The sequence below is a fragment of the Musca autumnalis genome, unplaced genomic scaffold (assembly GCF_047663935.1).
Source record: "Musca autumnalis isolate F117 unplaced genomic scaffold, ASM4766393v1 scaffold_1, whole genome shotgun sequence".
Lineage (NCBI taxonomy): Eukaryota > Metazoa > Arthropoda > Insecta > Diptera > Muscidae > Musca > Musca autumnalis.
In genome coordinates this window covers 260,436,198-260,508,286 of record NW_027411644.1, presented here as the reverse complement: position 1 = coordinate 260,508,286, position 72,089 = coordinate 260,436,198, and the positions used below count along the sequence as shown (strand labels likewise).

The 72,089-nt window shown below is 37.2% G+C and overlaps 3 long non-coding RNA genes across 3 annotated transcripts; 1 reads left to right on the top strand and 2 right to left on the bottom strand.

Moving 5' to 3' along the window:
- Positions 1 to 43,511: 43,511 nt before the first annotated feature.
- On the bottom strand, positions 43,512 to 46,140 carry LOC141389459 (uncharacterized). Its single transcript, XR_012409053.1, has 2 exons — positions 46,037 to 46,140; positions 43,512 to 43,755 (listed from the first exon to the last, which is right to left on the bottom strand). It is a non-coding gene; the product is annotated as an uncharacterized lncRNA (long non-coding RNA).
- A 9,322-nt stretch (positions 46,141 to 55,462) lies between these two features.
- On the bottom strand, positions 55,463 to 55,922 carry LOC141389458 (uncharacterized). Its single transcript, XR_012409052.1, has 3 exons — positions 55,824 to 55,922; positions 55,708 to 55,761; positions 55,463 to 55,629 (listed from the first exon to the last, which is right to left on the bottom strand). It is a non-coding gene; the product is annotated as an uncharacterized lncRNA (long non-coding RNA).
- A 12,639-nt stretch (positions 55,923 to 68,561) lies between these two features.
- On the top strand, positions 68,562 to 68,957 carry LOC141391228 (uncharacterized). Its single transcript, XR_012409595.1, has 2 exons — positions 68,562 to 68,785; positions 68,845 to 68,957. It is a non-coding gene; the product is annotated as an uncharacterized lncRNA (long non-coding RNA).
- Positions 68,958 to 72,089: the final 3,132 nt, after the last annotated feature.

Here is a 72,089-nt window from a genome sequence, read left to right as displayed (position 1 = left end):
TCATTTCAAAAGTTTTCTTGTAATTTTTTGTTGTTCTTCTCTATTCATTTGTATTTTCTTGTGATTCTTTACAAAAACATTATATAAAAATTCTTTAGACATTTATATAAATTTATATACAGAAATGTGAGCTCTTATTTATTTATATATGTACATTAACACATCTATCCAGGCTTGGTGTGTGTGTGTGCGTGCGTGTTAAAAATGTGTGCATGGCAGCTTCTTTGTCCCACACATATTTGAGGATTCTTTCGCCTTCGGGTTTGTTGCTGACTTTTGTTGCAAGTAGCGTTCTTAAATAAGCGGCACACAGTAGGAGCACAATCAAAAGATGAAGAAGAATAAGCTGTAGTAGTAGCAGTAACATCAGCAACAACATCGTTCATTCATTGCTTTTATATAGTCTGGGGGTATGTGTCTCCGTTTGTTGTTTGTTTGTAAATGTGTTGAAAATCGATAATTTTTTATGGCAATTTAATTTGACCTTCGTGGCTTATTTTTTCGGTTTATGTTTTATGTTGTTTTTCTCTTCGTCTTCGTCTTTTTATATATGGTTTTCTAGTTTATTATTTTGATTTTTTTTTCGTTTGTTTTTCCCTCGATTATTCGTCTTCCTTAAATTTATGCATTCATATCGATTCTATTGTGTTTAAATATTTCACTGACATTGCCACTTTTCATTTCAGTTTGTTTTGATTCTAGTTGTTTTTGTATTTGTGAAGTTGGTTTTGGGCATACATTTTAAAGTGATTTCTTAGGCAATTTTCGAGTTGCATTTCTAGCGTCTGTTGGCTTTAAGGCCTGAATATGTAAGTTTTATCATGAATATGTCAGTTTTTTTTTTGAACTTGTTAGAAGAATGGTATTGTGTAATACTTATAAGAATTAAAATAAATCCAGTATAATTTCATCTTTTATCGTTTTAAAACTGTTAACTCAGAAAGTACTTTGGGCCTCAGTCAGACTTTTAACATTTTTGGTATGTTTATACCTTCCGAAATGTGCGTTTTTGTTACAAATAACAAGATTTCATAAAATATTCAGGTATAGTATACGTCATCTGCTATACATTGAACTTACTTATATAGGTGACCCTCTATAGAACATTTATCCTATAAGACGAACTTAGAAAATATTTCAACCACTCTATTTTTGTTGCTTTGCTTTCCGAATTTTTTATCTCGTCTTCCACTTGTTTACTCTATCCGAGCCTTGATCTTCCCATTCTGTGGGTACCACCACACTGCCCGTATTTTACTCCATCATCGCTTTTTCTCATAACATTGCCTATCCCACGTAATTGTTAATACAAAATACGTTTAACTATGTTGATGCCGTTGTATATTCGCTAAAGCTCGTAGTTTATGCGAGTTCTTTCATACCATCAAAGCACAATCCCACGGCAGCGGGTTCTTCGAAACCGGATTGACCCGAAATCTTAAAATGTCCTTTTTTATACCCTCCACCATATGGAGGGTATAATTAAATTTGTCATTCCGTTTGTAACACATCGAAATATTCGTCGGAGACCCTATAAAGTATATATTATTGATCAGCATGTCCGTCTGTCCGTCCGTCTGTTGAAATCAAGATACAGCTCGCAATTTTAAAGATAGAGAGTCAATATTTGGTACAGAAGTTTTTATTACTTGCAGGATGGTTGGTATTGAAAATGGGGTATATCGGTCCACGTTTTGATATAGCCCCCATAGAACGGTACCTCCCGATTTTCGGTATTTTTAAGGTTTTAGCTTTATTATCCTACCAAAATGGCTGAAATTTGGTATTTAGTTATCGTTGGGTGTATAAAACATTCCACCTGAAATTTGTTGGTATAAGTCCACGCATTCATATAGCCCCCATAGAACGATACCTCCCGATATTCGGTATTTTGGAGGTTTAAGCTTCATTATCCCACCAAAATTGCTGAAATTTGGTATTTAGTTATAGTTGCGTGTATAGAACTTTCCACCTGAAGTTTGTTGGTATAGGTTCACGCCTTTATATAGCCCCCATAGAACGGTACCTCCCGATTATCGGTATTATTAAGGTTTTAGCTTTATTATCCCACCAAAATGGCTGAAATTTGGTATTTAGTTAAACGAAAGGAAACGAATTGTTCCATTTTACTTCAATACAACTCGTGGTGGAGTTGCTATACCCTCCACCACGAGTTGTTTTCGGCCCGGTCGAACTTAACGCAGTTCTTACTTGTTATCGTTTACAATTTCCTTTTTATTGTGCTGGGAGCAGCATTTACTGGAAGGCCTGCTCCGGATTCTTTTGGTCTGTGACAGGACGGAGGAAAAATTTGATGTGTTCGGTTTGGCACATCCGTATACACCAGAGGTCCGCAAAATGCATATAAAAGGCACACTCTATTGCCTTTTCCCAAAAGCGAATAGTGCAGTGCCTTGCACATAAAAAATATGAATGTGCAAAAAGCAGATTCACCCCAAGAAATGATTCACTGCTTTAGTGCATGCTTGCTTGCTTTTACATTTGTATTCACACGATTCGCAAATGCAGTATGCACAATACTGCATACCACCACACAGTATCGTACCATCTTCTGTTTGAATAAATGAATACATTTGCCAAATTTCGCTTTTTCTTAGAGTTTCTTTAATAATAGGACAAACACCATTACTAGTAATTGTTTTTATTGTCCCAACATTCATTTTTATGTTTATTAACATGTAAATTTGACCAGAAATATCTACTGCTTTTTGTAATGCAACGTGCTTTTTCGAAGGCAGCGTGCAACAAAAAGGCAACGAGCTCTTTTAGCGTGTTGTGTGTGTGCAATTGGCACACACTCATGAAAGTAAAGGCAAAGCAAGCAATAGAACTAAACAGAGATGGCAATAGCAAGCAATGAAAAAGGCACGAAATCGCGAATATGCATTAAAAGCGAGTGGCATTTTGCGGACCTCTGGTATACACCACACTCACACTTCGATGGGATGAAATAGATGTCGGGAGTGGGTGCATCGCAGAGGACTCATCCATGAAAGGGACTACTATATTTTATGGATCAGAGTACAGTTCTACATCGATTTAGACATGTCCGCCCGTCTGTCTCTCTATCTGTTCGTCTGAGGAAATCACTGTAGGATTTGAAGTAGGTGGATAAAATTTTGGTAAAATCTATTGTAGGTATTTAGAAATCAATTTGGTGTTGAAAATTGGTTATATATGTCCAAATTTTAGTATAGCCCCCATACAAACTGAAGCGTGGCGCGTCGACGTTTTATGGTATTTTGAAGGTATTATTTCCATTTGACCACCGAGTTGGTTGTAATTTGGTATTTTGTGTTCCAAGTGGCTAAAAAACATTTTTACCAAATGTTATTTATATAGGTCCACGTTTTGGTATGGCCCTCATATGACGCCCCGTATAAAGTACGTGTCATGAATGTTAATGAATTTTGAAGGTATTACGCCCATTTCAGTGGTCAAATTGGTTACAATTTAGTATTTTGTGGTTTCAGAGGCTAAAAGAAATTTCCACCAAAAATTGTTTATATAGGTCCACGTTTTGATATAGCCCACATGAAACTGTACCGGCCGATTTTCGGTATTTTCATGGCTAACATTTAGTATGCAGTCTTCATTGGAAGTATGAAACACTTTTGCAGGGAATTGTTGTTATATGTCCACGTTTTGATATACACCCCATAGAACTGTACCTTCCGATTTTCGGCATTTTTAAGGTTTCAGCCGTATTTTCTTACCGAAATGGCTGAAATTTGGCGTTTGGTCTTATTGGCTAAAAGTTGTATCTGTTAAAAATCATGGAATATAGGCCATGTTTTGGTATAGCCGTCATTTAACGAAACCGCTCGATTTGAGGTATTCGGGCTTTTTTAGCCACATTTTCTGACCGTATTAGCTATGCTTTGGCATTTAGTGTCCTTATCTACAAAAATTGTGGACACAGGTCCACGTTTTGATATAACCGCCATATAACGGTACCTCCTGATTTTAGGATATTTCACGTTTTTAACTACATTTTCATACCAAATTAGGTATAATTGGCATTTAGCGTTCTTAGAGCCCAAGAAACCTACCTTCCAAAAATTGTGGACATAAGTATGTCCATGATTTGGTATAGCCGCCCGAGTTGGGGTATTTTGGCGTGTTTTTTTTTTCAGACCGAAATAGCCACATTTTCAACGAATTAGCTGTAATTGGGCATACAGGGTTATTTGTTGTATAAAATAATTGTGGACATAGGTCCATGTTTTGGTATAGCTCCATATAACGGTTCCGCCACATTTAAGGTAATTTAACTGTACGTTCCGATTTCAAGTATTTGCAATTTTTTGTAGCTGACCGAATTAAATAAAGCAAGTAAGAAAAGTCTATAGTCGGACGGAGCCGACCATGGGATACCCTATACCACTATCCCTGTGAAAATTTAATTATCAAATATCAGAGATGTAATGTATAATACTTATGATCAAAACCAAAAAGTTATCTAGCATGACAAAGACATTTTTTTAGCAGGAAAGGAAATTTTAGTTCACACAAACTAAAATGTAATGAAACCCACTTATGTAGTACTACTACTTCCGTTGTTTAACCACTACGTTGTTGAAATTTTTACCAATTTCACACAAAAGTTTCAGTCCATTTAACCCGCTAAGTATTATCTGATCTTCACGTTGGTTTGTACGCTTCTTCTTCATCATAAACTCAAACTTTGTTTAAAATTTTGCGGGTTATTTTTTTCACCTACAGAGCCGCTACAAAATTGGTTAAAATTTTGTTTTTGGTCCATTTCATCCCCTGAACATTACACGATCATCACCAAAAACTAATCATTTCTATTCTGGCCCGCACCCAACCTCCTTAAAAATTCGCTACAATCGGTCCATAATTGTGGCCTTAAGCTTGTTTACAATTTTTAATGGACGGACACATATCGCTAAATCGCTTTATCTCGTCGAGATATGAATTTTGGCATACCAAATAAAGGGTCTAGGACGAATATTTCGTGGTGTTACATAAACTTTTGGAGAGACAATATGTGGTTCTCTGCACAGAACCCATTATATATTAGACAGTAGGCCCGTTATCTAGCAAACACTTTATTGCAATTTACTTCAGAGGAAAGGTCAGTAGTTTTTTTCAAATGTAGGCTAATTTGCGAAATATATATGTCCTCAAAGAATTAAAATATCGACCAAAAATAAAATTTTTATATTTTCATACAAAAGTAATGGTCCATTTCACCCGCTAAAGAATATCAGATCATCATTCAAAATTGTAGGCATCTTTTTCGACTCTTACCCGGTGCAAAATTTCGTGACTATTGATGTATAATTGCGACTTCTAGCGAGTTTATTATTACACTACAAACAAATAACGGAATATATTAGGCTGTAACTCTGTTATCTGATCATGCACACCAACATAATTGGCATCAATTGAAAGGTCAAGCGTTCCACTTTCAAGTATATCTCACTTGTCCGGAATGTAAGTTTTGGTCCATTTAACCCTCTAAATATTATCCGATCGCCATCTCAAATTGCAAGCTTCTCCTTTGTGATATACTCTTACCTTATTTAAAATTACGCGTTGATCGGACTATTATTGAGGCCTACAGAGCCGCTAGAAAATTGGATAAATATTATGTTTTTGGTCCATTTCACCCGCTAAATAAGAATAAGAATAGGGATCTATTCTGATCTGAAACCGACCTCCATACAAAATTTCGTGGACAGACGGACGGACGGACACATATCTCAAAATCGCTTTATCTCGTCGAGATATGAAGATTGGTATACCACATTGAGGGTCTACGACGAATATTTCGCGGCGTTACATGAATTTTTACCAAAACAAACTTATAATACCCTTTTCCACATTGTGGTATAGGGTATAATTAGGCATTTGGGGTTCCCAGTAGTCAAAAAACTTCTTCCAGTAAACTTGTGGGCATTTGTACTTTCGTTAATTAAGAAATCTAATTATTCCATTTAGTTCAGAATATTTCATGGTGGAGGGTATAAAAAGTTTGGCCCGGTCGAACTTAAAGCCTTTTCCTTTCGAGGTAAGTTAGAGGAAATAGTGTTCTTTAGGAGTAAAAAAATATCATGGTCGCGACGTTGCAGGAAACCAAGCTCAACAGCAACTGCAGCGTTAATCGTTGTCAGCGTAGGTAGGGGATTATTTTTCCTGTTGTATCATTCTTTCAATGCAGACCTATTTCGCTTGAGATTGACTCTAATGACCCGTAATAACCTGTGGGTATCAGTTAGGTATGGAACTGCTCAGGTAAATTTGCTTAACGTATACATTCCGGCCCAACATTTGGTCCAACAGTCACGTTTGGCGACCTTAGGCTGTGATTATCAGAACAGGTGCGCAAGTTATTTTAATAAACAATATGTCGAGCACTTCTTAAATGGTAGGGTACATGGCATATATCACTTTTCGCCTATGAAGAACCACCACAATTTATGATGTTGCGACTACTTGTCATCATAAACGCAAAATTGCCCAAAGCGTTGGGGCATGATGGTGCAATGTTAAGCATATCTCATCCATATTAAGTTTGTCACTCCGTTTGTAACTACTCGAAATAATCATTGTAGACCCCGTGCAATTCTACATCGATTTAGCCATGTCCGTCCGTCTGTGGAAATCACTCTAGCGTCCGAACGGATTGACGTAGGTGAATGAAAATTTGGGAAAATCCATTATATGTACGTAGGACTTTTGGTATTGAAATCGGGCTATGTAGGTCCACGCTTTCGTATAGCCCCCATACAAAATGACGCGTGACGCGTCGTCGTTTTAAGGAATTTTTAAGATATTTGTCCCATTTTACCACCGAATTAATTGTAATTTGGTATTTTTTGTCTCCAGAGGCCAAAAAACATTCCTACCAAAGTTGGTTTATATAGGTCCACGTTTTGGTATACCCCCATATAATGTACGCGTCATTTTAATATGTTTTGAATGTATTAGTCCCATTTGACAACAGAATCGGTTGTAACTTTGTATTTTGTGTTTCCAGAGACTAAGAAACATTTCTACCATAAAATGTTTATATAGGTCCACGTTTTGATATAGCCCCCATAGGACGATATCTCCCGATTTTCGGTATTTTGAAGGTTTTGGCCTCATTATCACACCGAGATGGTTGAAATTTGGTATTTAGTCTTCGTTGGGGGTATAAAACTTTCCCCCAAAAATTTTTAGGTATAGGTCTACGCCATCATAGAGCCCCCATAGACCGGTACCTTCCGATTTTCGGTATTTTGAAGGTTGTTGCCACATTAATCCACCGAAATGGCTGAAATTTGTGGTGGAGGGTATTAAAAGTTCGGCCCGACCGAACTTAACGCTTTTCCTACTTGTTGGTGGTTGCAAATCACCTCAGCGTGATAATAATTTCTCTACAAGTGGCGTCTTATGACACGCCGTTCGGACTCAACGAAAGTAAGGTTCATATCATTCTGCCAATTTGAATCGGCTTGCTCTCATTGATATGTGATATCTCTTATCCCTTCTGCGATGTTGTGGGAACATGTGTATGGGCACTGATGGAATCTCCTTGGCAATGCTGAAACAACTGGATGAGCCGGGAATCGAGTATTTTAGCAAAGTTCTCAACCTATTTGCTAGTCACGCACATCGTTCCCGAAACCAGGCAAGCATGTCAGCAAAAGTGAATCATACAGACCGATTTTACTTTTGAAGCTCATAGCAAAGACTCTGAGGTTTTAATCCCCCAGCATCATCCTATCCTATTGCCGACCATCAGCATGGGTTCCGTAAGAAGCACAGTATTATAACAGCATTGTATGCCATCGTCACACACATTAGTCGAGCATTCATCCAGAATAAGTCGTGTCATAGCACAATCTTCGTGACGCTGACATATCAAACGCCGTTGATACTGTCAAGCACCGCACGCTGTTTGAGGACATCGAGCAGATCATCCTCTGGCCAAGTTTGGAAGGTTTGATAATCAATTGTATGTGTGGACGCCAGCCGTACGTGGAATTCGTCAACAAGAAGTCATAGCCACGAAAAGTGAACAGGGAGTGGGTGATTTTTCCGAAACAGTTTAACCTTTAATTCCATCCCCCAGACGGCATTGAGTTCGATACCTATGCGGATGGTTGTACGATCTTGGCATTATGTACCTTTTCTAATATCACTTGTGAAAGGATGATCTACTATTTGACTGATCTTACCACTTTTTTGCACGCTAGTAATATGCAAATATTCGCCTCTTAATCAAGGACCACTCTGTTCACCACATGGACTGCAGAGGTGAGCACTAAGTTGAATGTTATGGTCAATGGTAGTAGAATTTCGATCATTAACTACCCCAAGATTCGAGAGGTCACATCCGATAAGTCGGCGCGCATGCCAAATCTGTTTGCGGCATGCTGAAATGTGGGAACAAGGTCCTCAATTACCTATCCGGCTGCGCTCTTATCTTACACATAACACATATAACGCATATCTGGAGGGCTCTTCATGCTTTAGAGAGAGAGAGAGAGTCCTAGGATGTAACCCAGCAAAAATTCCTTACTAAATAATGGGTTTTTATAGCACTTTTTGGTAGTCGTAACTACTTACAAAGCCCCATACTAACCCATTATTTTAATGAGAGCATGTCGCTCTGAATAACTACCCAGCAAAATTTGAAGGAAGGGGTTCCATGCGATGACGTGATTTCATGGCATCTTTTGCTTTGGTTCTAACGAAATCGTGAAATCTTTTCATTAGCACTTGAACCAATGCAAAGGAAGTCGTGAAAGATACAATCTTTTCATCAGCATTTGAACCCATGCAAAGGAAGTCGTGAAAGATCCGATCTTTTCATCAGCATTTGAACCCATTCCATCGATCCAATAGAGATGAATTTTGTGTTTTTATTTATACACATTTTTCTAAATATATAAGATTAATTATTTAAAATAGGCTTGATGTTGTCGGGACTCGAAACCACAACCAACGTTGTTAAAACTCTCGTCGTAATGATAATGTCATTGCAAAGGGTTGGTGAAAATACATGCCAAAGCATTGGTAAAAATGACATTTCAAAGCATTGGTGTAAATGACATGCTTTGGATCCAAAAATGAATAGCATATTTTGGGGTCCATGCTCATAAACAAATCATCGATGAAGATGCTAAAAAGATGGCTTGCCAGAGCACTTGCACCCATGATTGAATGACATCTTTGGCATCGAACATTTTGCTGGGTAGTTATTCTATAACCACTGGAATAACTGGTTATTCTATGGGCACTAGAAGTTGAAAAATAAGCTAAAAAACATATTTTCTATTTTAGAACATTTTTTTTCAATTTCAATACACTTCATGTTTTTATTTTATCCCGCTCTCTGCTGGATTTGATAATGTAAACTTCTGATTTGTAGAACACACTACACACTGTGCCACGCGTACGAATATTAGGGGTGGTTTAAACGCTTACATGTGCACCACCATCTGTTCTTTATTTTTTAACGTAAAACTGGCTTGTCGACGGTGAGCGTTGAACACTCAACCCTCGGATTTGTAGTCGGACATACACGCTCTGTGCCACCTAACTCATTACTTAGTAAGTAATGAAGTAAGTACTTTTAACTTGTGACATAACTTTGTAATGGGTTACATAATGATTATTTATCCGAATTTTTCTGGAAAAGAGAGTCCCTAGATCAGCAGGACAAAGATGCAGGATGCGGTCCTCGGAGCACATGCGCCCAGAACGTCTTCCGTTGAAATCACATTGATAAATGTTAAAACAGAGCAAACTGTTGCTCAAAATTTCGGCAATGTATTTTGTTAAATTTGAATTTTACTGAGAATATAAACATTCCGTTCTCTCGAACCATTGAGTACAAATATTCACCTACAAATATTTTGTAAACAGATCGATATCGGGATCCATATTCAGCAATCATTTACTGCAATATTTGCCTTTTTCGGAGTCAGCCATTTTTACCTCGACTCCACAGCCAGGGTCCAAAGAACCACCTACACCCAGCAAAAATCCTCATTACAAATTTCCTTTCCCACCCGTTATTTTAACAAGGGCATGTCGCGCGAATCATCTGGTTATTTTGTAACCACTGAAATAAGTAGTCAGAATCTACTCAGTATCTACTTATTTCAGTGGTTACAATCTACTTTGTCCAGTGGTTACAAAATAAGCAGATATTTCGTGCGACATGCCCTTGTTAAAATAATTGGTGGGAAAGGAGGTTTGTAACAGAGATCATCAATGAGTTACTTGCCCCCGTAAGCCAATTGTGCACGCACAAGTTTTTTGGGCCTTTTGCTTTTTTAACGCATGTGTTTTCTTGCACTCGGTATTTTTTCCACCACCACAAAAAATACTTACGACACATCAAGACCGTTGCTTGTGCGTAATAAGTAAAACAAGTGTCCATCGTATTTTGCACTGTATACATAACTCGCAATCGTTGATAGTTTGCCAATTGGCTTATCAAGTAGAAGCACACACACAACACTACAAAAAATAAACAATTGTAATTTTATTTGTTGTTGTTTCGTTTGTGTATGCTTTTTTTCTGTGCTTGGAATGTTATGTGTGCTTTTGCATGTTCTTTTAACGTTTGAAAATCAGTGTTAGAAAATGATCTTAACTCTCACTCTCTCGGAGAACACGAGACAATCGGTTGAATTACAAGGGTTGAAAACAATACTTGATGTGCAATGAGCAAAAAAGTAAGACAGAAAGTGTCATTGCGTATTTAAAACTACTTGGCAAAGCATACGCAAGTGTCAAAAAATATCCATTTTTAACTAACTTATTTTTTGAGTGGCTAGACACACTCGTACATATTTTGAGAATGGCAAGCAACACTTGCATTTATTTTTTAGAGTAGCAAGCCGCACATACGCTTGTTTTTTAGCATGTGGCTTATGAGTGTCAAAATCAGCTACTTGCGCACTTCTCTGGTTTGTAATGAGGATTTTTTCTGGGCAATTTCCGAAACCATTCTTTTGTGAACACATTGCTCGTCGATACAATCAAATTGGTGTTATCGTTGTATGGACGTGGGTTAAATATCTGGTGTCTAACTCATGTTTTTGTCGTTCTTATAGGCGAACGCGTGTTGACACCCGTTAGGTAGATCCTAAGGTGACTCCATGGGGACGTAATTGTCCACTTGAGATGTAATTAGGATCAAGATAAGTTTTGGACTTTGCTATGTTAAAATCGGCCAGAACCGTTGCTTTGTATCTAACATTTTGGTTTCATCTCCCAAATATGTATGACTTTAAAGACACAATTATTCACCACAATAAAATATTCTTTAAATACTCTTGGTAATCTGATGCTCCTTATTATTACTACAAGGTTTTTTTTTGTACAAATCAGAATCCAAACATATCAAAACTGGTTGCATTTCTTCAACCACATGATTATGATTCATTTCCATTAAACAATCATGGTCATATGACACACACACCCATTACAATAAATACTGAAAAAAAAACCAACAAGCCATAATGAACTCTCCGTTGTTCCTTGCCGCAGTAGCAATATCAGTCATAACATCTCATCATCCCGTAATGGTGGAGTAAATAAAAGAAAGATTTCTTTGTTTTTACGATGAATGGGTTGGCATACACACGTTTTCTTTTGTTATTGTTGGGTGTATGTTATTATATTTTACGACAACGAAAAGTTGTAAGTCAAGGTATTTGACCTTTTTCCACGCCTGACATCAACCAACCAACCATGGTCCGACTTACTGACTGACAATGCAATTTACAAATGTCACAACATCAAAAGTAGCGGAGGGGCAGAACTAGACAATGACGACAACAGCAGCAGAGTGCAAAAGTCAAATACAGAAAACAAAGCAAAGCAAAGAAAACAGTAACACAAGTGAACAACATCAAAAGGATACAAATCATGTCTCTCAATTTAACATGCGCTATGAAACACTAAAACACAAAAAGAAAAAAACTGTTATACGATATTAAAACAAATACAATTGAATGATAAACTATCGCCAAGATTTATTTGGTGGTTTTCCCATGCAAAAGAGAGATTGTATTAAATATGTGTGTATATTAAACAGCTACAAAACGAAGCAAATATGAAATTTTTACCAATATCCATCTAAAACACGAAATCATATTGCATCTCCGGAATTTATTAGTTATTGATTCCCTTCGACTATTAATTATATTTCAACATGTCTGGGATTTATAATAGTTTACGCACTGAAAGATGTACTTTCAAAATACAAGGCTGATATTACTAACAGTAAGACAATACGATGAATTGGAAAAAGCGTCGCAATATAACCAAACAGTGACACACATTATTGTTGCTCCTGTGGCGGATTTGTAGTCAGCCCGAGCTTAAAACATCTCGTCTCCAGTTTAACTCTGGTGGACTTGCAACAAATCTGCTTAAATCTATATTTTTATACATCAGTGTTATTTGTGTCTATGTTGCAACCGAAGACAATGACGACTAAAGATATGACCCATTTCCTGTCCATGACATTTAAATTTTTCTAGTCGATTTTAATGCCAACATTGAAAAGGAGACCCTCTTTGGTCCTACAGTCGTGAAATTTAGTTTCCACTATGAAACATATCAGCATTCCATGCAAACAACCGCGAAATCCAATTTTGGATAATAGAGGCCTCCACCAAGGAACCCATGGTATGTCGTGGTACCGATAAGAAGAATGCAGCATATAGAGTTACTCTACCCGAAGTCTAGAAATTGGGCAGGGTGGTCCCGCTATTGAGGCAATATTAAGATGCGGGAAAAGGTGAATAGCACAGATGGATTTCGCTTTTGTCGCCCGTAGCAAAGGCCTTGAGGCTTTGGTCCTTCCTAGCGTCAGAAATAGCTATCCAGTTGTCGATCATTAGCATGGGTTCCGTAAGCAAGCACGACAACAGCGCTACACTTTAACCTTGCTGATCATCAGCACTACAACAGCTCTCAGTGAAGTCACGTCAAGGATAACATAAGGACTGAATAGCAAGAGATCACATATCAAAAGCCATTGACGCGGTTAACCATGCCACTCTCCTGAGAGACGTGATGGACACATCACTCCCAAACTACCTCAAGAGATGGCTGGTTAACTATATGGCTGGTAGACAGTCCTACGTTTTTATTTTTTATGTCTCTAAGGCCCCCAGGTCCACTGGCAGGTACGTTAAAGACGTAGAGGCACACATAAATAACTACATCCTAACCCTTAAAGACTTCTTCACAGACCGCAACGTGCAACTTTCTGCCCCAAGTCCTCAGCCACCATCTTGACATCGTGGACTAAAAAGGTCAACAAAAAACTAGATATCCATATTCGCGGACAAGTAATCCCAACAATCAAGAACCCCAAAATACTAGGCGTAACCTTTGACAATATGTACCTATGTAAACATATGGAGATTGTCGCTGGGAACGTGGCAAAAAGGAACAAAATCCTTAAAGAACTTTTAGGCAGCAAATGGGGGAAGACAAGGAGACCATCCTGACCACATACAAAGCCATATGTCGCCCCCTTCTAGACTATGCAGCTCATATATGGACACCAGTGATACACAATGGAAGAACCTCCAAACGGTCCAAAACACGGACCTGCGCATTGCCACAGGGTGCCACTCCATGGTATCCGAAGAACACCTACACCATGAAGCTGAGCTTCTCCCGGTGAAAATACAAGGCAACGCACAATAAAATGCAATAAACTGGACCACCCCAACCATGTGAGCTTCAACAGATCCCCCTCCGAAAGAAGCGAACCAATCAGACCCGAATTTCCTAAGGAACTTCCTAACATTCCCCCAATTCCCCATAACCCATCGAATGAGGATATCCAAAGCGCCCTCAAACGGGCACACACAATGATTGTGGAGAACCATATCTCCTCATACTCCAGCAGTGTTGTGCTCGATGGGAGACCCCACCCATAAGCGAAGATGAGAGGATACTACCTAGAGAGACCAGATCGATACTATCCCAACTTCGATCTGGCATCTATAGGTACCTAAATAGTTACCTCTTCCTCCTGAATCCTGCGTTAGCAGACGCATGCCCAAAATGCACATCCGACCGACTTGACGCCGGAGTCACTTTGGATACATCCAGTTGAAGCTGCGCGCTTTCTGGGCCTGGATGTGGATGCTTAGATTTCTACTTACTAATTTCAATTTTCTTCTCTTTCTTTTCTAGCAATACACTCTTTACCTGTAGTGGTTACAAAAAAAATATGTACAGCTAAATCTACGGTCACTCTGTTCACTACATGGGCGGCAGAGGTGAGAACAGAGTTGAATGCCATAGTCGATGGTAGCAGAATTCCGACCACAAACAACCCCAAAATTCAGGATGTTCATGTCGTCAGCGAATACAAAAGCTATCTGCAACAAGCTTAGATATGAGAACAATGTTCTCAAGTCCCTAGTCAGCAGCAATTAGTGTGCAGATAAAAAATATTGTTGACCAAATATAACGCGTTAGGTCGGTCTGTGGTAAGCTATGCGGCGCCAACTAAATCCGCGAACATAAGTGCAACGCGTTGGAAAAAATTCAAACCTGTCAGAATGCCGCTCTGAGAATTGACTTCAGTGGACCATGACTTCTGTGGACCATCTACATGAGGAGACAAAGATTCTCCCAGTACAGCACCGCAATGGCATTCTTTCGTGTTATTACTTGCTCGGGTGTTACCTTAAAAGCCATCCTAATCACCATATGGTGGACAGGACGCTACACCCAGGCTTGTCAGGAGGGATCTTCATGATCTAGAAAGACAGGTCAAACGTTACATGAGAGGACCCCTGCAGTGCAAACCAAGGTAGTTTTGGCTAAACTATGCTCGGGATGGTGCAGTCGTCTGAATTCCTCTAGGGCAAGAATCGATGGCGCCGTACAGAACATCTGCCCAACACGCGACGTACGACACATTGCACATTTTTAAATGCCCTGCCAAGCCTACTCCAATGTTGTTACTCAATATAATCTAATGTTGTTACTCAATATTAACGTATACGACGAAGATAACACAGATTTCACAGATTCACTTATTCTGCCCCAATGTTGCAACTCTTCAGATGATTTACCTATTCTATATTATTTATCTATATTTTCTAGTGATTGATGAAAGTGTGGTGTTCAGAGGTGATGAAATCGGGCGGTCTGCAGATGGAGACAATTATAAGGGGATGGTGTGACCCAATATGAACGACTGGTTGCCAGTTGACGTCATTTGTCAGACCAGGTGATACAATGTTTATGTCAGATTAACTGTATCAAGCGTTATAGCGCTCTATTCCTTACCTAAACCAGCAGGTTATGACCTTCCATAAGCTGAAGTACATAATTTAACGTCGGGATATATATATTAAGCAACATTACCTAGGAAGTTTCACAACATTACCTAGGAAGTACCTCTATAAATTTATATAGGTTTGCATTGAAAATACTGGTGCAACAGGAAAATTAGTCGCACGCCTCCACTTCTCATTCCGCAGTAAGTTATAACTATCGCGAGACCGTAAACTGCAGCTTACATCACTGCCGCGACCATGAAGTTTAATATTTCCTATGTATCGGAGCCCATTTTTAAGTGTTGCTGGTGGGGTCTGCGGAGAGTTTCGTATTCTGATGATGTTACGTGGTTCAGGTTAATCCGGTGTCAAAGAACACGCCCCTGTGGGATTTGTTCATCAGACTTCTTCACTGGTACCGGCAAGGGTTATTCAGGTTTTGGCCATTATCTCAGGAAATATGAATTTGCCCGTCATAAAATATACCATTGTAATAAGGACCCCAAAGACTACAGGGTGTGTCTTAACCAAGTTTAAATGGAAGGAGCCTACACCTGGGAAGTTTTTGCGGATTCTGAAACTGCAATGATCATATATGAGAAAAATCAAAAAACTAAAAAAATCGCCGGTCAAAGCTCACACTTTTAGGGTTTTTTTAGGTTTTCACGATTTTGCTTGAAAACCGCAAGTGTAATGGTAATGGGACTAAAATGTTGTTGTAGCAGTAAAAATTCTGAACAAGATTGGCCTGTATGATATTTTCGTAGGTGTTACCGTTTTTGAGATATAGAAGTTCAAATTGGGACAATGCACTGACTGTATCACCTCCTTATAAAACAATATCATGCACGGCCCGCCTTAACTAACATTAAATTAAAACCGCTTATACCAAGCACCTTTTGCGGATTCTGAAACAGATATCTTTGTAGATGACAAAAATCCAAAAAGAATGAAAAATCGCCAGACTGATTTTTAAATAAATCGCGGTCAAAATTCACATTTTTAGGGTTTTTTATGTTTTCAACATTTTCCTTGAAAACCGCAAGTCCAATCGAAATGGAGCTAAAGAAAATGTTGTAGCTGTGAAAATTCTCTAGAGGATTGACCTTTATGATTTGTTCGTAGGTTTTACCATTTTTGAAATATAGAAGTGTAGGTCACATTTTTAGGTTTTTTTTTTGTTAGGTTTCACGATTTTGCTTGGGAACGGCAACTATTATCGAAATGGGACAAGAGAAAATCATATAGCTGTGAAAATTCTCTACAAGATTGACTTCTGTAATTTTCCCTAGGTTGTACCATTTTTGAGATATATAAGTTTAAGTTGGAAAATTGTAGTCATTTCAGTGCATTGAACTTCTATATCTTAAAAATGGTAAAACCTACAAAAACATCATAAAGGTCAATCTTCTACAGAATTTTCACTGCTACAACATGTTCTTTAGTCGCATTTCCATAGGACTTGCGGTTTTCAAGCAAAATTGTGAAAACCTAAAAAATCCCTAAAAGTGTGAACATTGATAGCGATTTATTTAAAAACCCCTCCTGCGATTTTTTTATTTTTTTGATTTTTCTCATCTATGATCATTGTAGGTTTAGAATCCGCAAAAACTTCCCAGGTGTAAGCTCCTTCCTTTTAAATTTGGTTAAGGCGCACCGTGACTACCTTCGGTAAAAAATGCAATGAAGGAGTTGACCGATATAGACCATCTTCCAATTTAATATAAGTTTGAAAAATATATTACCATGTACAACCTTCTGACAAGGGATGGCGATTCCGAAATCAGGAATCACGAAACCACGGTTTTTTCGGTATTTATTAAATATCGAATCCCGGGATTTACTATTTCGGAGTCCCGGGATAATTTTAAGTTTTCACCACAATTTATAATTTATCAAATCCGCCATGAAGGGAGATTAATTTAAAATAAATTTTAATAAGCAAATTCTGAGAATTCTTAAATTTTCCACAAAATTTTCTTAAAGAAAGTTTTTAGATGAAGCTGATGTGTGCTAAGAAATGCTGTTTACCAGAGTAATTTTCAAAATCTGATCTGTGATTCGATGTATCCACCAATTCTGAGCTCCTATATATATTTTCGGTCGATTTCACCTATTTACTGCACCAAACACGCTACATACGTCCGACTTTGATGAAATTTGGAATGTGTGAATAAATTCGGTCTAGAAATAAATGTTCCAAATTATTTTGAAATCGGTTCCGATTTGGATATCTTCTTCTTTATTTGCCATTCCGTATTCGGGTTTTAGCGATCATACAATTACATAATGATAATTTGGTATATTTAACAAATCAGTTTATTAATTTATATATAGGTTTCTGTTTTTAGCGGCATTCAGAAGAGTTCTTTCATTATGGTGTCCAGTCCAATCTTGAATGTTTTTGAGCCATGATGTTTCCCGTCGCCCTCTTGGTCTTCTCCCATCGATTTTTGTTTGGATAATAATTTGCAGAAGCTTGTATTTTTCATGCCTCATAATGTGACCAAAATATGCGGTTTTTTGTGTTTTTATATTTTTTATTAATTGGCGTTCGACTTGCATGCGTTCTAACACTTCGTCGTTTGTAATGCGCTCGGTCCATGGGATCTTTAAAATTCGACGATATATCCATATTTCAAACGAGTTCAGTCTTTTTTCATCTACAGCTTTCAAAGTCCATGTTTCCGCAGAGTACAATAAAACGGACCATATGTAACATTTTACAAATCGTATTTTTGTAGTAAGACTTATGTCGTTATGTTTACTTATGTTATAAGTTTAAGTTGGAAAATTGTAGTCATTTCAGTGCATTGAACTTCTATATCTTAAAAATGGTAAAACCTACAAAAACATCATAAAGGTCAATCTTCTACAGAATTTTCACTGCTACAACATGTTCTTTAGTCGCATTTCCATAGGACTTGCGGTTTTCAAGCAAAATTGTGAAAACCTAAAAAATCCCTAAAAGTGTGAACATTGATAGCGATTTATTTAAAAACCCCTCCTGCGATTTTTTTATTTTTTTGATTTTTCTCATCTATGATCATTGTAGGTTTAGAATCCGCAAAAACTTCCCAGGTGTAAGCTCCTTCCTTTTAAATTTGGTTAAGGCGCACCGTGACTACCTTCGGTAAAAAATGCAATGAAGGAGTTGACCGATATAGACCATCTTCCAATTTAATATAAGTTTGAAAAATATATTACCATGTACAACCTTCTGACAAGGGATGGCGATTCCGAAATCAGGAATCACGAAACCACGGTTTTTTCGGTATTTATTAAATATCGAATCCCGGGATTTACTATTTCGGAGTCCCGGGATAATTTTAAGTTTTCACCACAATTTATAATTTATCAAATCCGCCATGAAGGGAGATTAATTTAAAATAAATTTTAATAAGCAAATTCTGAGAATTCTTAAATTTTCCACAAAATTTTCTTAAAGAAAGTTTTTAGATGAAGCTGATGTGTGCTAAGAAATGCTGTTTACCAGAGTAATTTTCAAAATCTGATCTGTGATTCGATGTATCCACCAATTCTGAGCTCCTATATATATTTTCGGTCGATTTCACCTATTTACTGCACCAAACACGCTACATACGTCCGACTTTGATGAAATTTGGAATGTGTGAATAAATTCGGTCTAGAAATAAATGTTCCAAATTATTTTGAAATCGGTTCCGATTTGGATATCTTCTTCTTTATTTGCCATTCCGTATTCGGGTTTTAGCGATCATACAATTACATAATGATAATTTGGTATATTTAACAAATCAGTTTATTAATTTATATATAGGTTTCTGTTTTTAGCGGCATTCAGAAGAGTTCTTTCATTATGGTGTCCAGTCCAATCTTGAATGTTTTTGAGCCATGATGTTTCCCGTCGCCCTCTTGGTCTTCTCCCATCGATTTTTGTTTGGATAATAATTTGCAGAAGCTTGTATTTTTCATGCCTCATAATGTGACCAAAATATGCGGTTTTTTGTGTTTTTATATTTTTTATTAATTGGCGTTCGACTTGCATGCGTTCTAACACTTCGTCGTTTGTAATGCGCTCGGTCCATGGGATCTTTAAAATTCGACGATATATCCATATTTCAAACGAGTTCAGTCTTTTTTCATCTACAGCTTTCAAAGTCCATGTTTCCGCAGAGTACAATAAAACGGACCATATGTAACATTTTACAAATCGTATTTTTGTAGTAAGACTTATGTCGTGGCTAAGTAAAACTTTGTTATGTTTGAAAAAATTGTTTCTTGCCATTTCTATTCGGCATTTAATTTCTCTTGATATGTCCCATTTATCGTTGATTTGAATACCGAGGTATTTGTAGGTTGTCACTCGCTCTATTTCATCGTTATTTATCTTTAGTGGCGTATTATTGTCGGCATGATTCCTGCTTACTACCATATATTTTGTTTTCTTAACGTTGATTTTTAATCCGTATATTTCGCTATTTTGTGTTACTGCGTCTATTAATTTTTGTAGTCCAGCTATGCTGCTTGCTACTAATACGGTGTCATCAGCATAGCGTATGTTATTTATTAAGGTGTTGTTTAGTTGGATACCAATATTCTTTCCACGTACAGATTCTTCGAATATTTTCTCGGAATATATGTTAAATAAAAGAGGGGACAATATGCAGCCTTGTCTTACACCTCTTGAAATTGGAACATCGTCAGTTAATTCATTATCTACTTGAATGTTTGCTATCTGTTTCCAGTATAGGTTTTTAATGCAGTTTATGTCACTGTCTTCCAATCCGATTGAAAGTAGGATCTCTATCAATTTATCATGATTTACCGTATCGAACGCTTTTTCGTAGTCTACGAAACATAAGAATACATCTTTTTGTACCTCTCGACAATTTTGTATTAATACTTGTACAGCTAGTAACGCTTCTCGTGTCCCCATGCCTTCCTTGAATCCAAATTGTGTTTGTCCCATGTGTGCTTCGCAGATCGAATAGATTCGTCTATGTATTATTTTTAAAAATATTTTAAGAGCGTGGCTCATTAGACTTATTAGTCTATAGTCGCTGCAGGTCTTCGCATTATTTTTCTTGGGTATTGTAATAAATGTTGATTTGAGCCAATCTTGGGGATATTGTCCTGTTTTATATATATTGTTGAATAATTTTAAAAGAAGCTTGGTGTTATTTCCGTCTATTAACTTAAGTACCTCGGCAGGTATTTCGTCTGGACCCATTGCCTTTTTATCCTTCATTGACATAATAGCTAGTTGTAATTCATTCTCAGTAATGGGTGTCCCTGTAAAATTAATTTCATCCCCAGAGTTGGATAAGGATGTTCGTTGGTGATCGATAAATAATTGCTTAATATATTCTTCCCATAGTTTTTTCTTTTCTGCAGTTTCATAAATTGCTACTTTATTATCATTGTAGATAAATGTTGACGATCTCTTTGGATAAATACCAGATGTCTCTTTTAATTTTTTGTGGAGATTGAAGTCGTCATGAAGTATTTTAAGTCGTTCAATTTCCTGACATTGCTTATTTATTTGCTCATTTTTTGCAGCACGTGTTGCGATTTTAATTTCTTGGTTTATCTCCCAATATCTTTCATAGTTTACATTTCTGTGTTTACTTCTTTCTTTCCGAAGTGCTCGAATTTCATCCGTTATCCATGGATCTTCTTTTTTGCGCATGTTGGTTCCGATTATATTTTTTGTGACATCTTTTATGGATTTTTTCACTTGGTTCCATAGGTTCTCGACATTACATATTGTTGCATTTATTTCAGTGAGGTCGGCATTTAATTGTTCCTTTATCGTTTGTTTCGTTAATGGGTCATTCAGTTTTTCAATATTGATTCTTGGTTCCGGCTTTTTCTTGCGAGTGGTAGCAAGTTTAATTCTTAAATTGCACATTAAAAGGTTATGGTCTGAGGGGACATCAGCACCAGGATAGGTAGAACATTTTGACACACACGTACAGTACCTCTTATTTATCAAAATGTAGTCTATTTGGTTTCTTACTATGTTGCCATTATTATCCTGAGGTGATTTCCACGTATAAAGTCGCCTAGGGTGAAGACAAAATAATGTATTGGTGATTTTGTATTTATATTCTTGGCAAAACTGAATCAATTTCTCTCCTCTTTCATTCCGTTTTCCCAGTCCGAATTTGCCTGTAACTTCAGCTGTTACTTCTTGCCCGACTTTGGCATTAAAATCCCCTTGGATTATTGTGATGTCGTGCGGTTTTGTCATTTTCAACAATTTTTCCAAGTCGTTGTAGAACTGTTCTATTTCGTCGTTATTGCTATCAGAGGTGGGTGCATAAACTTGTATTATGTTTATATTAATTGGTTTTCCAGATATTTTCACCATCATGACCCTATCTGATATTGGAACCCATCCAGCGACGCTGGCAGCTATTTTGTTCTTGATCAGAATTGCGACACCTCTTCTATGAATTCCTTCCGGGTTTCCGGAGTGATAAACTTTTATATCATGAGATACAAATTCTCCATATTCCGTCCACCAAGTTTCACTAATGCCCAACACATCTATCTGTAACCTTTTCATCTCGTTTATGGTATTGTCCAATTTCCCAAGTTCGTAAAGACTTCTGACATTCCACGTTCCTATGTTTAGTTTGGTTTTACCTCCGGGGATTCTTAGCACCCTCGAATTGCCGGAGACTGAGGGCCGTTTGTTATTTCCTGTATTCATTGTAATTGTATGGTTTTCAAGGGATTATACTTCAGTGGTTTCCCGTTGCCTTCTGAAGGGTTTATAGTTTTCCTTCTTTTTTGTTCAGCCGTTCCTCTGGAATACAGACGCTGTTTGTAGCCGCCCAATATGGGTCAGACGCTACCGATGAAAATGGAATGTGCTTGGCTTGCTCCAAACCGATATTCACATTTCGCTGTGTGTGTGCCGCTTTCGCAGTTTCTGCTACGCCACCCACTCTCCAAAGGCGACCATATTAGTCGACTCGACATCTGCCCGCCAGTGATACTAAGGGACCAGCTGCCGTCCCTTAGGCTAGATTTTGGTCACCCCCGGGTATTTTATTTCCCCGGTGTCCTGTATGTTGTTGAAACACACCGAACGTCCCCAATTCGCCAATGGGAGGGTCCCGATGGAGGATCTAGCAAGCCCCACACGGGGATTTGGATATACCTCCCATATATATTTTCGGCCGAATTCACGTATTTGCTGCACCAAACACGCTATATATGTCCGATTTCGATGAAATTTGAAATGTGTGACGGAATTCAGCCTAAAAAGATGTGCCAAAATTTATCGAAATCGGTTCAGATTTGGATAAAGCTCCGATATCGGTCGATTTCACGAATTTTATCGCCGAGTTATATACCGTGAGATAGAGGCATCTTTGGGCATTTCCTCCACCAACTAATATTTGATATAGCATAAACACCTGGCCGCAAAAATAGATTTTACTCGTTAGATTCAGCAAAATTGGACAATCGCTCAAAAAAGGCTCTTATGGATTGTTTCAAAGAAATTGTGCATAAAATCGATCGCGGGGCTTCGAACGACGTTTATAAGATCGTCACAGATGACGAATCTAGGATCTATGCTTAGGAGCCCAAAACAAAGCTGGAATCGGCCGGCTGGGTCTTCGAAAACGAGCCAAATCCAACGAAAGTTGTTCGTGTAAGAAGCACTTCGAAACAAAAATTCGCCTGTTTCTTCGGCTAAACTTACCGTGTGGCGACTAGACGGCTTGAGCAATGTTTGACGTCTAATTCTGAGTGTTACACTACAATTTGTTTTCCAAAATCTCCTGAGAAATTCAAAAAACGAAGAAGGGAAGACTAATCATTCTGCATAATGACAATGCGAGCTCTCACCCATCGATTCAAACCAGCGCCTGTTTGACCGGACAAAACGTGGAATTGATGTTCATCCGCCGTATAGCCCTAACTGGGGATCCAAAGACTTTATTTAATTTCAGCATATCAAAAAAAGTCAACGATTTTCGTAGCTAGAAGATGTCTAAATCAGAGTGGAAAAGGGGATTCCACAGTTGGTTTGAGCACGCGAAAATGTGTATAAATCATGCTGGAGACTACTTAAGAAAACAATAAAACCGTTTTTGATGGTAAATATTCGCGTGTTCATTGTTAGGTCAGATAGTTATCTTTCAGCCCTCGTATATATTCGTCCGATTTCACGCATTTGCTGCACCAAATGGAAATAAATGAGCTAAAATATAACGACATCGGTTCAGAGTTGCATATAGCTCCCATATAAACACGTTATATAGTTATGTAAGATTTCGATTACATTTAGAATGTGTGACGGAATTCCGTCCAAAAATAAATGTGCCAAATTATATCGAAATCAGTTCAGATTTATGTATATCTCCCATATCGACGCCTCCAAACAATAGTATGCTAAGTCGATTTAGCATGTTTTCAAGTTCTTTACATTTTTATATTTAACGTCCTTTAACTTAAATTCTGTCAAATTTTGGTAATGATCGGACAATCCGAACAGAAGTTATAAACAAATATTTACTTAGCATAGTACTGAAGGTCAAAGAAATTTCCAAACTTTTAGAGCTTGTCCTGCAAAACTCGCTTTTCAGAATTAGCAAACTACTATTTGGAGGTGTCGAACCTCCTTTAACTTAAATTCTGTCTAATTTTGGTAATGATCGGTCAATCCGAACAGAAGTTATAAACAAATATTGACTTAGCATAGTACTAAAGTTCAAAAAAATTTCCAAACTTTGAGAGCTTCTCCTGCAAAACTCACTTTTTAGACTTAGCATACTATTATTTGGAGGTGTCGATATATATTTTACATTTTGACAGTGTGTAGGGTATTATATAGTCGGCCCCGATCGACTTTGGTCCTTTCCTTACTGGTTTTAATTTTTAATTTATTTGAACATTATTTCGCCTTAACAGGTAAACATACAAAATATTATTTTAAGTTCCTTGTTTAATTATATAAATTTTCTATAAAAAATTTAAGTTTTTTTTATGTACTTTAAAATTTGTTTATTGTTGCAAGTCCCGACAAATCCTTCAGCCCCGAAATTGCCCCGAAAAATCTCGAAACCCTGGTTTGAGGAATTTGGAAATCTCCAATCCCAAGATTTTTGAAAACCTGTAACATTCGACATCCCTAGTTCTGACAAGATTGGTTACTCCCTTCGAAAGTTAGTGCACTAATCAGCTAGACACACAGACAGATTGTAAAATTTGTGAATTTTAAAAGACAGTCAATTTACAAATCTTCATAGCCCTTTCAAATATATAACCACACATGTTAAATATATCTGTAGAATCTAAGAATATTCTACATACTTTTTATATTCCCTTAGTAAGGTAATAAAATTATTTTCACAAATCCCTGAAGAGTATCTATCATTAAACATGTGGCCTTCAATATGGTTGCAATACATTGCCTTCTCATTTTCCCTCACCCATTTCCCGAATATCCATTCACTATTCTACTGGCCACTCATATTTTTTTCGGTTGTTGAAAAGTTCAAATTTAACATCAATGCCAATAAACGTCTCATTTTGACCGAAAAAGAAGGGTTGAAACACTTAATTATGGATTATCATTTCAATTCGTTTTTGCCCCCGAAGGACAAAATACAAATTTCACAAAATCTCAAATTACAATACCTTTTAAGGTTGAAGACGTCAACGACGGCAGAAACAACGGCGACAATGACAAAAGTAATAGTCAACGAAAGGATAACAATAAAAAACCAAGACGAAATCAGAGAACAGAAAGGATGGAATTGTGGCAGCAACCCACCCTTCTCATGAGAGAGTGGACATTTGAACAAGATATTGTTGACATTGTTGGCAATGTCAAGTGGTTCCAAATACATACATAGACACATACATGTAGACACATAATAGCTGGAAAAGTCTTTCCCCTCCTCTTCCTTCTCTATAGCATACATATACATATATGCTGTCCATATGGTTGAAAATGGCAGTAACATATTAACAACTTAAGTGAAATCATTGTAAAGTGGACAATGACAAAACGTGAAAAACCGCAATGTAAACGCCAGACTGACGCATTGTTATAATATTTTACAAAAAACACAGGCAATCCCCCCTCCCCTTTTCCCTTTATGTGTTTTCCTTTATTTTCAAAGTAACAAGAAAATCTTAAAGATAAATAAGGCCAGGAACCTCATAACATTAAAAGATGAGGGGTTGAGAGTAGCAGTAGAGACATCAATCGTAGTGGTAGTAATAAGTAGTCCGGCTGTGAACTCCGGTGTTTAAATGACCTTTGAGAGTTAAGTTGTCCAGTAGTGACAACGGTGTCTAGAGAGCTAGTCAGTCTAACATCTTGGTTTTTCCAAATTTGCTTTGCCCGCTTTCGTCTTTACCATGAATAAAAAATATATGAGAACCAAGGGTGAATGAGAATAACAGTCCAGTCTCAACGAAGCGCAACTGATGATGGAAACCCATTTAAGAAATACTTTTATATGAATGCATCTAAATACTTATAACTGAATATAATAATAGAACAGAGTAGGTTTGTTGCCAACAAACTGTGAGTTAGGCGCACTCGAATGAGAAATCAGTAAATTACTTGACACAGTGTTTAAATACACTGTGTGACAAAAAAAAAAAATAAATAAAAAATAATTTAAAAAAATTAAGTTTCAGTGTTTTATTTATAAATGCACTTAAAACTAGAAAATAATTTTTCACTTAGCCTCAATAAGTATATTATTTCTTATGATGGAATCTCTCAAATAAAACGCTTGTCGTTTAATTTTGCCACCATTTATAATTTAAATACAAGCGTTTTATCATGAAAAAGAATATACTTTTTGAGGCTAAGCGACAAACTATTTTCTAGTTTTAAGTGCATTTATAAATAAAACACTGAAACCTAATTTTTTAAATTATATTTTATTTTTAACTAATTTTTTTGAGCACTGAAAACAAAATTTTAGTCAATTTAGGGAAAAAATGTAGATAAAAACTTTAAAATGCCTAAAATTGTGTGGTACCGTTATATAAAGGGTATACAAAAACTTGGACTTATGTCAATAATTTTTGGTGGGGAAGTTTATGTACCATTTAGAATGTTAAATGCCAAGTTACAGACAATTCTGCCTAAAAATGAAGATAAAATCCGAAGTTTCTGTACCATTTGGGACTCCAAATGACAAGTTACAGCCAATTCTGCCTAAAAATGAAGATCAAATCCTTAAAACACTTGGGGGCTATACAAAAACCTGGACCTATGTCCACAATTTTTGCTGGGGAAGATTCAGTACCATTGGGAACCCCAAATAATATCCTATTCGGGTTAAAAATGAAGATAAATTTCTTAAAACACTTGAAATCGGGTGGTACTCCTATATGGCGGCTATACCAAAACCTGTACCTATATCCATCATTTTTATTGAGTAAATTTCTGTACCAATGGCTGTTGCCATTTCCAAGTTACAGCCAATTCGGCCTAAAAATGAAGATATATGGGGGCTATACCAAAACCTGGATCTATGTTTACAATTTTTGGTGGGGAAATGTCTGTATCATTGGGAATCCCAAATGCCAAATGACAGCTAATTCGGGCTAAAAATGAAAAAAAAAAATCCTGAAAATACCTGAAATCGGGTGGTACCGCTATATGGGGGCTATAGGAAAAATTGGCCCATATTCATGTATTGTCATCCAAATCTGAAAAGTGTACAAAGTTTCAGTTCGATTGGTCAACTGCAACTGTGTGGAAAATGAGTTAAAAGATTTGAAAAGCAACCTAACCTAACCCAAATAAAGCATCCAACCCAACAATAAAACACTGTAAAAATGGACCAATATTGGCTTTGATTTTATATTCATGTATTGTCATCCAAATCTGAAAAGTGTGCAAAGTTTTAGTTCGATTGGTCAACTGCAACTTTGTCAAAAATTAGTTACCAGATTGAAATGCAATTTAATTAAAACACCGTTAAAACACTGTAAAAATGGAGCAATATTGGTTTTGATTTCATATTCATATATTGTCATCCAAATCTGAAAAGTGGGCAAAGTTTCAGTTCGATTGGTCAACTGCAACTGTGTTAAAAACGAGTTACCAGATTTGAACTAAACGGACACCAAAGCAAGTTAAATAATTTAAATAAAAATGGCAAGGAAAACTGAGTAGATTATGAAAGTAGAGCTAAAAATATAAAACATTTCTATCGGCGTTTTTAAAGTTTACATCGGAACGTAACCAAAGTAGGCGGGGCAAGTTTCGCCCATTTCTCGTTTTTTCGAAATATTCGAGTTAAGATATCTTGGAATCCTTGCATTCTAGGTGTATTGTGTCTTTAACAACTTAACAAAGGAGGAAATCTTTTAAAATTCCTGTAAAGTGTGATCATATCAAATCTAAATATTCTACAAAATGTTTCGTTATAAAATTTTACTGTAGGTCACAGAATACACTACATCTGTAAATCTTATCTAATGACCAGTAATCTCTAAAAATGAAAAACACGTTTTAGGGTTAAAGTCGAACTTCATCTGAGTTTATTAAAAATTGTCCCACAAAACATAATTTTAGAGAGATGACATCAAAGACAAAAATATTCTTCGTCAAATTTCACTCTAGGTCAATAATGAAATGAAATGTCTAGTTACATTATATATCATAAAAAAAGCAGTATCAATTTTTCCTGGAAAAACATGAAAATATTTCCCAATTTTTTTGATGAAAAAATTTTCTGTCTTTTTTCGATTTGATGCATGAAAGTAATATAAAACTTGGCTCTAAGTGAAAAGTATCAAAAGATGAAAAATTCTACACAAAATTTCACTATTAGTTTTAGAATAAACCATATATGTAGGTATAATATTTTGTTACGAAAATTAGATTACTAATTTATACATTTTAGGATGAAATTATTTGTTTTAATTTTGGACTGCTAATTTTACATAATTCTCTACTGGATCAAAATCTAACAAAATCCTTCACTTTTCGGGGATATTTTTAAAAAGAAGAAATGTTCCAAATTAAATTTCAATATGAGTCTCTGAATAAAAGAAATCTGGAACCATTACATATAACATTCTTAGCAGCCCTTGTTTTGATAAGGGCCATATTTTACAATTTTTATCCAGATTATCGTTGTGATTGGACACTATTAATATCTAATTGATAGTTTTTCGCTATAAAATCATACAGAAGATCTTGTGTGCTCCATTTGAACAGCCTTTGAAATATTTGTGATGAATATATATTTGAAAAATATAGAAAACCCAGATAGCACTTAGTAAAATTGCGTAGTTAGGATAAGCCATTGGTTGCTTATATAGGGTATCCCAACTAGAACTCAATTTTTTGACATTTGAACAATTACTATTGTTTCCTAGTAGAATATACGAGGTTAGTAAAAATGGAGCGCTACACGAATGGACAACGCATTCTCATTGGTATGGGAGAGACAACATGAAAGTGCTGATATTGCCGATAAAATCATCTTCAATGATGAGGCCCATTTCCATCTTGATGGCTTCGTCAATAGGCAGCATTGTCGCATTTGGGGTGAGGAAAAACCTCGAGTGATTCGGTTTTGGGCTGGAGGAATCATTGGACCTTTTTTATGAAAATGAGACAGGTCAAGCGCAAACAGTCAATGGTGTTCGGTATCGTGAAATGATAACCAGTTTTTTCTTCCCTAGAATTGAAGAAATGAATGTGGAGGGCATGTGGTTTCAACAAGACGGTGCCACATGTCATACAGCCAGAGAAACAATTCAATTGCTGCATCAGTCATTTTCCGGTCGTGTTATTTCGGTTTTGGAGACCAGAATTGCCGCCTAGATCGTACGATTTAACACCTTTAAATTTTTATAACCCACACCACTATGTGGGGAGGGAATTATAAGTTGGTTTTGCCCAAAAGTTTGAAAGGCATCGAAATAATGGTCGTAGACCCATACATATACATATATACCAAATGAATGTCTCAATGAGCTGAGTCGATCTGGCTATGTGTGTCGGTCCGTCCGTCTGTCCGTCTCTCCATCTAGACCTTGTAATCACGCAACAGGTCGCAATGATCGGATCGTCACCAAATTTTGGGTGTTGATGAGGGTCCCGGAGGGGAAGAAGCCTATTGATTTTGGTGATGGTCGGATAATATTTAGGGGTCGGAATGGGCAAAAGAACTTATTTGGAGGAAAAGTCAACGTTTTATTTCAAAGCGAATATCTCCTGATAATGAAAGGAAAATATCACCTTTACAACGATGTTTAGTAGGCGAAGATATCGCAATATTCGCTAACTTCGATTATAACTATTTTTGGCACCCCTTTGCATACAAGTGGGATCACTGTGCTCTGCACCACTGCACAGTGTGGCGGGATGGCTTCTTTGTTACAAAAATCTACATATTGTTAGGGAATTAGATTTAACTAATCTCCGTGTAGACGTTGTTTAATTTACCAATACGATTCATACCAAATAAAACAGTGTTCGTTTCAGATTACGCTTCTACAATGTTTTATTTACTTGATTACACTTATTCGGAACCGGCTTTAATTACTAAGCACACAGCTTGTCTCTAGTGAGCACGCAGCTTCTTCTTTAACCATCAGTTCAGTTTGACGCCTAAAACACAACTCACTCGATGTTGCTGATCCCACCTGTATTTATCCCAAAATCTCCCTGTTCGGGAATTCTTCAGAAAAGATCTGGTAGCACCCCGAATCTGTGCAACGAACACACAGACGCACATTCGCACTAAGCGAACAACCACGCTCACATACATGGGCGAAGATCAATACAAGTGGACAAGCACAATACCCAGCTAACAATTTTTTCCCATTTGTTTCCGAATTCGGAACGAAACTCTGCACAAGTTTCCGATTCTGATGCAGACTTCGTTCCGAAATCGGAACAAATTTGTGTAAAGGTGCCCACGAATTCGGAAAGTTTTGTCGGAAAAAATCGGAAGGAACATTAGAGATTCTTTCCGAATTCTAAACGAATTAGTAAAAAAAATTCGAATGAAAAGAAGGGAATATTCGATTTTCTGCACAATTTCGGAAAAAACTCTAAAAGAACATTTTTCAGAATATAGAAACAAATTCAGATGTTTGAACCGAAAATCGGAAAATTATTGGATGTTTTAATCGATATTTGGAAAGTTATCGGACGTTTGATCCGATATTCGGCAAAAAATCGTAATATTTTCCGAAAATCGGATCAAATTTTGTTGATTTATAAGAAATTCGGAAAATTTTCGGATGTTTGATGCGAACTTCTCAATAATTAGTTTCTTTATTTGTTGAACTTTATAAATTGTATTTTATAAAAACAGCCTTTCCTAATAAGGTTTTCATATGCCATCACGCTGTTTTCCTTTATTTGGAATTGACGATATTTATTATTATAAATAACTTTTTACAAAACGTGTATGCAAACATCACATTTTCATTTGTTCCGCTACGTCTAACTCACGTAACTGCTGCGAAATAACTAAAAAACAAGCTACAGCATGCAAACAAAACGAAGAAATTTCGCTTGCCGTTTATTGTAGACAATCAACTCTCAACCGAAGTTCGGGAATTTTGTTCGTGAGAAAAAGAAACGAATTAAAATTTCTTTTCAGATTATGTGCAGAGTACTCGGAAACTAATCGGAAAAAAATTGAATTAAAATTTCCCTTCAGAGTATGTGCAGAGTACTCGGAAATTAATCGGAAAGAAAACGAATCTAAATTTCCCTTCAGAGATTGTGCAGAGCATTCTGAAAATAATCCGAAAAAGATTACGAAATCTCGAAAAAAATTTGATATCAGAGCTATCTGCAAAAATTGGCTGGGTAATAACGTAATTACAAAACAAACATAAAGAAAGTACAACAAATGGAAACAAATACAAAAGATAGCAAACTAAGCGATAATTGCATGATTATGGAAAAATATATGATGTCAAAAGCACATCAATAACATGTAATGTAAGAACTGGAATGATTAAGAAAATTCTACATGGTAGTTGTAGTTGCTTAAATAAAGTAACTGCGTAATAAAACTTTACGTTTCAATTAAAATTTTTAAATTAACGTAAATTCAACTAAATTAACTTAAACCTATCAGTAACAATATATTTTCCAAACGAGTGAAAGTAGAGCAATGAAATTTAGAGGAGATATTCATCTAATGAAGATTTATATTCTACATACATAGTTACATAAAGTTCTAATATTCACCCAGTCAGCATTTTTTGAAAATTTTAATCAAATTCGAGTCTTTTTTGATCCGACTGCACGATTAAAAAGCTAGAATATGAGCTCATTTTCTGATCATAAATGACTCCTTTGTCGGTAGGAAAACATAACCTCAGGCGACTCTTCTAAACAAATCACAAATGAGTCTTTTTCGAGTCGTATTTCAATCATTTATTGGTGTTTTGTTGATTAATTTCGGACCCTTTTTCGAGTCTTTTTAGAGTCATGTTTATAATCATTTATAAGTCTTTAGGGAGTCATTTATGAGTCTTTTTGTTAGACGAAATAAATTAAAAAAATTTTCTTTTTATTCTTCTTTGTTTCTTTCCTTTGTTTTATAGTCTTTTCTGCTTTGTTATGTCTTTTAATTATCCTTTATGTTGCTTGGTGGTTAGTATACTGCTTCTTCATTTCACTTGGCAAAACCTGTTGTGTTGTGTTTGTCTGTACCTTTAATATTATACGTTACATTTATATCAAAATTTTGTAGAAAGTGTATATGAGAATTTTATTTTTTTGTTTACAACCAAATAAAAATAAAACAAAGCAATCAGTTTTTAATCACCTAACTGTTCAAAATATGATCAGAAGGTACATAATTATAATCACTTTTCAAACACCTGCATGACCCTTTTTTGATTAAGCATTTTTCAATCTTCCAGATGATCAAAATGTGACAATAAATAACAAAAAATTGTCACATTTTAAACACCTCAATGATTTATTTGTGATTGCTACACATTTGTTGTTGTATTTTAAATTGAACTCTTTTTAATCATTACAGGGAGTCACTTTCGAGTCCCTTTCTGATCACACAAGCGACTTAATCAATTTTTGATCACCAAAAGGACTCTAAAATGACCCCTCAATGTGATTTTTGAAAAAACAATCTTCCAAATGCCGGCTGGGCATAATTAAATAACCTCAAAACGTACAATACAATAAAACATGGACATTTTAATTTTTTATTTTTTACGATCACTGAGATTGTAAAAAGTCAAGTTTCAAATAAATTTGTTCGAAAATGTATCCAAAAACAAGTAAAAAAGTATCAGTCGCTCTTTGCCGACAGAGATATACCCTCAGTCTGTGTGAACTGAAACAGGAGGTTTTCAGAATTTTAGGCCGACAAAAATATGGATTTGGATAAAAGCTCAAAACTTTTGCGGGGGAGGTACTTAATGGAATGCAGCGACATAGTCCATTTTTGAAGTGGGTCTTATTTTGACAGTCATTCCTCACGATAGATATCGCGCCCACCAGTCATATCGCGCCCACCAGTCAAACAGGGGCAAATGATCCTCGAACAGGACCTTAACCGCACTTAAACAAAAATGTTGAACATTTGTTTGGGTGGTACCCCAAGCAGTGGACCGATAGGTCCACATAAACTAAGTTTGGTCGATTTGTAATGACTTTTTCGCTGGGTATATATGTATATTTATGATCCCAACATTTAAATTGTTCATGGTGGAACCAATATAACGGTAATGGTCGAAAATTTGTTCAATTGAGATTAAATTCAGTGATGTGAAGTGGTACCACATTATTGAGCTAAAGCTTACTCTTTGATATGAAAAATCTTTCCTTTCTTTACTTGTTGTTGTTCTTGATCCACTGTTCTATTAAAATTACAGAAGTAAATACTATTTTTAAACGTCTTGGGTTGTCTGGGTAAATAAAGTCAAAAACTAATACACACACACATTGGGCAGACAAATGCTTTTTAAGTACGAAGTCCCCTGAAGCCAAACAATCACACGACGGACTGGACATCACAAAATAACATATTTTCATTACACTCGAGATTTATATAGAAAAAAAAAAGATCTGCTAGTTTCGTTCATCGTCATCATTATCATCTCGAGTAAACGGTAAGTTATGGCAGTTGGTGCGACAATGTTCATTTATGGCATCAACCTGAGAATGAGTCCAAGGAAGGCCATTAGAAAAATCCATATGCGTGTGGCTACACATTTTTTATTTTATTTTTTTCTTATTCTAAGCTCAAAAGTAAACAAACCGAGAAGAATGAAATACTGAAAACAACAAACACACCCACAGTAACACGTTACGAGTTAGTCCTTTACCAGGTTGTTGAAAAAGTTGCTCTGGCCAATGTTTGTCCACTCATATTTTCATTTGCTGCTTTATTATTTGTATTTTACTCATATCTTCTTCAGCATCTTCATTGTCGTCATCATCACTCATCTATCGTCCTTGCCGTACTTTTTTCTAATGGCAATGGAACACATTATAAGTTGTGGTCGAAAGATATGTCTGAGTGCAGCTGAGGTGTCTGTTGGCAGGTTTCCTCTGTTGTTGCTGTTGGTTCTGCTTAGGATAAAAGTGCTAAGGTTATGAGAGAGTCATTATGAGTTTGCTGACCTTTAATGGTGTGGTAGTAAAACATAGATTAAATTTTCAACAATTTGTTGAAATTTAGTATAAATTGTAGTTTTTGCCAGATATATTGAAACATTAATTTCAATAATAATCTCATGTTATTAATAAACAAGTAAAAAGTCATTAAGATCGGCCGGGCCGATCTTTTTATACCCTCCACCATAAAATATTCTTAACCAAAATGGAACAAGTAGTTTCCTTGCCTATCCCCAATTTTAGGTGCCACGGATAATCCTAACGCCTAAATTATCGAGTCTGATTTAAAAAATGTGTTCAATCAGCTGGTCATTTTATATGGGAACTTTATCAAAGTGTGGACCAACGTAGACAATTTTTGGTGGAAAAATTTCGTGTCTTCAGGGAAAATTAAATGGCAAATTACGGGTAGTTTAGTCAAACAAAACCCTCAAAATACCGAACATTTTGAGGATCTGCTATATCAAAACGTGGACCAATGTTTACAATTGTTGGTTGGGAAGTTTCGTGACTGCAGGGAACTTCAAATGTCAAATTTCGGATAGTTCCATCAAAAAATACCGAACATCGGGAGGTACTCATATATGGGATCGATACTAAAATATTGACCTATATTATCAACTTATGTTGGAGAAGTGTTGTGCGCAATAGCGCTAAACTTCTCAAAATACCGAAAATCGGGAGGTATGTTAAATGGGGCCTATACCAAAAAGTGGAGCTATATTAAAAATTTCCAGTGAAAACATTTTGTGACTATTGTGAATCTCAAACGTCAAATCACGGGAAATTCCGCAGCTAAAATCTTCAAAATACCGAACTTCGTGACCAGTATGTGGACGCTTTTTGGTAGAGAAGTTTCATAACAACTGGGAATCTCAAATGTCAAATTACATACATTACACCGAAAATTGGGATTTACCTTTATAAGGGGGGCTACACCTAAACATGGATCTATGATGACCCCTATGAACCTTATATGTAGAACTACAACTCGTTCGGATAATAACACTGTGCGACAACAAAAAAAATGACAAGGAAAACTAAGTAGATTATGAAAGTAGAGCTAAAAATGTGAGACACGTGTATCGGCGTTTTTAAAGTTTACATCAGAAAGTAACCAAAGTAGGCGGGGCAAATTCCGCCCATTTATAGTTTCTTTTCTATATATTTGAGTTAAGATATTATGGAATCCTTGCATTTTAGGTATATAGTGTCTTTGGCAACTTTACAATATATTTTTTTCAATATATTTTTTAAAAATTTTAACCCCTATGCGGCTCATCAATGGGGTATTTTTGGTCCTTTTTTTCTTTCAAAACCTCCTTTAAAATGTAATCATATCAAATCCAAATATTCTACAAAATTGTTCGTCATAAGATTTTACTATAGGTCTCAGAATACACCAAATCTTGTAAATCTTGTCTCATCGCCAGAAATCTCTAAATATGAAAAACACTTTTTAGGGTTAAAGTCCGACTTCATCTGAATTTATTCAAAATTCTCCAACAAAACATTATTATAGAAAGATGACGTCAAAGACAAAACTATTCTTCGTCATATTTCACCAGAAGTGCAGTTGAGGGATTACGTTTACGATCGCACCAGCCTGTTCAATACAGACCTATCTCGCTTAAGCTGGTTCTAATGTATGACATGTAAGGGGTAGCAGTAGTGGAGACTTTAATGTTCATCATGATCTGTGGTATTCGGTCTTGGGAGACGACCATAGGAGTACAGTGCGGGCTGAACAGATTCATAGCTCTATGTTTTACAAGGTCAATGAGGACGCCCCTACCATAATTAGCGGAGAGTATCATACTTCGCCAGACATAATCATCGTGTCACATGTCTGACAAATGTTGTCATCTGGCAACTAGTCGTTTCTCTTGGCTCAGACCATCTCCCCATAAGTATGTCCATCAACAGACCGCTCGATTTCATCACCTTTGAATGCCGCACTTTCTTCAGTCATGAGAAAGGTAATTGGCCCTGTTTCAGAATTTCAGAAAATTCACTAATCATCGCTTCAGAGATCTGCCCAACCTTGCTAGTGTTCGGGTAGCAAAAATGAAGTTTCGCGACATCATTAATGCTGCAACTACTCTCCATATACCTGCTGGTCGTATACCCGAAGTGAGATCTAATTTTCCAACAGAGGCGACGGGATTAGCAAATGAGCGAGATTAGCCTCGTCTTGCCAACCCCATTGACCCCAGAGCCATGGAGCTGACACTAAAAGTTAACAGGTTGGTCGGTGAACATAAGCGGAACAAGTGGTTAAATCATCTGGAGAGTTGCATTGGTGCCGGAATAAGTGAATTGTGGGCCCCCTACATCGTAACCCAAATGGGTAGGTTGTTCCCAATACTGAAGCCGTGCAAATTCACATTCAACTGCATGTTCACGACATTCGCACATGTGGAAGCTATCTGCACCAGTCCTCTGGTGCGGTGATATTTCCACGGTATCGAACGTATGCGGATGATTGTAGGATTTTGAAGTCAGGTTCCTTCCACGATGTAATTTGGCAAAGGCTGAACTCCGTCCGAATGCAGCCCTGAGAACTGCAGCTGATGTCTTCAGTGGACCATCTCCATAAGGAGACAAAGATTCTTCCAGCACAGCAACATAATGCCATGCTTTCGTTGCCGTACTTGCTCGGGTGTTACGGGGAGATGCATTCCGATCATCATATGGTGGATGGGACTTTCGCATCCATTCATGTCAGGTGGGATGTGCATTGTCTAGGAAGAAAGGTCAAACGTTACAAGAGAGAACCCCTAAAACAAGAAGCCTATTAAGTAGGTTTAAATATCACTCACACAGATGCAGTCGCACATGTCATTGACAAATAACGCGTAACTTAGAAGTGTCAGCTGCCACGACAAACCAACTACGCTCGGGACGGTGCAGCCGTCTAAATTCCTATAGCGTTTGTCATGGAAAACATACAGATTGAACGGACAAATATCCGTCTCTGTAAAATACATTGCATTTGAAAATTTAGAAGCCACTCCACAGCCGATATGTCTGATGAGCTGCCTAAACCATCTGCGAAACCAGGTCACATAATTTGGTGGTTGTGTGGGTTCGAATATTCGTTTATGAATGTTTAACGATTTTTATTAATTTTCTCGTTGGAGTTGAGCGATTCCTTTTTCACTTGCAAAAATCTTCGATCATAAAGCTCAACTCCAACGAGAAAATTAATAAAAATCGTTAAACATTAATTTTTAAATATTTATTTGGAGCTACAAGTTTCCACAGGGAGCATTAAGTCCTTAATAAATTTATAAACACAAATAAAATAATTAAAATAACTGCACCACAAAAAGAGGCAATAAAAACAGGGACCGCAGCTGCTTCCAATTTCAGTAGGTGACTACTGACTTCTCCCCACAAACATACGGGCATATTACAACTATGTAGTGTAAATCCGAGATAAACTTAACACATGTCATCTCCATGTTCGTATGTGTGTGTACATATCCGGTGAAACAATTTACCTAAAAATACAACTAAAACAGCAGCAACAACAAATATATAAATTAACACACAAAAAGTAACATAAAAATCATTTAAAAGTAAAGACAAAAATGCCAATTTAATCTACAGTTCACAGCCACATGGGGCACTCGAACACAAATGGAATGGAAGTGAGGAAAACTTCATACGAACGAAATAGGAAATGATAGACTTTTGTGAACTTCAGGGAATAAAACTCACACACGTACCTTTACAAGTAGATAATGAAAAAGTGTCCTTCCCGTCTCTCGCCCCAGATGCTAGTGTCAATCCCAAGACAAAGTCATTATTATTTCGAATTTTGTTAGAGAAGAAGATTAGAAAAAGCCAGTAACCAACAACAGCAGGTAACATCCGTTTTCTAAATAGCAAAAGATAAACTGACTTTCTATAAAGTGTGGTTTTTAAACAGAGGCGAGAAGGCGAGCCACTGGATGCCAGTTAAAACCAACAGGAAATGATAGAACTTTTCAATTGTGGTTAAAGTGTAAAGTTGAGATAGACCAAGGTCGGTATACTCTTCTGTTTTAATTGTAACAACAACTGTCGTTGCTGTTGTTGGGTTTAATATGAATCCTTTTACATTATTTGAGTTTCGATGTATGTATTTGTGTTTAATGTAAGGGATGTAAGGGATATAAAGTGTGACAAATTAAATTAATACAACAAAGACTGCCTTTTTTCTCGAGAAAATAAGGAAAAATAATGTGAATTTAGTTGTTGTAGTTTTCGTCCTAATTGTTTAATACTCTTAAGAGCCTTTTTGTTAAGTTTTCGACCGAAATGTATAGAGTTTAATTAAGGTCTTGCAACTCCTAATCAAGTTTCAAAGGTATACATGGATAAAATTAGTGTTGTAGACATTTCATAATTTGGTTTGACATTAGCTTAAGTAAAGTAATACAAAACACGGAATAAAAATTAAACATTTTTGTTTAAAGAGCATTTTTTTTTAAGAATATTTTCCAATTATTAACAGAGCTAATTTCATAAGATTAAGAATTTAAAGGCCATTCAGAGACTACAATCCTTTTTATACCCTCTACCATAGTAGGCAGGTTATATTAAGTACATTTTTCCGTTTTTAATTCGTTGAAGTAATCATTTGCTACACTATAAAGTATTCGAGGGTTGCTCGATAACTTTCTGACCTAGGCAACATTGCATGTTGTCAGGTACCATTTGACATTTCTATTGGAAAGTTTGACATTTTTTAGCATAAAGGTATTGTGTTGTTTACAGTGAATTGAAAACAAAAAACCAAGTAAAAAAGTATCAGTCGACTTTGCCGACTGAGATATACCCTCAGCCCATGTGAATTGAAACACTTTTTGGACATTTGGACTTGCCGACAAAAATGTGGATTAGGATTAAAGTCATATCTTTTCGATAGATATCCACGGTGCTCTTGAATCAAATTTAAATGGAAAGTACTTACACCTGGGAAGTTTTTGCGGATTCTGAAACTACAATGTTCATAGATGAGAAAAATAAAAAAACAAAAAATCGCCGGAACGCTTTTTAAATAAATCGCGATTCAAGTTGACATTTTTAGGGGTTGTTTAGGTTTTCACGATTTTGCTTAGAAACCGCAAGTCCTATCAAAATGAGACTGAAGAAAATGTTGTAGCTATGAAATTGACATTTACGGTATTTTCGTAGGTTTTACCATTTTTGAGATATTGAAGTTCACAGGGGAAGTTTTTGTGAATTCTGAAACAGCAATGTTCATATATGATAAAAGTCCAAAAACAATAAAAAATCGCAGTAGGTATTTTTTTTAAATAAATCGCGGTCAAAATTCACATTTTTAGGTTTTCACGATTTTGCTTAGAAACCGCAAGTCCAATCGAAATGGAGCTAAAGAAAATGTTGTACCTGTGAAAATTCTCAAGAGGATTGACGTTTATGATTTGTCCACGGAAAGCATAATATCGTTGTAAACAGGACCATATCGAACAACATCGACATGCATTTCCATAGGATTTTCGAACAGACCCCAAACTGCACTTGGACACAAATGTTAAGCTTTTTTGGGGGAGGTATTCTAAGGAGAGGACCGATATGGGCCATTTTAGAAGTTTAACTAAATTTGGACAAATGTTTGGAACAAATTGGTTGACCCGTTCCAGAGACATAGTTCATACGATGCCATTTTTTAAATATTGTGGGAAGTACCGGAAGTTGTGGACCGGTATTGCCCATCCTCGAACTGAAAATGAATTTTGGACAAAATATGACGAAATGCAAATTTTGGACCAAATCGGTTGATCAGTTCGAGAGTTATCGTGCTCTCCAGCCATTACATATGGTGCCATAGGGGTTTTTTACACCTTTCGGGCAAGAAGTATGGACTTGTCAAGAAGTATGGACTTGCCCTAAATAAACTTTTACCGTCGTAATTGAGGCAGCGAATGCAAGTTGCTTCAACAAAAATCAAAGCGATTCGGAAGCAGGACTTAAAGTGAACTTATGCGAAAATTTTTGTGATAGGTACCCGAAGTAGTGTACAAATAAAGTCCATATCCGAACCTGATCTATATCTGGTAGATATTTTTGGATGTGTAAAGTATGGTCCAAATCGGTTACTCCCTTCATTGGTTATCGCGCGCACAAATTTCCCGAACATTTTTGAACTTTTGTGGGGGAGGTATCGGAAGGAGTGGACCTATATAGCCCATCTTCGGACTTTAACTAAGTTTGGACAAAATATTAAAAAAGCCAAATTTTGGACCGATTCGGTTGATCCATTTCACGATGTGCAAAGTATGGTCGAAATCGGTTACTCCCTTCAGGAGTTATCGCGCGCACAAATTTTCCGAACATTTTTGAACTTTTGTGGGGGAGGTATCGGAAGGAGTGGACCTATAAAGCCCATCTTCGAACTTTAACTAAGTTTGGACAAAATATTAAGAAAGCCAAATTTTGGACCGAATCGGTTGATCCATTCGAGAGTTATCGTGCGCTCCAGCCAGACAGACAGACGGACGGACATGGCTAAATTAACTCAAAATTGTCTGAAACGGATTTCGTCCAAACATACTTGGGGTCTAAAACCATTATTTCGATGAGGCACATTTTGCCTGTATGAAAGTGTATAGAGATCCATGTTTGGGGATAGGCCCCATATAAGGGTCCCTCCCGATTTTAGATATTAGTTGCGGACTTTATCTACATTTGGCCGAACTATCTGCTATTTGGCATTTGAGTTTTCCAGTGCACACTGGTCCCAACCTGCGACAAAAATCGAAAAATCGATATCAGCAAATCTCTGCGACAATTCAGCAAATTCTCTCTTAACATATTATATTTTAATATTCCAGCACTGTTTTTGTAATTTATAACGGTATTTAACAAAACAAAGCAGAAGAAGTTGACATTTACGTATGATCTCTTAAAAACTTTAATAACATCAGTAAGTTTGTGACTTCTTACAAGGCAAGTAACTCAAAATTGAAAGGATAGAATTATTTATTTCGAAATGGAAGTTTTATTACAAGGCTTTCTTATTACTTTTACATAAAAATGTGTACACATTATTCCCATAAAATGGGCTGGAAATCACATTTTTTATAATACTTTTTTTGTGGATTTTTTTTCCAAGTCCTAAAAATTGAAGTAGAGTTTTACTAACTTCGCCATCCTTCGCCACTATCCAAAATTTTTGAAGAATGTTCGAAATAGTGTCAAGTTTAAAAACAATTTGGTTCCAGCTGCATATATTTGCATTTCCGTGTGTGACATTAAAAATACTGACGATGCCTCTGGTCGTTTCAGTGAATATGCCGTATTAATGTATTCTCAGTTTCTTCTTTGTTTTGGTTTTTTCTTTAAAGATTTAGAAATTTTTGTTTTAGGATCTACTTATGAGTGTATTTTTTACATTTGTATATTTTTGATATATGTATCCCAGCTAGCATTTGGAAGATTGTTTTTTCAAAAATCATATTGCGGAGTCTTTTTAGAGTCCTTTTGGTGATCAAAAATGGATTAAGTCGCTTGTATGATCAGAAAGGTACTCTAAAGTGACTCCCTGTAATGATTAAAAAGAGTTCAATTTAAAGTACAACAACAAATGTATAGCAATCACAAATAAATCATTGAGGCGTTTAAAATTTGACTATTTTTTCGTTATTTATTGTCACATTTTGATCTTCATGAAGATTGAAAAATGCTTAATCAAAAAAGGGTCATGCAGGTGTTTGGAAAGTGATTATAATTATGTACTATCTGATCATATTTTGAACAGATAGGTGATTAAAAACTGATTATTTTGTTTTATTTTTGTTTGGTTGTAAATAATTCTCATATACACTTTCTATAAAACTTTGATATAAATGTAACGTATAATATAGACAAACACAACACATGTTCAGGTTTTGACAAGTGAAATGAAGAAGCAGTATACTAACCACCGCGCAACATAAAGGATAATTAAAAGACATAACAAAGAAGAAAAGACAATGAAAGAATAAAAAGACAATTCTTTTAATAATTTAATAAAAAGACTTATAAATGACTCCCTAAAGACTCATTAACGATTATAAACATGACTCAAAAAAGACTCGAAAAAGAGCCCCAAATTAATCAACAAAACACCAATAAATAATTGAAATACGACTCAAAAAAGACTTTATATACCATCAGAAAATGGGCAAAAATGACTCGAAACTAATGCAGGGGAAGACTCATTTGTGATTTGTTTAGAAGTGTCGCCTGAGGTTACGTTTTCCTCCCGACAAAGGAGTCATTTATGATCAGAAAATGAGCTCATATTTCAGCTATTTAATCGTGCAGTCGGATCAAAAAAGACTCGAATTTGACTAAAATGCTGGCTGGGATGATGCTACATATAATATGAAAAACAAGTAAAAATGTAAAGTTCGGTCGCACCTCAAATCGAATAATTTGTTTCCTTTCCCGTCCACGATTCCAGCCAGAGACGTTTTTTTGACCAGTAAGAACTCCAAATAGCAAATTACAACCAATTCGAACCGAAAATGTAGATAAAAACCTCAAAATAACTGAAATAGGGAGGTACCTTAATATGAGGGCTATACCGAAATCTGGACCTAAGACCACATTTTTTGGCACAGAAGGTTTCTGATCATTGAGAACCCCAAATGGCAAATTACAACCAATTCAGGCCGAAAATGTTGATAAAATCTTCAAAATACAAGAAATCGGGATGTATCGTATTATGAGAGCTATACCGAAACCTGGACCTAAGACCACAATTTTTGTTGCAGAAGGTTTCTGACCATTGGGAACCCCAATACCAAAGTACAACCAATTAGGGCCGAAAAAGTAGATAAAAGCTTCAAAATACCTGAAATCGGGTGATACCGCTACATGGGGGCTATAGGAAAAACTGGACCCATATTGATGTTTTTTTGGGTAAAGTATTTTTGACTTATTTTTAACATATACTGAACATATCAGATAGATCCGACGATTATAAATATTTTTGTCGCACCTTCCCATACAAGTGGGACCACTGTGCAGTGGTAGCAAAACATCTCCATCAATAATTGTCAACATAGCCCCATATTTTGGTATAGCCTTCATATAACGGTACCTTCCAATTTTGGTATTTTGATAGTATTAGTCACTTTTTTTAACTGAACCATCCGTAATTTGGAATTTTTGTCCATACTTTACACATCCAAATATATCTACCTGATATAGATCAGGTTCCAGTATGGACTTTATTTGTCCAATCCTTCGGGTACCTATCACACAAAAATTTCGTATAAGTTCACTTTAAGACCTGCTTCCGAATCGCTTTGATTTTTGTTGAAGCAACTTGCATTCGCTCCCTCAATTACGATGGTAAAAGTTTTTTCAGGGGCATATGCCCATGTTATAGCCCCTATATAACGGTACTACCGATTTTCGGTGTGTTGAGGAATTTAGCTACATTTGTTGACCGAACTATCTATAATTTGACATTTCCGTTTCCCAGAGGTCAAACAACTTCTCCACCAAAATTTTCGACTGGAAAAGTAACTAAAGGGTGATCCATTTAGAGGTTTTTATTTTCTTTATAAAAAAAAAAAACAGAAAAATCAAATTGAATGGGGAATGTTTATTATCATTTAAAATAACAATCGATGACTTTTACTTTTTTGCAGATTATGTCCAACAAATATTGGCCGAGGCTACGTCTCAGACGGTCCGTCCGTTGATCCATCTTTTCAATGACTCGTTTAAGCTTTTCGACTGGAAAATGGCGAATTCCTCGTCTGATGTTTTCCCCGGAGACCAGAATCGAAGCGGCTTTATCCGCATTTTAAATCGGTTAAGAAATGGCTAAATTATAGTGGAAATATATGAGTTAATCACTTTTTGTGTTTTACCTTTTTGGTTTTTTTAAGTATACGTATCCGTTCCTCCGTCCGTCTGTAGTAATCACTCTAGCATCCACACAAATTGAAATAGGACGCTCAAAATTTGGAAAGATGTGTGTTTTGGTTGAGGGCAGGTCAAAATATCTAAAATAGGGTGGTACCGTTATATGGGGTGGATCTATGTTCATAATTTTTTAGGTTACATTTGCATTTTGGAGGTCCTTCATGCTTTCAAAGGTATCCCCGTGGCCATTCATAGGGCACCACAAAAATGTTGAACATTTGTGTGGGTGGTACCACAAGGATTGGACAGATATGGCCCAAATTTGAACATAAACTAAGTTTCGACAATATTTAGAGATCCAAAGTTTGGACCAAATCGGTTGCTATGTCTATGAGAAATCGCGGGTACAATTTTAGCGAATATTTTCAAACTTTTGTGGGGGAGGTACCGGAAGCAGTGGACCTATGAGCACCACCTTCGAATTTCATCTAATATTCTAAGAAATTTTACGATATCTAAAGTGTGGACGAACGTAGTATTCGGTTCGAGCCCTCCAGCCACTACTTATGGTGCCATAGGGAGTATTTACACCTTTCGGGCTGCTTTCTCAAGTAGTATGGACTTGCCCCTGAAAAAGCATTTACTGCCGTAATTGAGGCAGGGAATGCAAGTTGCTTCAACAAAAATCAAAGTGATTCGAGAGCAGCTCTTAAAGTGAATTTATCCAAAATTTTGTGTGGGAGGTACCCGAAGGAGTGGAGAAATGTAGCCCATATTCGAACCTGATCTATATCTGGTAGATATTTAAGGATGTGTAAAGTATGGACCAAATCGGTCACTCTCATCAAGAGTTATCGTGTGCACAATTTTTCCGAACATTTTTGAACTTTTGTGGGGGAGGTACCTGAAGGAGTGGACCGATATGACTTATCTTCGAACTTAAACTAAGTTTGCACAAAATATTACGAAAGCCAAATTTTGTACGGAATCGGCAGATCCGTTCAAGAATTATCTTGCACTCCAACCACTACACACGGTGTCATAGGGGTTTTTTGCAACTTTCAGGCTATTTGCTCAGGAAGTATGGACTTGCCCCAGATGAAATTTGTACCATCGTATGGGGGGCGATGAATACAAGTGGTTACAATAAAAATCAAAGCGATTCGAGAGCAGGTCCTAAACTGACCTTTTCCGAACTTTTGTGTGGGAGATTCCCGAAGGAGTGGACCGATTGATTCCATATTGGAACCTCATCTAAGTCTGGCAAAAATTTCACGATGTGCAAAGTATGGACCAATTCGGTTATTCCCTTCAAGAGTTATTGTGCGCATAAATTTTCCGAACATTTTTGAACTTTTGTGGGGGAGGTACACGAAGGTGTGTACCGATATAACCCATCTTCGAACTTAAACTAAGTTTGGACAAAATATTACGAAGACCAAATCGGTTCATCCGTTTTATAGTTATCGTGCGCTCCAGCCAGACATACGGACGGACATAGCTAAATCAGCTCCAATCAACTCTGAAACGGATTCGTCCAAACATACTTGGGGTCTAAAACCATTATTTTGATGAGACACATTTTGTCCCTATGAAAGTGTATATACCCTCGTTAGCATAAATGCTGAGGGTATAAAAACAGCATATCGTTACAAGAAGTATTGTCAGTGTGCAGGAAAAATTATAGGGCTGTAATAGAGACCACATAGGCTACCTACCCACAGTAAAGTAAGCAGTGTGTGTAAAGAATTATTAGGAAGCATGGTCTTGTCCACGAAGAAATTGCATCGTTGCAATCAGCACCACAAGGACTACCTTCGGTGCACTTATGCGAAATATGTGAACTTTTTGTGGGTGCTACTTGCAGGATTTGTTTGATACAGAGCTTCGGTGAACTTGACACACGTTTGGAAGAAATATTGCAATGTACAATGTTTGGACATAATAGATTACTTCCTTCGTGAGTTATTATCCCAACTAGCCAGACAGGTGTATGGATTTGTCGTGATCGACTCCAAGTTGTCTGAAACGGATTTGGCCTTAACAGATATGGGGGTCAAAGAACCAGTATTTCAATGAGGTAAATTTCTGAACCTGGCAAAGTGTTTATACTCTCAGTAGCCATTAGGCTGAGGATATTATACAAATTTTCAAGCAATATAGTTATTCTTGTGATTTTCTTGTTTTTGGAAAAAGTTATACCTAATATGTATTTCACAAAACGTGGCATTTAACTTACTTGTTAAAAGTAAAAATCCAACGAATAAATCATTGTTATTTCTTCCTTCCTTGCTTAAGTATTCATCTTTGTTAATTTCTTTCAAACAAACCGCACACTTTTTCTGGAAGCGAAAGCTTTTAAATAAATCCTCATTCAGAGTTCTTCTCCTATGATTTTCTTCTTGCACTCACCGCACTCTGATAAGTTAATCCATTTAAAGGAATAAACTCTACTTTCCTTACGAACGCAACAAAAAACCACGTATCTTATGAAAACGGTGAAGAAAACGAAAAAAAAGTAAAGTACTGAAACGAAATTTACATTCCGCTAAATCAACAAAACATTTAAAAATGCACAAAAGCACAAAATTAAATAAAACGGCTACTTTTTCCCCCTGCACGCCACTCACCAATTCAGGTCTTGTCTTGACGGGGAAATACTCGTACATCTTAAGATTGTTTCGTCTTCACTTTCTGCACACAACAGTTGCAATATCTGAAATTCGGTAAAAATATGCTACTGAAAATTCTATGGAATTTTAAATGAAGCATTAGTGATGAACGTTGAATGAATGAAAGGCATGGAACGGAACGTTACATGAAGCATTGAAGAAGAAAACGCCACAACAACATCGAGCAATACACAAGGCCAAACTGTAAACAAACGTGAAATGTCTTAAATATTTTTACACGCTTCTTTTGGCTTCATTTTCAATGCATTTAACTTAAGTGACTCTTTAATCCCAGTAAGCATCTTAAGGGGCAAAATACACACGAAAGATGTTACGGAATAGATGGCGAAATTGGTGAAGGGCTGTAGACCGTAAGCAGAGACGTTTAGATATTTTGTGTTGATGCAAAAAATTTGGTTTTGTGCTTATTATATGAAATTTTACTACGCCTCTGTAACTAAGTTTCCTTTTAGGAATAAAAAAAAATCTGACAACTCAACAATTTATTTACCTTTGCCAATGCAACAATAAGTTGAGATGATAAAAAGCGATTACTTTAGATTTACACTGAAAAATAAGGATAACGTAGGGAAGACAGTAAAATATTCCTTGGTCCCTCATTGATCTAATTGTAGTGCAGGTAAGAACACCAGATAAAGGTGATAAAATTACATGACATTACTCGTACGTTCACTAGCGTCGAAGCGTCAGATTAGTAACCTCCCCCATGAGAAAGAAGATATTATTTCGATAAAAGAAGAAAAAAAGGGTTTTTGTTTTTAACCTACTTACCTAGTCCGAAGTAGCATCTGTTGGCCACATCTGAGAGATGCTAGACAGATTATTTCTAGACTTTTGACGTCAACGAACTCGGCATATTATTTCGATAAAAGAAGAAAAAAGGGTTTTTGTTTTTAACCTACTTACCTAGTCCGAAGTAGCATCTGTTTACCAGATCTGAGAGATGCTAGACAGATTCTTTCTAGACTTTTTACGTCAACGAACTCGGCATATTTTTTTTATTTCATACAACCTTTTCCAGAAGACTGAAGAGAAGGGCGGTCTCCTTTTTTGAAATCTCATTTGGCATTGAACTGCTCTGGGTGGCCAAATAATCGAGAAATGTGCCTTTACAGAAAACATCTTAAGAACGAAGGAAGCAATACATGTTGTTGTTGTTATTGTAACAGTGTTTATTATTTTGTTTGTATGTTCGTTCCTCTGTTCAATCTGGCTCTGGGTCTATCTCCAGTTCAAGGAAAGGGGCTGTTTCGATGGGATGTAACCACAGATCCACTGTTAGATGAGTAGGTTTGGCGGTGCAGTTGAAGAGGAGTTTTGTGCCGTGCGGGCCCATACCGCATACTGAGCAGCTGTCCTGCACGGCGCGGTCGATTTCCGGCCAATAAGAATTTAGGCGACTGCAATATCCCCAGCGTAGTTGAGCCAAAACTACTCTGGTTTATCGTGGCAGCTGACGCTCCTCAGCTGCTTTAGATGGAGGATGTACTCCGAGGACTTTATTCACACTATATTTGCTTATGGCCTTAGCAACTGCATCCGTATGAATACTATTTAAACCTGCTTGATATGCCTGTTGATTTAGAGGTTATCTCCTATATTGTTGGACCTCCCTCTTTAGAGCATGAATATCCTTCCTGATATGCCTCAATGTGTCGGGCGTAGCCAGCAGATGGTGATTGGGATGGCTCTCACGGTAACACCCTTTCCTGCTTTACTGGAAGAATCTTTGCCAACTCATGTAGATGGCCCACTGAAGACTTGAGGAGGCACCCAGTTGCTGTTCTCAGGTCGGCATTCTGACAGGTTTGAATATTTTTCCATTTCGTATTACATATACCAGGGGACCAAACTGGAGCCGCATAGCTTACCACAGACCGACCTATCGCGTTATATGTGGTTAACAAGGTTTCTTTATCTGCAACCCAAGTGCTGCCGGCTAGGGACTTGAAGACCTTGTTCCTGCTTTTCAATTTGTCGCAGATAGCTGTGGCGTGAGCGCACGACTTGAAAGTAGTATCGAAAGTGACCCCTAAAATTTTGTGGCTATTTGTGGTCGGAATTCTGCCACTGTCGACCACGATATTCAATTCTCTTCCAAACTGCGCTGTCCATGTGGTGAACGTGGAAAAAGGTGGTGGGATCGGTCTCTCACAGATGTCATCAGGGAAGGTACCTGACGCCAGGATCGTGCAATCATCCGGATACGTTACGATCTCGATGCCGTCTGGACAGGGCGGAATACAGGAGACGTAGAGGTTAAACAGTTCCGGAAATATCACCCCATCTTGGGAACTCCCTGTTTCACTCTACGGGGTTTGGACTTCTTGTTCCTGAATTCCACGTACGACTAGCGTCCACACGTTTCAACCTTGACCGGAGAGTTGTCTGCTCAATGTTCTCAAACAGCGTGGAGTGCCTGACTGTATCAAAGGCTTTTGATAAGTCAAGCGCCACCATCACTGTTCTATCACGCGGCGGTCTCTGGTTGAGTCCTTGACAAATATATGTGGAGATTGCGTGCAGCGCTGTTGTCGTCCTGTGCTGCTTATGGAATTCATGCTGATGATCGGCAACGCCAATCCCACGGCGGAGGGTTCTTCGATACTGGATTAAACTGGAACCAAACAACACGCGGTCGGAAGGCCAGCGGCTGTCACCTGTTGTATTTGTATCGCTTTTCTGTGTTGGGAGCAACATATCCCGGAATGCCTGCTCTGGATTCTTTTGATCCGTGCCAGGATGGAGGAAACCCAGGACCAATATATTTGTGCTCGGCTTGTCACATCCGCATCTTCAACAAAATCAAAACATCAGTGAGATGCAATAGATGTTGGTAGTGAGGGGGATTTCAACAGGGGCTATGCATGCTGCGTAATCACAGCCCCCAGTGATTCGTCGTCGTCAGATTACCCCACTCCCCGCAATCCCCCCAACAGCAGCCGCACACGCAGTACTCAACACCAGCCATTGTTGTTTCAATCCCTGAAAATTCATCCTTTTGCAATTTAATTGCAACGGACTCCGAGGTAAGATCGAAGAAATAGTGAATTTCTGAGTCGGAAGAATTTCATGGTCGCGGCGCTGCAGGAAACCAAACTCAACAAGAACTGAAGCCATGTTGTCCGATGCTGAAGCACATTAGACAACAGACGCTAACTAACTTGCCTGCGCCTATAATCTATAGCTTTGTTCCTTTACTTTTTATACCCTCCACCATAGGATGGGGGTATATTAAGTTTGTCACTACGTTTGTAACTACTCGAAATAATCATTGTAGACCCCACAGACTATATATATATTCTTGATCAGCGTGCAATTCTACATCGATATATTCCTACCAAAGTTGGTTTATATAGGTCCACGTTTTGGTATAGCCCCCATATAACGCCCCATATAAAGTACGCGTCATTTTAATATATTTTGAATGTATTAGTCCCATTTGACAACAGAATCTGTTGTAACTTTGCATTTTGTGTTTCCAGAGGCTAAGAAATATTTCTACCATAAAATGTTTATATAGGTCCACGTTTTGATATAGCCCCCATATGACGATATCTCCCGATTTTCGGTATTTTGAAGGGTTTGGCCTCATTATCACACCGAGATGGCTGCAATTTGGTATTTAGTCTTCGTTGGGGGTATAGAACTTTCCCCCAGAAATTTGTAGGTATAGCTCCACGCCATCATATAGCCCCCATAGAACGGTACCTTCCGATTTTCGGTATTTTGAAGGTTGTAGCCACATTAATCCACCGAAATGGCTGAAATTTGTGGTAGAGGGTATAAAAAATTCTACCCGACCGAACTTAACGCTTTTCCTACTTGTTTAATGGTAAAAGTTGTACAAGAGAAAACTGTCAAAATTGCTCTCACATGAACAGTTTTACCAAAAAAGTAAAGGAACGAAAATGATAGCAATGCAAAAAGAAACATAAAAATTCAATTTTCTTCTTTTATTTCACAGTTTTTAATTTTGTTTTGTCAGCGTTCACCGTCTTCTTCTGTTTTTTTTAATTTTTTCTTCATTGTCAAATAATTGTCAAACAATTATCGAAAAACCAGTTCTACCATTTTTTACTTGATGAAATTTGTCTGGTAGCCTGTGGTAGAAGAGAAGGCATTTTTGCTCTTTCTCCTCTCTCACTCTCTTAAAAATTCCTTCCAATTGTACTACTTTTTGGGGTTAAGGAGCTCTTTGCAGGAAACAAATAGTAAAAATGGTAACCTCAGGTAAGTAAAGGAACACATCTTATATATATATTAGCACCTTCTAGGTCCCAGACATGTGGAAAATGGAAAAATAGGGGAAACCAGGCAAACCTGCCCACATGGGCAATTCACTCTTCTATCGCCAGCCGTGAAGATTCTCGAGTCTATTATTCTACCGCACGGATTCAGATCTGGAAGGAGCTCTACGACAAGGATAACACAAGGACTGAATAGCCAGAGACCACATAAAAGAACGATACTAGTGGCTCTGGTCCTGTCAAAAGCCTTTGACACTGTTAACCATGCCACTCTCCTGAAAGGCGTGATGGAAACATCACTGCATAACTACATCCCTGAAGGGATAAGGGAGACTTCTCTCATATCAATGAGTGCACCCCGATTCATATTAGCTCAATGATATGGGACCTACTGTTTATCGCCGTGTCCTACATGGCTGAAATACTCAGGAAATGTCGCCAACATTGCTGAGGGGTATTTTGCCACCGCCGAAAATTGTTTGATGTTGCCTGGCCGGGGAATCGAACCCACGACCTTCAGCGATCAAGGCGGGCGTGCATACAATTGCACCACGGTGGCACCTATAACGTCCACCTAATATCGTACGCTGATGACTGCACGGTAGTGCCCACTGGCAGGAACATTCAAGACATAGAGGCACATATAAATAGTCACCTCCCAACTCTCAAAGATTTCTTCGAATACCATAATCTGCAGCTATCTGCACCCCAAGTCGTCAGCCACCATCTTGACATCATGGACAAAAACGGTCAACGTAAAATTAGATATCCATATCCGCAGACTGGTCATCCCAACAATCAAGAACCCCAAGATATTCGGCGTAACTTTTGACTATATGTACCTCTTTTGTAAACATGCTGAGATCATGGCTGGGAATATGGGAAAAAGAACAAAATCTTTAAAGCACTTTCAGGTGGCACATGGGGGAAAGACAAAGAGACCATTCTGACCAACTACAAAGCCATAGGTCGTCCCCTCTTGGACTATGCAGCTCCTATATGGTCACCAGGGATCAGTGATAGGCAATGGAGAAACCACATGATGCCACTTCAAAGCCCCCGAAGACCACCTATATTATGAAACTATGCTTCTCCCGGTGAAACCACAGTGCACCCTTTTACAAAGACAACACACAATAATATGCAATAAACTGGTCCACCTAATCCATGAGTGCTGCACCGGACCCCCCTCCGAAAGACTCGTGCCAATTAGACAAGATTTTTGTAAGGAGCTTCCAAACATTCCTCCAAAACCCCATAATTCATCAATTGATGGCATCCAAAGCGCCTTCGAACAGGCACACACAATGGTTGTTGAGCACCACATCTCGTCATACTCAAGCTGTGTTGTGCTCGGTGGAAGACTCCAGCCCATAAGAGGGGATAAGAGTGTCCTACCTAGGGAGATCAGATTAATAATATCTCAACTTCGCTCTGACATCTCTAGGTACATTAACAGTTACCCCTCCCTCCTGACTCCTAAGATAGCAGACACATGCCCAAAATATGGCCAATCTCCGCACATCACACGGCACCTCTTCGAAATGCAAATTTATTGATGAGAATATAAAGTAAACATTTCAATTTGAAGGATTATGGTATTGATTTGGATATGTGTATTTTTGTCCTTATTTTACTTAAATTAATAACTTGTATTCTGGTCCAAAATTTTAATATTTAAAGTAATTTATTGTTCTAAAATAAATTCATAAGGTTGCTTTGGATGTAATAAACATAGATTTAATTTTGTTTGGGAGTAAATAGTGATCATATGGTGTTTGCAGCCACCCAAGTCTGTGGAACTTAGCAAATCGATTTTGTGAACCAAATTTTAAAATTAGTGGAGTGGGGAAAAATTGTATAAAAGTGTATATCGATATTATTTGCTGTTTGAGTTGTGAAAAGTGAGTACTACGAACGTATAAAGATTCCAGCTGCAGAGGTTTGCAGACGAACATGTTATTTCTCTTTTTCAGCGACCACCTCACTCAGGGGTTACCCCCTTTTTTAGCAAAGCCTTTTGCGGTGTTGGCTATAGCGCGAAAACGAATGAACCGATAATCATATATGTTTGTGGACTTATAAGGTACCTAATAATCTTGCTTCAAAAATAGATACTTTTACAATTATCAATTTTTTAAAAAATGGTGAACAGCGGAATTCAAAATTCGATTTTTTACAAAAAAAAAAAAAAAAAGAAAATGGACCATTTTTGACCATTAATTGGTCAAAAAATATTTTTAAAGGAAACTTCTCATATATAGACAAGATTTTGATGTATTAAATAAGCTCACAAAAAGTATGATGTCTAAACACCAAATTTCAGTCATTTCGGGTGGATATTGAGGCCACAACATTTAAAATACTGAAAATTAGAAGGCAAGGTTCTATGGGGGCTATATGAAGACGAGGACCTATACGACAGATTTCTGGTGGAACGTTATAAGCCCCACACGAAGACTTAATACCAATTTTCAGCCATTTCAGTGTGATATCAGACTAAAACCTCCAAAATACCGAAAATCAGGAGGTACCGTCCTATGGGGGCTATATGAAGGCGTGGACCTATGCAGACAAATTTTAAGGTGAAAGTATTATACCCCCAACGAAGACTAAATACCAAATTTCAGCAATTTCTGTGTAATAATGACGCTAAAATCTTCAAAATATCGATAATCGGGAGGTACCATTCTATGGGGCCTATATCAAAACGTGGCCCTACACCCATAATTCTCTGTTGGAATGTTTTATACCTCTGCCGAAGACTAACCACCAAATTTGAGTAATTTCGGTTGGTCATTGTGCCTAAAACTTTCAAAATACCGAAAATCGGGAGGTACGGTTCTATGGGGGCTATATCAAAACCTGGAGCGATCATCCTAATTTTTTGTCCTGTAAATTGTAAGTCAATAATAGGTACGTGTACCGAAACTGATGCACCTACAATAACTTCTGCTATTTTTGGCCGCAGTTAATATTAAGTCGCGACATTTCTTTTTCTACCGATTCTTTTTCTACCGATGCAATCTTTACCTGTAGGGGTTACAACAACAACTGCAGCTTACAGCGTTGTGATGATTATAACGTACTGAAGAAGGATCGCACCAAAAGTGGTGGTGGGGGATTACCTTTCCTATTTCACCAGTCTGCTCATTACAGACCTAACTCTCTTAAGCCTGTCTCTATGACCCGTACATGGAACGTATGGGGTTAGCAGTCAGGTGTAGAACTGCAGAATATTAGTGCAACACGATTTAACAAATATTCAAACCCGTCAGAATGCCTCCCTGAGAACTGCGACTGTGTTAAAGCGTTCAAAAACCATGTTTTGGAGGTGTCTCAATCGGAGTGGAAAAAGTGATTCAACAATTGGTTTTAGCGCATGAAAAAGTGTGGAGACTACTTAAGAAAAAAATGGTAAATATTCGCGTTTACATTGTTATGCCAAAACGTTATCGTGCATTTCTCGTACAAGGCTTGAAAAAACCCCACCTAAGTGGCAATATATGAGGATTATGGATTCCGTTCGTGATAACTATGTAGATTGGATCCGTTACTGAAACAATTAGGAGCACTGTTTATGTTTTCTACCCCACAAATGTCTACAAATTTATCATGGAAACTTTCAAATATTTTTTATTACCTAAAATATTCTGCCATTTAGGTCCATCACTGTGGTTGTTGTATTTTTATTGTATTTAGCCGGCGAAAAGCGGACTGATTCGTTTCTACTTTTAGTAATTTCTCTCAGTGCAGTGCCATTATTAAACACACTGGAAAGCAGATACAATTTTTCGACAATGCACACAATTCAGAGTAGCACTTCGTGATGGTTGTTGAAACCACGTTCGAATCATGCCACTCAACAACATCTTTTTAACTACCTAAGTATTTTGGCAATTTCTGGTTACCGTTCATTTCCATCGACGACATCTTTATAGACGATTTTTTCGTAAGAGCAGTAACAGTCACGAGACATACTCTTATTGTGATAACACACACACACAAACACGCACAATACACATTTTACCTCATTTCCTTCCTGTACAACATTCCGGTAATACTTTTCAGCTACAGCCTTACTCATACGACTGTAATTTGTCTGACTTTCTGTGTAGAAGCAAAAGGTTTCTTTACTTCACACAGCAACTTAAGAAGTCGTAGAAGTCCTTAAGGATATTTACAAGTGTTTTGAGATAAATTCAACAACTTCATGCTAGGATGTTAGGTAAATGAAGAAATTCAGTATTTACTTATGTTGTGCATATTTTAATTGTTACTTGAGCTGCTGCTACTTTTGTTTGGTTTGTTTTTCCTGTTTCCCTTAAGTTTCACAGGAAAATCGTCTTAATTTTTCTTGTTGGAAGACTCTATCCTTATGGAAAGAGTGCTCTGTTTAAAATTCAAGTTTATTTGTTTGTCAACATTCAGAACATATGTTCTTCATTGTTGCTCACACAGTTCTGCATAGACTTTTGTTGGTTATTCTCAAAAAGAGAAAAAGTATTTTCATTTAAATTGAGTTTCTTTCAAACTCGTTTTTCTTCAAGTTTTCCTGCTGAGGTGTACGAAAAATTTTCATTGGAATGTGACTTTTTTATTGCCTAGCATCAACTGTGTATGTGTGTGCGAGCCTTTGTCTGAGTTGAAGTTTGATTACTGACTGATGGTGAAGATTTTTAATTAAATTTGTAATAAAACATATGTAACTCTACATTCACATTTGTTGTGGGGGTTTTCACTGCAATGAAGTTATATTTAATCCAATTGTATTATTTCATTGTTTGTTTGTTTACATTAGTGTAATGGATAAGTCTAGTGATGATCTTGAACTTACAAATTGTAAATTTGGAGGTAGAGAATAATTTTGAAAGTGTTTGTTACATTACCTATGGAATAAAGGATATGTGTGTGGAAGAAGTTATAAGTTAGGATTTTTAAGGATTTCCTGTAAATTATATACATACTTTTTCACATTGCTCCCTCTATTTTCTATCTGCTTGCCTTTTATTAATAAGGAACTGTAAAAAAAGATATGTGAAATACTGTCTTTTGGTATTATGAAACAAGTAGAAATACTCACTTCGATACAAACTTTCAAGTTTGTCAAATATCATAACGACAACAATACCCATAACCGTTTGTAAGAAACTCATATTTATAACTAATAACTGAACATTGCTGAAAGATCGAAAACTGATCGCAAAACTAAAAAAAAAAAATTAATGCATGGACGGATCTTGAAACAAAACTCAAGTATTTAATAGCGATAACTTATTTGAGGATCTAGTTATGAGATATCACGACGTAAACACCATATCATTGCATTTTGGAAAAAAAATAATAACAAATGTTATTGTGTTCAATTCTAAAATCGGTGTTCCCTGAACCGAACCTTCATAAAGTTTTGTACACTTTTTACATTCATTTAGGGGTTTAACCCCACGTAGACAAAAACGGACAATTTTTATACTCTCAGCCTTAAGGCTAAAAATGTGCCTCATCGAAATAATGGTTTTAGACCCTAAGTATGTTTGTACGATATCTGTTTAAGACAATTTTGAGTAAATCTAGCAATGTCCGTCCGTCTGTCTGTCTGCCGGTCTGTCTGGCTGGTGCGCACGATAACTCTCGAACGGATCAATCGATTCGGTTCAAATTTTGGGTATCGAAATATTTTGTCTAGATTCGATTTAAGTTCGAAGATGGGCCATATAGGTCCACTCCTTCAGGTACCTCCCCCACAAATGTTCAAAAATTGTCGCAAAACTTGTGCGCACGGTAACTTTTGTAGGGAATAACCGATTTGGTCCATACTTTGCACATTGTTGGAGAACAAATCGACATTACTTTCATTTAATTTATTATTTGTTTATTTTCCCATATAAAAATACTTCTTTTATAATTTTCCCTTAAATTATAATGTTCCCCACATATGTATTATATTTCTATAACTGGCATCCCTAATTCCTTGTTATGTCTAATATTTTAATATTTTGCCCATTCCCTTTTTATACCCTCAGCCTTTAGGCAAAGGAGGGTATACGAGCCCTAACCACTATTAATTCGTACACAGAGCATATTTCAACAATGTGTTATTAAAGTATGTATATAAGGGCGACCCGTAAAAAACAAAATACTTTTATTTTGGAGCTCCTACCACCTAAATTTGTTTCGATTTGATCCAAAAACCTTATATGTGAAATTTTACGGGAATTGGTTAACGTTAACCCGTATCTACTGAGCGAACTTTGTTTCCATAGTAATTTGTATGGGGTCATTTTCACGAAAATTCTCTAAAGGCCGTAATTATGGTCTAATCGATGAAAAAACTTTAGCAGTTCATTATTGTGGCTAAAAAATGACCTCTACAAAAATTTATGACGATCGGTTAACGATAACCCGTGCTCTCTGGCCGCTCTTTATTTTTCATAGAACTTTGTATTGGGACCAAAAACGAATTTTCCGAAATCGCTCTACAGGCCACAATTATTTTCCAATCGATGGAAAAAAGTTTACCAGTTAATTATTGTGGCTGAAAAATGAATCCTACAAAAATTTATGAAAATCTATTGTCTTTAGACATATATTTGATGTTAATTAAGTTTCATGTTAAACAGTGAAAAAATATCTGATGTACGAATTAATAGTGGTTAGGGCTCGTATACACTTTGATACGATGAAAATGTGCCTCATCGAAATAATGGTTTTAGACCCCAAGTATGTTTGGACGAAATGTGTTTCAGACAATTTGGAGTCGATCTAGCCATGTCCGTCCGTCTGTCTGTCCGTCTGTCTGTCTGTCCTGCTGGCTGGAGCGCACGATAACTCTCGAACGGATGAACCGATTCGATTCAAATTTTGGCTTTCGTAATATTTTGGTCAAACTTAGTTTAAGTTCGAAGATGAGCTACATCGGTCCACTCCTTCCGGTACCTCCCCCACAAAATTTCGAAAATGTTCGGAAAGTTTGTGGGCACGATAACTCTTGAAGGGAGTGACCAATTTGGTCCATACTTTGTATAGCGTAAACTTTCTACCAGAGTACTATGAGGTTCCAATATGGTCTCAATAGGTCCACTCCTTCGGGTACCTCCCACACAAAATTTCGGAAAAATCCAGTTTAGGGCCATCTCTCGAATCGCTTTGATTTTTGTTTTAGCAACTTGTATTCACTGCCCTCAATACGACGTTACAAGTTTCATCAGGGGCAATTCCATACTTCCTGAGAAAATAGCATGAAAGTTGCAAAAACCCCTATGACACCATGTGAGGTGGTTGGAGCGCAAGATAACTCTCGAACGGATCTGCCGATTCGGTCCACAATATGGCCTTAGTAAAATTTTGTCCAAACATAGTTTAAGTTTGAAGATAAGCCATATCGGTCCACTCCTTCAGGTACCTCCCCCACAAAAGTTCAAAAATTTTCGGAAAATTTGTTCGTACGGTAACTCTTGAAGGTAGTGGCCGAATTGGTCTATACTTTACACATCCTAATATATCTACTAGATATAGATCAGGTTCAAATATGGACTATATTTGTCCACTCCATCCGGTACCTCCCACACAAAATTTCGGATAAGTTCACTTTAAGACCTGATATCGAATCACTTTGATTTTTGTTGAAGCAACTTGCATTCGCTGCCTCATTTACGATGGTAAAAGTAGTTTTAGGGGCAAGTCCTAAGAGTGTAAAAACCCCCTATGGCACCATATGTTGTGGCTGGAGATCCACTTCCATAACGGTCAATGTCGATCCATTCCTTTTAGTATCTCCTCCGCAAAACTTTTGATCTTTAATCCTAATCAATATTTTTGTCTGTTCAAACGCCCAATATTTTTAAAACCCCCTAAATACATACGTATTTTGGGAAAAATGGTTTCAATATACACAGGCTGAGGGTATATCTCTGTCGGCAAAGCCGACTGATACTTTTTTACTTGTTAATCGTGTCCGTCGATTTCAAGGCCATCAGATGTGCGTAAGTACCAACAGTGCACTGTGGTCGAACTTGTATGGGAAGAGCGGCCAAAAATACTTCCTGAGCAGATAACAATACGAAAATGTCAGTAAAGGCTAGTTCAGCAACACAAATAAAAAGAAGCAAAAAAAATTCAATATAGGTCCAATTGTAGGTATAGCCCCCATAGAACGGTACCCCCTGATTTCAGGCATTTTCGGGGTCTTGACCACATCTTTCAGTGAAATTGGCTAAAATTTGGCTATCGGTATTCCATAGCGTTAGAAAACCTTCTAGCAAAATTTTTTTGAACTGGGTCCACGTTTTGATAGGGTCCCCATGTAATTGTACCGCCCGATTTTCGGAATTTTGAGGGTTTCATATAAGTTATTAAATCGAAATGGCCGAAATGCCATTTAATCTTTCGTGGATGTAGGCCACCCCCAGAAAATTGTCGATTAATGTAGGTCCACCCTTTGATTTTGTCCCCATAAATAGGTACCGCCCAACATTCGGTATTTTTAGGGTTCTAGCCGTAATAATCAATCAAAATAGCTGAATTTTTCAAATTCAAATTTTACATTGATGACCACATTTTAACGTATCCTTCATATAACTGAACCTCAAAATGCCTCTTCTTTATATTTTAAAAGCTGAAATGTATCACCTGCACATTTGAAAAAATTACAAAAACACCCTGAAATGTACCCTTAGTATTTTGGGAACCAGTTCCAAAGATGCGGAAAGATGCAGCTGAAAGTTTGAAAAATATAATCCTGATCTTTAAAAAAAAATTTCGTTAGGGGGAAAGGGGGGAACATAATTAAAACTTTACATGAAATTGAATTATATTGAAGAAATGACATTACAATAGTCCGTTAGTCAACACACGTATTCAATAATGAATCCCAAAAATTAACAAACACAAAACTGCATAAAAATTAAGTTAATACATTGTTTTTCAATATTCGATTTAAGTTTGGTCAATATAGAGTTCATTTAGTTTGATATTGATATTTTACTTTCACCTAACTTTTGCACTGAATTCACCTAGAAATCCAACCTGCTAAATTTTCTCTTTTTTGGTGCCATTCTCAAAGAGTACAGTAAGAAGTAATCCATAACAAATTTATTTTAGAGAAATTTAACATGTTAGTAGTAGATACGAACACATTTGGTACCAAAAATTAGACTTTCATTTTTTAATTTTGGCCAATGGCAGCGACCACTGTGCAGTGGTTGGACTTTGATCTGTGTTACTGACTCTGTTGCGTAGTGTTGTTGTTGTTGATGCGTTTTCTAATGCATGTATGCACATCAACCAACGAATCAGCGGTCAGTGGTAGCTACGCCAGCAGAGACAGTAAGAGAACAATTCTGCTTTTACGTATGTACATACATATGTAAACAAATATGTATGGATATGATGCCAAATAACTTTTTCTTGTTGATCGCTTTTATTAGTTACGTTTCATACTCTGCCTTGCTGCAATAAACTCGATCGTCAACTAAACCAACCAATTTTCTGCCTTCCTGCAATCAAATCGATCAACGTAAAGTTTTACTGCCGCGCTGCATAGAACCCAAATTTAATCCGAAAGTTTTAAAAAACCCCTATGGCACCATGTCATAGGGGTTTTTTAAAACTTTCGGATTAAATTTGGGACTATTTTCTCAGGAAGATTGGTCTTGCCATTTATAAAACGTGCACCGTCGTAATGGGGGCAGCGAATACAAGTTGTTACAACAAAAATCAAAACGATTCTAGAGCAGGTCATAAACTGAATTTTCCCGAAATTTCGGAGTGGACCGATAGAATCCATATTTTGTGGCGGAGGTATCTGAAGGAGTAGTGGTTGGAGAACTCTAGAACGGATCAGCCGAATCGGTCTAAAATTTGGCGTTGATAATATTTTCTTCATTTTCACTTCTTCAGGTACCTCACTCACAAAAGTTTTAAAATGTTCGGGAAAATTGTAACCGATACTTTTCGTATCGTAATATCTCTACGGGACATATGTAGATCAGGTTCCAATATGAACTATATATGTCCACCGCTTCGAGCACTTCCCACACAAGATTTGTGAAGAGTGCAGTTTAAGGCCTGCTCTCAAATCGTTTTGCTTCTTCTTCGAATCCCTTTGTTTTTTTTCTAACAACTTTCCCCATTACGACGGTACATGTTTTTTCAGGGGCAAAGGATACTTCTTGGCATAATGGCGCAAAAGCCCCAAAAAGGCGTAAAGGCACTAACTAAACTGGGTAGTACTAAAGATAACCTTCCAATTGAGAAACGGATTTGGTCCAAACGTTGTACATCGTATTATATAGACCTCAGAAGTATTGTGTGTTACTTCTTTTCTGAGGGTATATCTCTGTCTGCCAAGCCGACTGATACTTTTTTCTTGTTGTTATGCATTTTTTCACACATCAACCACAGTAACTTAGTCATTTCATAAGCGACTTGTATGACTTGTTTGAAAGGTAACATTCGACCACTTTAATGAAAGAAAAAATAATAGAAGTCCGTGGTAAAATCAAAAAGTTATGCCTGTTTAAAGTTGAAAATTAAAGAAATGCATTTTTCTCTAAAGTTACCACTTGACGAAGTGATCTGGAAAAAAACATAGGTATATTCGTCACCAACGAAACCGATTCGGTGCATGAGAACCCCGCATTTTTGACGTGTAGCACAGTGTTATGTACTTCTGTTTCATTATGACTATTTTATAAATCGTCACTAAAGTATCCTTAGTAGTTTTATTTACTAGTTTATTTTAGAACTCTTACACAATTCACATATTTGATGTTTTATTTTCTTTTTATCATTTTGTTTATCTATTTTGAATGGACTACAAAGGTACATATTTATCTTAAACATCTTATTCTTTTTCAATCTGCTGTAATAATTTATTTTTTACTAATATATTCCAGTGTTCATATTTCATATCTTATTATTTACGACATAGGCCGCCATGTATGCATGGGAACTGTAAGATATTGGCAATTTAGGTTGATTAACTACAACGTCTTCAAACTTAGTCCTGTACGATCGGCTTGACTGGATCCGTACATTAGGACAAGAACTGCAAAACCTGTTACTGCTGTTAAAAAATTCATATTGATTTGTTTCTGTTGCCTAGATATTACAGAATGATTTGCTTTTTGCGTTAGCACAGTATTTACATACATGTTTGTCGACTAAGTAATTATTCAGAGACTAACAGAAAAAACTTAAATAAAACATTCGCTCCTATTTTAATATTAATTTTCTTGTTATTCATGAGTGTGACTGGTGATGATTTATTTACTTTAAATGTTATTACACCCTCCACCATAGTATGGAGGGTATATTAAGTTTGTTTTTCTGTATGTAACGCACTGAAATCATCACTGGTCCATCACAGAACATTTGTTCCATAAGCCGAACTAAGAAAAGATCTCCAATTCTCTCTGATTGCTGCTTCGCTTTCTGGAATAGCGGGTTTATCATCGCTCATTCTTATTATATGGCCTAGCCAACGCAATCGTTGCATCTCGATACTTATCTATACGGATGTCGTTGTATAGCAAATACAGCTCGTGGTTCATACGACGTCGATATTCACCGTCAACGCAGATCGGTTCGTAGATCTTTCCAAGAATTTTCTCTCAAACACGCCAAGCACTGCCTTATTTGCTTGCGCAAGTACCCAGGCTTCGGAACCATATATCAGCACGGGTAGTATCAGTGTTTTGTAAAGCGTTATTTTTGTTTGACGAGTTGTGGTTTTGTTTTTAAAGTCCTTACTTAAGCCAAAGTAGCATCTGTTGGCCAATACAATTCTTCTTTTTATTTTACAACTGATGTCGTTTGTTGTGTTTACGGCGGTGCCGAGGCCAACGCAATCGTTGCATCTCGATACTTATCTATACGGATGTCGTTGTATAGCAGATACAGCTCGTGGTTCATACGACGTTGATATTCACCGTCAACGCAGATCGGTTCGTAGATCTTTCAAGAATTTTTCTCTCAAACACGCCAAGCACTGCCTTATCTGCTTGCGCAAGTACCCAGGCTTCGGAACCATACATCAGCACGGTAGTATCATTGTTTTGTAAAGCCTTATTTTTGTTTGACGAGTTGTGATTTTGTTTTTAAAGTGCTTACCAGAGATCATCAATGAGTTACTTGCCCCCGTAAGCCAATTGAGCACGCACAAGTTTTTTGGGCCTTTTGCTATTTTAACGCATGTGTTTTCTCGCACTCGGTATTTTTTCCACCACCACCAAAAATACTTGCGACGCATCAAGACCGTTGCTTGTGCGTAATAAGTAAAACAAGTATTCATCATATTTTGCACTGTTACAAAACTCGCAATCGTAGATAGTTTGCCAAGTGACTTCCCAGCCAACAATTTTTTCCGAGGGCTCTGATTTCCGATTTTTTTCCGAAATTTTCTGAAGATTTTTTATATATTTGTCGATTTCTCTAATATTTTTCTAGAAATTGTACCGATTTTCTAAAACTTTTTTTTAAGAATCTCTGCACATTTTCTGAAGAACCATAAGAATCTCGTTCCGAATTCGTTCCGATTTCTAATCGATTTTCTAAGGGATATTTTTGTTCGATTGTTGTCGAAAAACAAAGTGTTTTTTTATAAAATTCGCATATACAGTTTTTGAATTGTTTTAATATAAATGCAACATATAATAATTCAAGCTAGTGTTGATAGCTTTAACATACTCGTGCACATTCTTCTACTATTAATCACAATATGATAACAACAGGGTAAATCATTAGGACGTTTGAAATTAGAATCATCCATAAATAGCGCATTAAAAGAGAATTGTTTCTGAGTTGGGGATTTGTTCTGTGTTGTGTGTCAATATCAAAGGCGTCAGCGGCCAAGAATTTCATCAGATTTTTTCCAGAAAATCTAATCTTTTCTTCGAATTTTTCCAGAATTTCTTTCCGAATTCGGACCGATTTTCTTCAAAAAATCTAAATTTTCCACCGAATTTTCCAGAATTTTTTTCCGAATTCGGACCGAATTCGTTGCGAAACTCTAATATTTTGTTAGAATTTTCTTAGAAAATTCTTTCCGATTTCGGTGGACACGTCCATACAACTTTTGTACCGAATTCGGAAAGAATTCGGCATCAGAATCGGCAACTTGTGCAGAGATTCTGACCGAATTCGCAAAGAATTCGGAAAAAAATGTTAGCTGGGTTATCAAGTGGAAGCACACACACAACACTACAAAAAATAAACAATTGTAATTTTATTTGTTGTTGTTTCGTTTGTGTATGCTTTTCTTTATTTGCTTGAAATGTTAGTGCTGTTTTACATTTAAGCGATTTGTCTTACGATTTTGTGTCTCCTCTTTGCTCATCTTCGTAAATTTCACACACAGGGTTGCATTTTTTTGTAACATGGTACCAAGTGTACATTTTGTTAAAAATACTTAATGTAAAAAGAAGGTATTTTATAAAAATATGTTATACAAATTTTAAAATGCTTATAACAAATAATCATTTTATGCTTTAAATGATTTTTTATGCACAAAATTCATTGCAAAACTAAATTTTGTTTCAATTTCTCTTACTATGTTTTGCAACTCTGCCTAACAAGAATAACCACCACAAAGAGGAGACCAAAAATCGTAAGAGAAATCGCTTAAATGTAAAACAGCACTTATGTGTGTTTTTGCATGTTCTTTTAACGTTTGAAAATCAGTGATCTTAGCTCTCATTCTCTCGGAGAGCACGAGACAATCGGCTGAATTACAAGGGTTGAAAACAATACTTGATGTGCAATGAGCAAAAAAGTAGGACAGAAATTGTTATTGCGTATTTAAAACTACTTGGCAAAGCATACGCAAGTGTCAAAAAATATCCATTTTTAAACAACTTATTTTTTGAGTGGCTAGCCACACTCGTACATATTTTGAGAATGGCAAGCAACACTTGCATTTATTTTTTAGAGTAGCAAGCCGCACATACGCTTGTTTTTCAGCATGTGGCTTATGAGTGTCAAAATCAGCTACTTGCGCTCTTCTCTGGTGCTTACTTAAGCCAAAGTAGCATATGTTGGCCAATACAATTCTTCTTTTTGTTTCACAACTGATGTCGTTTGGTGTGTTTACGGCGGTGCCGAGGTATACGAAGTCATTTACTACCTCAAAATTATAGGAACCAACTTCAACAGTTGGTCCGATCTCAATGGATGCATTGCGTGTCGACACCATCAACTTGGTCTTCTCGCCGTTTACCGCCAGACCCACTTTAGCAGATTCTACTTCGACCTTCATAAAGGTATCAGTTACTTCTTTCACTGATCGTCATATGATGTCTATATCATCAGCAATGATGTCTATATCATCAACATGTTGCTATTGGTGTAGATTGTGCCACTTCTTTTGACGTTTGCCTCTCGTATAACCTTTTCTAGCAGGATGTTGAAAATGTTACACGAAAGGCTGTCTCCTTGCCTGAAACCTCTTTTGGTACAAAACTTTCCTATTTTAACTGAAGATCTTGTGTCAGTTAGAGCCATTTTACAAAGCCGAATGAGCTTTGCGGGGATACCAAATTCAGACATGGCTTGGATTATTTTTAACGTAGCGGGCTGTCGAAGGCTGCTTTATAATTGGCAAAACGGTGGTAGGTGTAGATCTGCATCTCTTGGGTCTTCTCCAGGATTTGCCGCAGGGTAAATATTTGGTCAATGGTGGACTTGCCAGGTCTAAAGCCGCATTGGTATGGTCCAATTATTTCGTTCACAATGGGCTTTAGTCGTTCGCACAATATCCCTGACACTATCTTGTAGGCGATAGGGAGAAGACTTATGTCCCTATAGTTGGAGCATATCCTTTCTTATGGACGGGACACCGGATGCTCAGGTTCCAATCGTCGGGTACGTGTTCTTCCTGCCAGGCCATCAGCTCCTGCTGCCTTATTAGTCTTCAGCCGGTTTATTGCTGTCTTTACCTCATCTTGGCCGGGTGGTATACATTCAATACCACCTTCTGGGATTGGATCTGTGGTATCTTCGTCGACTTCGCTACTATTGGATACCAACAGTTTGGAAAAATTCTCTTTCCATATCCTTAGCACACTATCTTTATTAATTACCAGATTACCTTGCTGGTCTCTACAGGAGGATGTGCCAGTTCCAAAGCCATCAGTTTGATGTTTCACTCTTTGGTAGCACTTTCGGAGTTCATTCTGGGTCCTGCACATCTCGATTTTTTCACACTCCCGCTTTTCTATTTATCTCTTTTTCCTGCGCAAAAGAGGTTTCTCATCTCTCCTTTTCTCCCAATACCACTCTCGTGCGCTACGTGTTGCTACTGATTGTAGAGTAGCCCTATATGCGGCATTTTTCCCTTCGGTAGCATCACGACACTCCTGGCCATATCATGGATCCCTTGGTGGAGGTCTCTAGTATCCAAGTGTGGAGTTTGCGGCTGTTTGCATGGAGTGAGCAATATTTTGCCATTGTGCTGATATGTTAGCGGGACGAGGAGTGCTTTCATTAAGCAATTGTCTTCCATCTATCACAAAATGATCAATTTCATTATTTGTTATTTGATCTGCATACAGCCAGGTGCATTATGAAAAGACGGCGGAATTTTATGCAACCCCTATTTTTGGTCCGATTCATGTCAAATTTTGGGACTGGGCATATTTTTGGCTTCTGATTAAATTGCAATCGAAACATATGACATATGCAAAATTATGCAAAATGCATAACTTTTTGCATATGCCAAATTTTTGCATTTTACATATTTTCTTATGCAACAAATATTTCAATAATAGATACAAAAATGTTTGTATGTACAATTTTTGTTTTTTCAGACAAGTCAATAAAATAGAGAAATGTATAACCACAGCCTAAACCTTCAACATACCGAAAATCGGGAGGTATCGTTATATGGGGGTTATATGAAGGTCTGAACCTAAACCGAAAAATTTAAGGTCGAAAGTTGTTTACCTCCAAGGAAGACTTAATACCAAATTTCAGCCATTTTGGCGGGATATTGAGGCCACAACCTTCAAAATACCGGAAATCGGGAGGTACCGTACTATGGAAGCTATATCAAGGCGTGGACCTATACCAAAAAAGCAGGTGGAAAGTTTTGTAACCCTAAGGAAGACTTAATACCAAATTTCACCCATTTCGGAGGGATATTGAGGCCACAACCTTCTAAGTACCCGAAATCCGGGGGTACCGTTCTATGGGGGCTATATGAAGACGTGGACCTATAATTACAAACTTCAGGTGGACAGTTTTATATTCCCAACGAAGACTTTATACAAAATGTCAGCCATTTAAGTGTGATGTTGAGGACACAACCTTCAAAATATCGGAAATCGGGAGGTACCGTTCTATGGTTGCTATACGAAGACGTGGACCCATGCGGACAAATTTCGGGTTTAAAGTTTCATACCCCTAACGGAGACTTAATACCACATTTAAGCAATTTCGGGGGGATTTTTAGATCACAAATCCATGTATATATTTTTGCATATGGTTTTGCATATGCTCATTTTATGCAAATATGTAAAAATATGTCAAAATATGCACGATATGCAAAATATCCAAAAATGTCTGGGCCTAATTCGTTTTATTTTGTGATAAAACGAGTTTCTGTCTAATAAGATTTTATCTATGACCATCCTAACCATATATGCATTTGCATAGGTTTCCGCTGTCTAATTAAGAATATCGATTCAGCTGCAAAGTCTATCAGCCTCATACCATTGTCAGATGTTTCACTTTGGAGACTGAATTTCCCGACTGTTGAGCCAAAGATATTCTGCTCTCCAATTTTGGCATTAAAATCGCCGAGAATAATTTTAATGTCATGGGCAGGGCAACGGTCATATGTTTCTTCTAAGCGCTCGTTAAATATATCTTGGGTCTGCACGTCCTTTTTTCAGTGGGAGCATGAGCGCAAATAAAGCTGATGTTGAAGAATTTTGCTTTTATCCGTATTGCAGCGAGTCTTTCATTCATTGGGGTGAAGCTGGAGAACAGATGTTTTAACCTCCGACCAACTACAAATCCACAACCAAACTCATGCTTTGTGCCATTGCAGCTATACTACAGTGCGTCAACTTTAGGTTGCTGTGACACCTTTCCCAATCCATCGTATTCATCGTATTCTGTATGGCAGTTATGTCGGCCTTGTAATTTTCAAGTACATCTGCCAATGCGTAAACTGCATCTTCTCTATAAAAATTGCGAATATTCCAGGTGCAGATTCGCAGATCATGGTCCTTAAAATGTTTTCGGGGTTCGTCAACTTTATAGGGGTTTGTTTTTCTTTTCTTTCGTTTTTTCATAGTAGGCTGCTTTTTTTCTAGAGGAGGGTTACTAACCCAACGCCTAAACCCAACATTTAACGTTTTAATGGGTGCACGTGGCAGATGTTAGCTCGCTACCTTTAACGGGTGACACCACGGAGAGGTCAGTGCCCACTTTAGATGAAAGAGGGACCAGGATAAATCCTGGGCTTTGCCATGCTAAAGCCGGTCAGGACCGTTCCTTGGTATCTTTCATCCCCTACGTCATCCACCGTGCTTCAGGCTAACCAACTAAAAAACCGGTAGAAGAATAATAATATAGCTGTAATGCATATTTTTGTCGACTACGAAGAGATGCGTCTTTTTTGTATACTAGGCTAACAAAGAGGAAAATATTTTTTGGATCGATTCGTCATAGTAGTTTATGTCATACTTAATATGTATCTCATAAAGACTGTATCTGGCATTTTAAATATATTATATTTCTATTGTATTTACTTGCGAATGTACGTGACTATTAAAACGCTAAATTTCAATTAACGAATTATTTCTTTGCATATGAATAGCTACAATATCTTAAATTAGTTCTGTTTTTATAGACCCTATTGTCAATAATGATATAAATGCAATGGCTTCAAGTGAGAATTATTAATCAGAGTAACACTTACACGTCAAATAACAGGTTGTAAAAGAGTTAGACAAAAAAGAAAACAGTATGAAATTCTTAACAATGGTTATGGGATTTGCCGTTCTGGCTCTTATGTACGGTTCAAGCGCAGCTGACATATCAGTAAGTCTTTAAAACAAAATGGCAAAATTAGATGAAAATATTAATCATTGCATTTTAAGTTTCCAATGAATCCAGGACTTAATGGACGAAAGTAAAGAAACTGCAACTTATATTTGGATATACTGGATCTGGATAGTTTAAATAATAAATTATTTGAATCTTTTAAACATTATTGATCACTGTCTTTTTGTGTATTGGTCAATCTTCTTCTGTATCTAATCTGAAAAACATTGACACCCATGGAGCAAAACTAAATCTAAAATTTGTTTATTGGAAATAATATTCGCAAATAAATAACATCAGAAAGTATGGACTTGCATCCAACATACATATGTCCTCAAACTGCGCTTTTGGGAAAATTTTTAAAATTTTGTTTAGAAATTACACAAAAGGGGTGTGCAAAGTTTTGACCAAATCGGTTACTCATTGTGGTCCATCTTTCAACCTGACATAAGTTTGAATATTGGCTGATCCGTTCGAGAGCTATTGTTAGCACCAACCAGCCAAAAAGAGAAACGTAATCCAAAAACCAATATTTCACTTATACATACATATTTTTGATCGTTAGCCGAAATCTGAGGGTATAATATCATAATTTAATCATATCATTGAGGCTTTAAATGTGGCAAATCGACCAGACCAGAATGAACTAAATCTCCATATTACATCAAATGCCAGAGAAGACTTACTCTTACATATCTTGAATATGAGACTGCTTTTTATACCCTCAGCCTTTAGGCTAGAAAGGGTGTATATACACTTTGATACGACCAAGAATGTGCCACAGCGAAATAACGGCTTCAGACCCCAAGTATGTTTGGACGAAATTCGTTTCAGACAATTTGGAGTCGATTTAGCCATGTCCGTCCGTCTGTCTATCTGTTCGTCTGTGTGGCTGGCTGGTGCGCACGATAACTCTCGAACGGATCAACCGACTCGAACCAAATTTTGGGTATCGTAATATTTTGTCCAAACTTATCAGTCCACTCCTTCGGGTATCTACCCCACAAAAGTGTCAACGATAACGAACGAAGGGAGCAATCGATTTGGTCCAAACTTTACACATCGTATTACTCCTTCCAGATATAGATCGGGTTAGAATATGAACTATATCGGGCCACTCCTTCGGGTATCTCCCACACAAAATTCGTATAAAGTGATGATTAAGAGCTGCTCTCGGATCGTTTGGAAATTTTTTTTCAGTAGGTTGTCTTTGCGGCTCCCTTTATGACGGTACAATTTTTATACCCTACACCACTATGTGGGGAGGGTATTATAAGTTGGTTTTGGCCAAAAAGTTTGTAACGCATCGAAATAATGGTCGTAGACCCATACTTATATATACCAAAATGAATGTCTCGACGAGCTGAGTCGATCTGCCTATGTGTGTCCGTCCGTCTGTCCATCTAAACCTTGTAATCACGCTACAGGTCGCAATTTTGATCGGATCGTCGCGAAATTTTGGATGTTGATGGGGGTCCGGGAAGGAGGGGACGGGAAGAAGCCTATTAATTTTGGTGATGGTCGGATAATATTTAGGGGTCGGAAAGGGCAAAAAACTTAGGTGGATAAAAAGACAACGTTTTTTTCCAAAGTGAATATCTCAGCTTCTGTATGGAGTATACCAAAAGCAATACCTGACAATGAAAGTAGAAAATATCACCTTTGTAATGATGTTAAGTAGGTTCTCGCAGGTGATCAAATAACGAAGATATCACAATAGTAGCAAATAAAACCCCCATTTTCATTTTTGCGATTTTAATTATAGGAGGGTTGGCGTTTTTTGTTTGGGATGACGGCTTCTATTTTTTTTTTGACGTATATCACAGCTTTGGTTGAAATTTTTCCAAACACAAAGCCTGACTATGAAAGTAGAAGATCCCGTCTTTACAATGATGCAAACTAGGTCGGCGTAGGTAACCAAATAACGGAGATATCGCAATAGTCGGTAATACATCCCATTTTTTTATTTTTTTGGAAATCACGCTACAGCTCGCAATTTTGATCCGATCGTCACGAAAATTTGAGGGTTAATGGGGGTCTCACAGATGAAGAAGCCTATTGATTTTGGTGATGGTCAGATAATAGTTAGGGGTCGGAATGGGCAAACACTTATTTGGAGAAAAGTCAACATTTTATTTCAAAGCCAATATCTCTGTTTCTTTGAGAGGTATATGAAAAGCAAAACCTGACAAGGAAAGTAGAAAGTATCACCTTTACAACGATGTAAAGCAGGTTTTCGTAGGTGGATAAATAGCAGAGATATGGCAATAATCGATAATGCATCCGATTTTCCGATTTTTTTTTTTTGTAATCACGCCACAGGTCGCAATTTTGATCGGATCGTCACGAAATTTTAGGGGTTAATGGGGGTCCCACAGGGTAAAAAGCCTACAGATTTTAATGATGGTCGGATCATATTCATGTGTCGGAATGGGCAAAAACTTATTTGGAGAAAAGGTCTACGTTTTATTTCAAAGCCAACGTTTTTTCTTATGCGAATATCTCCGCTTCTGGTTGGAGTATTCCAAAAGGAATACCCTTCAATGGAAGAAGAAAAGATCTCGTTTATATTGATGCAAAGTATGTTGGCGTAAGCGGGCAAACCGAGATATTGCAAAATTCAGTAATATACCCAATTTTCCATTTTTTTGTAGTCAAGCTACAAGTTGGAATTTTGATCGGGTAGTGACGAAATTTTGGGGGTAGATGGGGGCCCCACAGAGGAAGAAGGGGTCGCAATGGGAAAAACTCATTTGGAGACAAATTCTAAGTTTTATTCTTTGTGAATATATCGGCTTCTAGTAGGGGTATTCCAACGGCAAAGCCTGTCAATGGAAGAAGAAAATATTACCCTTACATTGGTGTAAAGCAGGTTGGCGAAGGTGGTAAAACAAGGGAGATACCCAAATAGCCGGTAATGCATCCAATTCTTCCATTTTTTGCAATCAAGCTACAGGTCGTAATTTTGATCGGATGGTCACGAAATTTTGGTTGCTTATGGGGGTCCCAGAGAGAAAGATGCATATTATTTTTGGTGGTAGTCGGATTATATTCCCTAAAAGAAATGTTTACCAGTGAAAAGCTTATGCATAGGGGTAGTGGTGTAGGGTATCACATGGTCGGCCCCGTCCCGACTATAGCCTTTGCTAACTTGTTTTTTCTTGCGTTAGTCCATACTTCCTGAGATATTGGCCTAAAAGATCCAAGAAACACTGACGGCACCTACCAAAATGGAAAATCCGCAAGATAATTCTCGCTGGGAGATTCTGATCGGTGCAGACTTTGCACATAGGTCTAGTTC